Below are 72089 nucleotides of genomic sequence, written 5' to 3'. Positions count from 1 at the left end.
AATGGGTGCACCAGGGCCTCCAGCCACTTCAAACAAACTCCAAACACATGCACCCTCTTGTGCATCTAGCTAACGTGGGTCCTGGGGAAATCGAACCTAGGTCCTTTGCTTTGCAGGCAAATATCTTAACTGCTAATAAATCCCTCCAGCACCACCCACCTGCCAAAAAATGCATGTTCTCAAGTGTGAAAGCAACAACAAAAATATATGAATGCAGAAATGGAAGATTTGAGTACAGGAAATGGACCAGTGTGTGTGGGGGAACAATAGAAAGTCATGGGGGTAAAAATGATCAAAGTTCATTACATATATGCATAAAAATGTCATGATGAAATCAATGCACAATTAATAATTTATATCTAACATGAATTAATAAAAATAGATAAAAAGTCATTGTCATACCCAAGATCATTTAGATTTTCTCCTATGTTATTTTCTAGGCATTTCTAACATCCTCATATTTTTAATTGGATAGGAAGATGAGAACAGAGAAGAGAGGGTCAATGGCTGAAGAGAAAATGCCTAGGAACTTTTTCAGAAATGATGCTAAGAAAAAAAGGTCTCAGAAAAACAGAACCACTGCTGGCAGGTCCAGTACAAATCACTCCGTGGAAGGTGAGGGTAGAAGAATGGACTGCTCAATGGTATGAGGTGGGTCTTGTTTGTTCCTTGTTTACTGAGGATGAAAAGGGTTAAACAACTGATGTGTGATCCATTCATTTTCTGAGTGTGTTTGGTGAAACAACTTCAAGAAACTTAGCCTTAAGCTTCTCCTTATCTAATCTCTGTGCCAAGTGGAACTCTGGGTCAATAAACTAATAATATTTGCTAAGAGAAAATTTCTGGGTTTAGGAAGATAGCTCAGTTTGTGAAGTTCTTGCCGCAGGAGCATGAAGATCTGAGTTTGATCCCCAGAAGACATGTAAAATGCCAGGCATGGTTGCACCTGCCTGTAATCCCAGTACTGAGCATGTGCAAACAAGAGGATCCCTAGTATTTAGTGAACAGCTAATTTAGCTGAATTAGTGAGCTTTTGGCTAAGAAGAACTCTGTCTCAAAGAAATGGATACTGTTGTTGAGAAGCCATGCTTGAAATTGTCCTCTTGCCTCCTCACACATATGCACATACATGTGTCTAGACATATACAAACACCCATGCACACTTTTAAACATACCATATACATGTACCCACATGCATGAACACTCAAAAAGGAAAAGCCTTTTTTGTTGTTGTTGTTGTTGTTTTGGTTTATCTAGGTAGGGTCTCAAACTAGTCCCGGCTGACCTGGAATTCATGATGTAGTCTCAGAGTGGCCTTGAACTCACAGCAATCCTCCTACATCTGCCTCCTGAGTGCTGGGATTAAAGGCATGCACCACCACATCTGGAAGGAAAAGCATTTTTAAACTTTTTCTTGACAACTTTCATAAATATAGACACTATAACCATTATCATAACTCCCTCCCACCACTCCTTTTTCTCCCCTCTGAACCTCACCACCACTGAAGCCCTCCTAATTTCCAAATAGTCTAGCTTCTATACTTATGGTATAAACATAAGTGTGTAGTAGGCAGTTTGGTGGGCCTAATGTATCCATTGAGCCAGACAACAGTAGTAGTTTCCATCCTACAGCTTAGGACCTCCTGAGCCAAAGGCTTTTGACTAGGTTTTCAGTGCCAGATATAAATTCTCTCCCATGGATGGGGCCTAAAATGCAATCAGAGACAAATTGTGTCCCCCTGAAGCAGACATGCCACCAATTACACCAATTGGTACATTTGGCCTGGCTGACCAGCTATAAAGCTTGCACGGTCCTTTGCTGATTAAGTCTGTTGACTTTTCTCCTCCCAAAGGCTGCATGCTGCATATCTTAGAAAGGTTCTTATCTACAGAATGCCATAGTCAGACACCATTGGTGAGGATTACTTATTAACTAAGCCCAGAACATCTAGATCTGGGACATGGGATTCCCTGAGCAATATCACAAGCTATGCAGCTCTTGAGTCTCTCATGGAAATACTCCTCCTGCTAGATTTTATAAACCTGAAAACTGTTTTCTGAAATCTTATCTACTACTTTGGGTCAGAGAGTATATGTTTACTGTGGGGAGAAAGGGCCCATAAAGGAACCTTTTATGTTCCAGATTGTCTTATTTGTCTGTCTTTCTTGGTGTCCCACATCCTGAAATAACCAAGCTTGTTGCTGCATAAAAACTCTGAATGAACTTAGTGTCACAATGTGATCATAGGTATTATCCAACTCATGAGATCAATACATGGTATTCTAAGTTACACATTCTAGTGCTATGGTGAGCTATGTTCTACTGAGCCAAGGAGGTAGATGAAGGTGAATAAGATAGATAAATAATTCATTCTCAGAAGTCATTCTCCAACCTTCTAGATTTGAGGATATCTCTATTCTATCTGTGCTAAAACTCAATATCCAATATAACAATGAGAAAATATTCTAGAAAAAGAATATTCTGTAAGCACACATGCCAAAATATCAGTCGTAGTAATGTGTGGGGAGTGACATATGGGCTGCACTCACTTTTCATTTGACTGTCTATTTTCTCAAAATATTTTATAATTACTTGTATGCTTCAGTTTATAAATCTTAAGATAAACTTTAAAAACTACAATCAGTCTTGTATGTTTCAAAGTTATCACAAATATGTTTTTAAAAATACACAGTGAAAAGACTGGAAGGAAACACACCATATGTTACCCAAGATTTTCTTAAACATTGGGACTTGAGTAATCTGTTTATATTTTTTTAATTTTTCTAGCATTTTAATGATGAGCATGAATTGTAATAGAAAAGCTAAGTTTTTATGGGAGTGTATTCAATGCGGAAGAGACTTTGAATTGAGCATTTCTTTCTTTGTGTGTTTCCTTCTCGATGCTGACTTAAATACCTAAGAAAATTCAGTTTAAGTGAGGAAGGGGTTATTTCTGCTTACAGCTTCAGGTTCCAGTCCATTCTAGCTGGGAAAGTATGGAGACAGGTGCTGGTCACATTCAGTCCACAGTGAGGAAGCAGGATGCTGGTGCTTAGCCAGTTGTCACTTTTTATGTACTCCGGAGCCTGCCCACAGCTAAAATGGGTCTCCATACCTCAATTGATCTTATCAAAACAATCCTTCTCAGGTAATTCTAGGTCATATCAAGTTAACAATCAATATAAACTACCACACCTTTCAACATGCTTCTTTCTATAAAAATAAGAATTGATTTTTAAGTCATTGCAAATGTGTTAACTATAGAGTTTGTAATTAACATTTGATGTTCCCAAGGATATTATAATAGACAGCTTCAGTATTGCTGGATGAACTTCCAAAGCAGGCACATTTTTTTGGGGTTTTTTTTTTTTTTTTTTTTTTGAGGTAGGGTCTCACTCTGGTCCAGGTTGACCTGGAATTAACTCTGTAGTCTCAGGGTGGCCTTGAACTCATGGCAATCCTCCTACCTCTGCCTCCTGAGTGCTGGGATTAAAGGCATGCACCACCACGCCCGGCTAAAGCAGGCACATTTTATAGAAGGAAGGGATTTACTGAAGCTTACAGACCCAGGGATAGTTCCATAATGGCAGAAGAAGTTGGCCCCTTTCACAGGTTCACAAACAGAGAGAAAAAGGCACCATGATATTTGTCTGTCCGTGATTGTGTGAATTCGCTGAGTATGATCTGTTCCAATTCTATCGATTTTTCTACAAATTTCATTGTTTCATTTTTTCTTATTGCTGAAAAAAGTCTATTGTGTAAATGTAGCACAATTTTGTTGTCCATTCATCCAATGGGCATCGGAGTTGATTCCAGTGCTTAGCTATTATGAATTGAGCAGCTATAAACATGGTTGAGCAAATATGTCTGTAGTGAAGCATGGAGCAATTTGGATAAATGCCCAGTAAGGGAATAACCAGGTCTGTTGGTAATTACATATTTGTCCTTCCAAGGAAGCTTCATATTGATTCCATAGTGGTTGTACAAGCTTACATTCCTACCAACAGTGGATGAGGGCTCCTCTTTACCCACATCCACACCCACATTTATTGTTGTTTGATTTTTTTTGTTTTTTATGATTGCCATCCTTACTGGAATTAGGTAGACTTGGATAGTTCTTTTCCCTAATGGTTAGGCATGTTGAACATTTTCTTAAGTGTGTGTTACTCATTTGTCTTTCTTCCTCTGAGAGCTCCCTATTGAGCTCCCATTTTTTGAGTTCTTTGTAGATTACAGATATTAGGCCTCTGTCTATGATATAGCTGGTAAAAATTTTCTCCCGGTTGGTAGGTAATCTACTGGCTCTGCTTATGATGTGTTCGTTTGTCTGTGCAAAGGCTTTTTAGCTTCATGAGATCCCATTGGTTGAGTGATTATTTAATTTTCTGGGCTACTGGGATTTTGTTCAGAAAGTCTTTCCCTACTCCTATTTCATGAAGTCTCTTTTATTTTTTCTTCCAGTAGTAGAAGAGTTTCAGGTATTATATTGAGGTCTTTAATCCATTTGGACTTAATTTTTGTGTATGGTGAGACGAGTGGGTCTCATTTCATTTTTGTACGTATGGTCATCCAATTTGTCCAGCACCATTTGTTGAAGGTGTTGTCTTTTCTCTAGTCTACATTATTGGCATGGAGTGAAAGGTGGTTCTTGGGGCTGGGGAGATGGTTCAGTGGGTTAAGTGCTTACCTTGCAATTATGGGGACCCCAGTTTGATTCCTATAACTTACCTAACTTGTGGAGCATAATAACATGTGGCTATCTATATCCTTTGTGGAAGAGGAGGAGAATAGAGAATCCCAAGAGTTCACAGGCCAAACCATCTAGCCTGAGCTCCAAGTCAATGAGAGACTTTGTCTCAAGGAAGACGGATTCTTCAGAATTTCACCTAAGATTTCCCTGTGGCCCCCTGCCGCAGGCACCCTGCACATACATGTGCATCTGCACAGACATACACACACACACACACACACACACACACACACACACACACACACACTTTTTTCTTTATAAAGACAGTTCTCAAAAGAGAAGCATAGAGTAGGCAGAATCTCTAATAGATTTCCATTACAGCTTTGCAGGGTAGACACATTTGCAAAGGAAAAGGGGAAATGAAAAAAGAATTCCAGGTATAATAATGAACTGAAGCTAGTGAGCAACTACAGGCCCTGTCTAGACAGCAATATATACCTCAGTTTAGCTAGCAAGTGTGTGGAGAGGAAGAGTCATGAAAAATAAGGTTGGAAAGAGAGTCTATGACTTTCAGACATAATCTCATTCTTGGTCTTTGTCCTTCCAGTTGAAGCAGCTCAAGTTTTATTAATGGTTTTGTGAGAGTTGTTGGGTATTGTATTTATGGGTTACTCAGAGGATTTGAAAAACCACCTGTTAAGACCTGTTGGCAAAAGCTTATGAGGTAAAGTATTAAAGGTTTGACAGAACTACAGTGTCTCTCCTACTTAATACTGCGAAAGGGAACACTTAATATTCCAAATCCTCAGTTGAACTGACTTCATAATTATTGTTTCTCAAGGAATTCAACATAAATTTGTACTATGAAACACTGAAGATTGTGTGAGGAAAAAGTTATTTTTCAAGTATCCAGTGTAATATCAAGTCTCAAATGTCATTGCTTGACAGAGGAAATGGTTTCATAAGAGAACAGAAAAGAAATTCCTGGAAAAGTATCCAAGTAAAAAAATATATCAAGACTTTGACAGAACTAATAAAACTGACTAAGATCTCTGAAGATAGATTTTGAAAAGATGTGAAGGCACTAGTAAACAGTATTAAGAAAAAAAAATCAGCAGTGCTTCAAAGACTAAAAGGAGAAGGTGGTATTATGAACAACTTTATGCAATGCATGTGAAAACAAGTGAAATGAATGTCTTTACCCAAAAAAGGTGAACTACTGAGGTGTAGAGATGGATTAGAGATTAAGTCACTTGCCTGTGAACCCTTAGGACCCAGGTTCAAATCCCCAGTGTCCATATAAGCTAGATGCACAAGGTGACACTTATGTCTGGAGTTTGTTTGCAGTGGCCAGAGGCTCTGGAATGCCATTCACTTTCCCTGCCTCTCAAATAAATAAATATATGAAATATTTTTAAATGCAGATACTGGAGTAGCTTGGTGTGGTAGCACACACCTTTAATTCCAGCATTCTCATGGTAGAGGATCACTGTGAGTTTGAGGCCACCCTGAGAATACATAATAAATTCCAGGTCAGCCTAGGCTAGAGTGAAACCCTGCCTCGAAAAATCAAAAGTAAAACATGTGACTTATGAAAATTGACTTAGGCAGAACTTGGAAACTTGAGCAGTTATATAACCATGAAAAGGCTGAATGAGGAGTTTAAGAAATCTTCTCATAGATTGTTTCCTCACCTGATCCAATAAGTGCTGGCTAACAATTCCTAGCAAATAATGAAGTCCAACTATTCACATACAAAAAATCCAATCTCACATGCATCATCTCAGCATGCAGAGAGGCAGAATAGCTCTAGCTGGCTTCATTAGGTTAGGATAACTTTCATATAAATTTCAACAAATATTATCAATCAGCTCATAAAAACAGAAATAAGGGGTGGAGGGATTGCTTAATGGTTAAGGCATTTGTCTGCAAAGCCAAAGCACCCAGGGTGGATTCCCCTGGATCCATATTAGCCGGATGCACAAGGTGGCACATGCAACTGGAGTTTGTTTGCAGTGGCTCCTAGGGGCCCTGGCGTGCCCATTCTCTCTCTCTCCCGCTTTCTCTCTGTCAAATAAATAAAAATAAAATATATTAAAAAGAGAAAGAAAAATATAAAAAATATTGTAATTCAAAAGTGTATAGAGTTATTAGCCCAGTGCATCTTTTGTTTTGTTTTGTTTTTGAGGTCGGGTCTCACTCTGGCCCAGGCTGACCTGGAATTAACTATGTAGTCTCAGGGTGGCCTTGAACTGACGGTGATCCTCCTACCCCTGCCTCCCGAGTGTTGGGATTAAAGACATATGCCACCACGCCCGACTCATACATCTTTTGATTTATCCTAAGAACATAATTTTGATTTTACATAAGAAATCTATTAGTATATATTCTCATATCTCAATGTAAATGGAGAAATTCATATAATCATCTCAAGAGAGAAAGCAATTAATAAAATTTCATATCCATAAAATGACTAAGGGTACTTACAGAAAACACACTGCAAAAATAACATTTAATGATATGTATTGAGACTAGAAAAAAACAAGACATCTGCTAATACCACTTGCACAATACTATGCTTAAGGTTCTGGGCATTAATAAGCCAAAACAAAGTAATGAAAAGTATAAGGAAATTAGAAGAAAGAAAGCTGGCATTTACGTACACATAATTTGTGTATTAGACTCCAAAAGAAGCTAGAAATAAATTACTATATTTTAATATTAAGTTTTATGGTAAGCATGCAAAGCACTGGGCTTCATCATAGCATTTTCATATGCATGTGTCATTATCCTTTAACTTAGCACAATTTTAAGATACAAAACTTAATATTTACATAAATAAATAAATAACTTCAGGAAAACAGAAAACTTATATTTTTAAGAAAAGGATCTTAGTAGCCCAGGCTGGGTTGGAATTCACTTTGAGCATAAGCTGGCCTTGAATTTATGCTAATTCTTCTGCCTCAGCCTCTCAGATGTGAGGTTACAAGGATTACAGTCATGAGCTCTCATGCCTAGCTCAGAAATTTTAGGTATAAAACACATCTATAGTAATATCACAGTTACAAAATATCTAGGAATAACTATAACAAAAATTTTGAAGAACTTCAATTTAAAAATATATAAATATATATGGATAGACAAATAAAACCTAAAAACCATCGATAATGTTATTACATATGTGGACAAGAAGACTTGATACCATGGAAAACTGATTCTTTTAAAATTGATTGAAAATTTAAAGCATACTCTCATTAAAATCCCAACAGGAACTTTGTGGTACTTGACAATCCAATTTAACATTTTAAATAGAAGAGCTAAAAACGTATATGTAGATGAAAAAGAAAAGAATTTATTTTGTCAAATACATTCCTACAAAGTTGTAATAATTAAGACAGGGGCTCTGCTAGAGAATAGTCAAGTGAAGCAGACTGGAGAGCCCAAAACAGAACTACTGGCATGAAGTTCTTTGAGACAGACAGAAGATGTAGCTCAGACCACTGGAGCAAGAGTGTTGTTGCAGGCAGGTCCGCATTGCAAGTAGAAAACATCCAACCAAGAGCAGCTTGTGGGGGAAAAAAAAAAGTTTATTTTGGCTTACAGACACTAGGGGATGCTCCACAATGGCAGGGGAAATGATGGCATGAGTAGAGGGTGGACATCACTACTTGGCCAACATAAGGTGGACCATAGCAACAGGAGAGTGTGCCAAACACTGGCAAGGGGAAACTGGCTATAATACCCAAAAGCATGCCCCCAACAATACACTCCCTCCAGGAGGCATTAATTCCCAAACTTCCGTCACCTGGGAACCTAGCATTCAGGACACCTAAATTTATGGGGGACACCTGAATCAAACCACCACAAATGCCCTTTTCAATAAAGTATCCAAGCACCTGGGTATCCATGAATGAAAAGCCAAAAGTATATCTCTATTAAACATTTTATTTAAAACCCAGTTTCATCAAATCAAAATCTTAGATGAGCTGAGAATACAGAGTACTTAGAAATATACAATACTTTATTTTTCACTCAGTGAAAGATGTCTTAACATCCATTCAAAATGCATAATAGTAAAATATTGTTATTTTACTTAAAAGATAAAATAATTAGTGCACAAGATGAGAAAAGATTTTTAAACATATGAAACTGACAAAAGATAAGCATCAAAATATGAACAAAAAAGATAAAGAAACATCCCATAAATCAATTATAAAGAATGAAAAGCAACCCAATATAAAAGGAAATATCTTAAACAAGAACACCACAGATGAATAATTTAATGAGGAATAAACATATGAAAAGGTGCTCAGCTTTATTACAAATTATAAAATGTAAATTTTAACTACAGTAAGATAATATCATGCCCACAATGCTGATGGAAATTAACATCTGGAGGTATGATACGCTTGTGAGGATGTGGTAAAAGGACAGACATTACTATAGCTGACAGGATATGAGTCTTAACAGCTGCTGCAAACACTTTAAAACATAACTTGTTTTCTAATCAACTTAAAATTCAACATTCCTTATATTCCACTTCAGGAAATGTCTGCATATAGACACTAAAAGAAATACTCAGAATGCATAGATGAACTGTCTGTCTCACTAAGGTCTATACAACCCAAAAGCACTAGGATCAATAAGTAAGTTGTATTTTACTTCAAGAACTACTATGCACTAGTAATGACTTCAAGTTACGTACTAAACAATATGAATTTTTAAAATTATGATTAAATATACATACAGTATGATGACATTTATATAAAAGTCAATATATTGTTTAAATATTCAAGGGAAGGGTAATGCTATTATGAGTCGGAATGAAATTATAGATGCATAATGCTGGGTCATAGTTATTTATGAAAGAAAATGGTTTAGAGATAACAACATAGACTTCAAAGTTCTTGGCCATGTTCTGTTTCTTGTCTGAGCATTGGGTAAGTAGATATATACTATATCTATTTTTTTTAACAATACAACTTCCATAAATTCTTTTATTTTTAATGAATTATTTCATTTAAAAATATTTTACATTTCTTGGAGTAGGGAAATGGCTTAGTGGTTAAGGTGCTTGTCTGTGAAGCCTAAGGACCCAGGCTTGATTCCCCAGGACTCACATAAGCCAGATGCACAAGGTGGTCCATATATCTGGAGTTCGGTTGCAGTGGCTAGAGCCCTGGTGCTCCCTCTCCCCGCCACCTCTCTCTCTCTCTCTCTCTCTCTCACACACACACTCTCTCTCTCTCTCTCTCTCCCTTTCTCTTTCTCTCAAATAAATAAATAAAATATTTCTAATAAAATTTTGTTTACATTTCTTAGGCTTATCCAGCACAATGACAACTTTCTGACACTCTGCTTTAACACCTCATCATGGAGAAAGTCTGTGCTTAGGTCTCACTGTTTAACAAGCCAAAGCTATTGGCACCAAAATCCCACAAAGATGCAAAGATGGATACAGTGGGTCATTATATCCTGTCACACCAGACACCTCACTTAATTTCTTTATCTCCAATTCTTCTTCTGCCAGCCCGTCTATAATTATAAATTTAACATCACACGTAGGTTTGCCCGCAGGGAGAGAGGGTACTGATCAGTACACATGAGTCACTGGAGAGCTTGATAGCTCCATTCCTCACAGTAATTTAAAGCTGACATTCTGGCTGATATTTCAAGTTCCGTGAGCATCCTTAGGGACAGTCTACGCCTGCGGAAGAGAAGATGGAGAGATGAATCATTGCAAGGACAAGTGGAGGGGTAGCTGAGGGGTCAGAACAACAGAAGGGAAGAAGGTGGCTAGAGCCGCAGCTCGGCATTCAGATGCGATAGCAAGGGATCTTGTTACAGAGGCACTTCAGTTGGTTGCAGGTAGAGATTTGAGTGCTTACCAAGCAACTACATAATTTAAAAAGTGATGTGTGACTGTGGGAGACAGTATCATGTCATCAAAAGAACGAAGTTTCCTCAGTCTTGACTCATACCCTGGCTTTGTTACTCAGAATGTCCCCACGTCTGCAGGTGACAGCTTGGATAATATGAAGCACCTCTTCTTAAAGGGAGGCAGTGTGGTGACATGGATGCATGTGGATTTTGATATTAGGTATCAGTCTGATTCCGTAATCTCCATGTTCCAGCTATATGATCTATCCAAAACTCATTTTTCTTATTTAAAAGTGGGTTAAGGTGATATCCTGGCAATGTTGTGGAACTTACAGATAATGAGCCTACTATTATCATAAAGGAAGTACTCAAGAAAGATGGGATAATATTGTTGCTGGAGATTGATGAACTATTTAAAAGTTAAGATGGGAGACAGCTAGTTCAAGGAGATTCTGGGAACAAGGAGATGTATCCACAAGGATAAGCTGAAACCATGAACTGAGGCCAAGAGTTAAGAAAGTTTCCAGCAGGCTACAATGCGACGGGGAGGAAGCACAAGTAGGAGCAAAGTAGATTGGTAGGATCATTTATCTTCACTGGAAAGGAAGGCTAGAAGGAGCTGGACTACCAGATAGTCCCAGGGGAACAGGGTAGCAGATGGGCAATCAAGATAAGGACTCTGACCCAGATGCAGTTGTGAGGCAGTGGACATAGGGACTTGGATGATGGAGCTCTGGCACAAACCAAATATTAATGACTTGTTCAAAGCAAGAGCCATCGAAGGCCTCTGCCTCACAATAGCATCTGGGTCTAAGTTCTTCTCTTGATTGTCCATCTGCTACCCAAGTTCTGTTAGGACTGACGGCAGCACAGCTGGCCAGATGCAAAGCCCGCTTTGGTACCTTCTGTCTGCTAATCAGGCTGAAGCAATTATCCTCTGTCCTGAGAAAATAGTGTCTGGATCTCTGAGCTGAGGGCTTCATGTGGATGGAAAGAGGAGAGAGCACTGCTTGCATCAGTCAGAGGGACAAGTTCAACGGGCCAGTGGGCCAGAGAGAAGCTACTGGCCAGTCGAGACATCTAGACTAAGAGAGCCTGAGTCCTGGCTTTTAGGATATAAAGTAGTTTTGGAAGCTGGACTAAAGCTTCTGCTAGCAGTGGTATCAGCAAACTGCATTGTATTAGTAGTGGGGCTGGGGGGAAGCTTGAAAAATAATGTATAGCTGGAAACAAGCAAAGTGAGAATTTTCTTAACACTCAGTTACTCCAATTTTAAACCTACACCCCTTAGCCCAAACTAGTTTTCTACCAGCTCCTGGAAGTGACAGAGAGAAGTGTGATTTATAAAAATGTCTGCTATGGAATTTCTAGCTATGCTGATTTTCAACTTGGATACATGAAGTCAGTTTTAAATAACTGCACGCAGAGTGCTATCATTTAAAAATAGTATGAAGAGTTCCACAAGTATGAGCTGCCTGGTAAATCACTTTGAAAGGAAAGCACTGAACTTACTGAATGGGAAACACCCTATTTCAGAATACCTCTTTCAATGTAGATTTCATTTCCAGTGTGCTGGTCACTAAGTTAGCAATGTTCTAAGACAGTAAATATTTGCAGCAGCTGCTTAAAATGTACTCAACAGTGCAAATCAATTGCAGCACGTACATTGTAGTTTTGGATGTAGTTTTCCACTTGGATTAAACAAATAGTACCTAGATTTTATACTGGGAAGAATGTGTAGTTCTTTCTGGAATCACTCAAAATTTGATTTATTTATTTACTTATTTGAGAGGGAGAGAGTCAGAGAAACAGAGAGAATGGGCATGCCAGAGCCTCCAGCCACTGGAGATGAACTCCAGACACATACACCACCTTGTGCTTCTGGTTTATGAGCATCCTGAGGAATCAGACCTGGGCCCTTTGACTTTACATTAAGCATCTTAACTGTTAAGCCATCCCTCCAGCCCTCAACATCATTTTTTAGTCAACAACACTACCAAAACCATCACCTGGATGCTTTGTGCCACTGACAACAAAGGATTGCTTTTGTTCAAATTTCCTTGACCAATTGGAGAAATAAACCTCAAGTTTTCCCTCACTACAGGTTTTATTCCATTTCAAGTTAAAATGGAGATCAAGATATTAGGGTAGTCATTAGATGTTATAATCTGAGTGTAAAAGGTTTGATGTGCTAGCTTTCAATTTAAGATTTTAATTAGTATGATCCAATGGTTTTGTTTACCCTTTATCCATGAATAAATATTCAGTGTTATATATGTCACTGCACATGGCATCTGGAAGCCATATGATTCATCAATAAAGACATCATAATTAGAATTTTTTGTACTTGAATTTCTCTATTACTCCAGGAGAAAATTTCTATGTCCTTCTGTTCAGTCTTGGAGACAGGGTTAAATGTTGTTTCACTAAAAATTCTCAAATCAGAGGTCAGTCCACATCAGTTGGTCCTATGACAATTTAACTCTAGCTACCCGAGACTCCTCAGTCATCCACCAAGGTCTAACAGTCTGTCAGGGCACCCTAAGGATCTCTGGTTTTCTCAAGACAAACTTCCCCCTTACTAGCTGGCATTCAGAACACCTAAGTTTATGGGGGACACCTAAATCAAACTACCACATTTTGCCCCTGACCCCCATAAACTGATGTCCATACATGATGTAAAATACAATGCATTCAGTCCAACTTTAAAAGTCCCCATAGTTTTTGTCAATCCCAATGATGTTCAAACATCCCCATAGTCCAAGATCTTTTAACTGAGCCATAATACCAAAAAATCTCCCCAAAACCCATAGTGGCACAGAATAAACATTCACAGTGCAAAATATGGCACTGGGCATAGCAAAGAAATATTCAAACAATAGAAAATTTAAAACAACCAGGGCAAACATCAAGCTCTGTAGCCTCAAGCCCAATAACTCTAGCCAGTGAAAAATCTCCAAGTTCGATAATTCTGAGTAGCAATAAGTCTCTGGCGTTCCAATTCAACTCTACCCCTTCCCCTGACCCCCAGCTAGGCTACTCACAGTTCTGGAAAACTTCACCAGGGTGAGCAGCTTTCCTTAGCAGCCATCTTGTGGTGCCTACATCTCCACTGGGTCTCCACTGCAATCCATGGTTCATCCTTATGGCCCCATGGGGTCTCCATGCAGGCAACCAGCAAACCTGCTTCACATTGCCCAAGGCCATTTCCAAAACACAAGATCGTGTTGCAAACTCAATGACCCTCTCTTTCCTGCATTTCTTATACTCCACAATACCAGGTAGGGTGCCAATTTGTTAATCCAGGAGTGAATAAAGCAGACTTTGAAGAACACAACACTCCTTGAGCACTCAGGCCCCTTCAAAAGAGTCTACATTCTTCCTGGCCCCAATGCAGGTCAGCTGGCCCAATCTCAAAGTTTGTAATCTCTCACTTGCAGGTTAATGGGCAGCTGTTCACTCAAAGTTGTTTTTTTTTTTTTTCCTGTGCCATATCCCTCCACTCACACCAGTTCATTTCTATGCAAAGCAACCCTGCACAACTTCTCAGGATATGGGTATAACAGCAAGCTTCTCACACAAACTGCTAGCCCAGTCCAAGCAAAGCTCTTTCTCACCCTCATAAGCCAAACCTCATATTCCATAGTTCTTATTGCATTCAGGTCTTTCAACTCTGATCAAAATAGTCCATCAAGCTGTACTTACAGCACTGCAAGGCATCTCTGAGGCCAAGGTTTCAAATCCTTCCACACCTCTTGAAAATCAGCTCCAAAAGGACAAAGCCACACAGTCAGGTGTCTAGCACCAACTCCATTCCTCAGTATCACTTAACTGTTGCAGTCAGGTTCACATTGCTGGTAGAACTCACCCAACCAAGAATAGCTTGTGGGGGAAAAAAAAAAGAGGTTTATTTTGCCTTACAGCCTCAAGGGGAAGCTCCACGATGGCAGGGAAAATGATGGCAAAACATTGGAAAACGACATCACCCCCTGGCCTACATAAGGGGACAACAGCAACAGGAGAATGTGCCAAACACTGGCAAGGGGAAACTGGTCATAATACCCATAAGCCCAACTACCAACAATATACTCCCTCCAGAAGATATTAATTCCCAAATCTCAATCAGCTGGGAACCCAGCATTCAGAACACCAAAGTTTATGAGGGTCACCTGCATCAAACCACCACACCCCTGACTCCCTTTGATGTTATTTCTTCTCCCAGACTTCTTTATCTAGGACTATCTTCCTGCATTACACCAATCTACTTTTGGGGTCCCTTAGATAGACACCCTGGAGAGGTACTTCAGCTGCCTCATCCAATGACCCCACTGAACTTTGAAGAAGAACCCCAATTCCCTAATGGCAGTTGGGGTTACTTCTTCAGAGGGGTAACTGAAGAAATTTAGAGGTAACAGGGCACCAACAGTAAAAGCAAGGAATGTCCTGAGGCTGTCCTTGCTGTCTCTGCATGGCTAGAAGTCTGGGAAGGATCTGGCTTCTCCTAATCTCTTTCTGTTTAAAGGAGATCCCTCTAAAGGATTGTTTTTCGTTAAACTAAACCTGAGTCACTAGAAAGGTGTTCTCTTTTCCTAGAATTAAGATTCCTAAAAGGATTAAGCCTGAGCATGATATTGTAGCTGGTTAGATTAGTCCCCAGTTCAGGCAGACAAACCAGGTGCCAGGGCTGGTTATCTCAGTCACAATTCAAATCCTATGAAAGACCCTAATCAGGATCTCTAGGTGGGCTTTACCTAGCTTCTGCCTTCTCATAGGCAGGAGCACTCTGCACTCTCTCCTATTTCCTCCTCTTAAAGGCTTTAAGTGTTATCTGTAATATCTCTAAGCCTTAATTCTCTTTCTACTTTGTCATCTGTAGCTAGTAAGAATTCTGACATTTCTCAGTGTCTTCCCTAAGCTTCCAACTTAAACTAGCTCCAGGTGTAGCAAAAGGAACTAGACTTTATGTATGAGAGAAATAAAAGTGGCTTTCTTTAAACAAACTGAAGTTATATGTTGAATAATAGAATTGACCACTTTCATTTGGGAAAAAATATTTGTAGATCTTATAGTTACTCTGAAGAAGAACAGCTTCTAGGCAAATATGGGAAAAGAGTGACATAGGGATATATTGTGCTAAACAACCCACGTGGGGTGGAGATACCTTTACCCTAAAACCATAGGCTGTTGCAGATGAATATCAGTCACAGAAGTGGGTCATCCTCCCCCACCCAGTGAACTATTGGTCAAGGGGGCTCATGAGGCTCCCAAAACAATGTACGTTATTGCCAAAGCATTTGTTTACTGACCAGAACTAGATGGCAAGACTGTATTCCTGAAGGCACCACAGGCTGCAGTCTTAAGACACTGATAAATGGAAAGGAGATAGAGGCCAACTCTGGGCCAGCTAGCTGTTGAAGTGCTATGCAAGCATTTAGGAGATAAAAAGTTGCCAACAATATGGACAAGCAGTGGATCCTACAAGATACAAAATCAACCAGTAAGGCAAGATATATATCCACCAGTGCAATAGTGGCAGATAGGTTATGGGGGAATCAACTGCTCAGTGGGAGGAAATTCATGCCTAGTACTGAGAACAAAGTCAAATGCCTTTGACTTGGATGTTCATAGACCATAGACAGAAGCTTTCATTGTTCTATAGATAAATGGAGTAATTGTGTCCATCAAAAAGTCTTTGAATTGTATGTTGATCCTCTTTAATCCATGCTGTTCTCACTCTTAGTTATAGAACTTGTTTTTGACAGATGGCAGCTAATACCAGGGTGACTCAAGACCCAAGAAAATGACAGGAAGAGAAAGTCGAGTGACTGACACAAAAGAAATCGTCTCTACCACACCTGCAGGGGCCCATAAGCATTACTGCTCACTGCTAGCCTGAAAACCTCCAGAGAGATGGCAGTAGACCCTATGGAGATACAAAACTCATCAAAGCAGAAAATAAGAAGCCTCCCAAGAGCTCAGTGCTAAAGTAGTCTTTTAACATGCCCTCAAAGTCTCAGTGAACATTGCAGAAGAGGGTGCTGAAAGAATGTAAATGCCACAGAATGGGAAGGTGTACTCTGAGACATTCCTCCCCCCTACCTCCTGCCATAGATACTGACTGGTGCAACCATGACTCCACAGTGGCAATACCCCCTGAAAAGTACCCTCAAGGAATGGGGATGGTAGAGAAAGGACTTAAGAGGGTAATCCAATGGGAATATGACCAATTTGCAATATTTTCATATATTAAAGTTCCCAACTAAAAAAAAAGATAGAAGCAGCCGGGCATGGTAGCACATGCCTTTAATCCCAGCACTTGGGAGGCATATGTAAGAGGAATGCTGTGAGTTCAAGGCCATCCTGAGACTACACAGTGAATTTCAAGTGTGCCTGAGCTAGAGTGAGACAATATCTCAACCCCCCCACTACAAAATAGATGCTGAATTGGGTTGCCTAATACTGTCACAGATTCTTATCTTGTCCCTTGGCTACCCTTGGGGATAAAAGCATTCATTACTAGGCTTCACCCCATGATCAAAAAGAGATCAAGACATTAAGGAGACCAAGGTTTCCCTTCTATACTGAAGTGACTTAAAATGAGAGTGAACCTAAGGAACACCACACCTTCTTTTCTCCAGTAGCAGATTCTTTGCTGCTAAATTCAGGACAGTGTCTGAATTCTTTTCATCCCAGCCTCTAATAGACTTGAGGAGCAGCTAGAAATGGTGCATAAGATGATGGAAACTCTGGCTCACTGCATCTCAAGTTACCATGCACAAAGTACTTGCTGCATCCAGTTCTGCTCAGAGAGTCATTTCTACATTGTGTTAGCTTTACCACACTATTGATCGATCATCTTGTGTCCTGAGCCCTCCTGATACCACCCTTTGGGAACATGCTCCATTTTTAAACATGGATAACCTGCAAATGTAAGGAAGTTAGTACTATAGGGAAATCTTTTGTTTGCTTATTTATTTATTTGTTTATTTTATTTTAGTTTTTGAGATAGGCTCTTGCTGTGTCCCCCTATTTAGCCTGAAACTCACTAGGCAGGTCAAGCTAGCCTCACACTTGTAATAATCCTTCTGTCTCTGTGTTCTGAATGTCTGGATTATATGCAAGAACCTCGAGACTCAGTTCCATAAGACAATTCTTGACCAGTGAGGGATGGGAGCTGTTAGATAAGAGCCACTTTCTATGGTCGAATGAGGCACTAATTATACTGCATATCAGTTGACCATAGTGGTAACAATTCAAGAGGTCCCCTGTGAGAACTTGGCCTCTTCCCATGTTTCACTGGCCACTGCCCTATCTTCAGGTATCTTTCTCCTATAACTTCCTACATTCAAGTACTTGATTTATTAGGGACAGTCTAAGTGAAGCACACTATCTATCATTAGTGAAATAATAATCAACTTTACAATTAAAATAATTCAATTTTTATTTGTTTTATTTTTATATATCTCCCCTAAGAAATCCAGAGAAGACAGACATGTAGCATGATAAATTGTTCTTTACATCTCTTCATTACCTGACATAAAATATTGCCTAATTAATTTGTTGCAATTACAAAAACAATAAAATTTTGAAAAATTTTGCCCTTGGTTTTGATGCTAAAATCTTCAGTAAACAAAAATTCTCAACTTATAACTAAGTTATCTTTAATTTCCCACTGTGATAGTGAATTTTATAATGATATCAAAGTTGAAAGCAAGGAAAGCTGAATCTGAATTGATTCACCTGCAAAAAGGGGAAGGAAAGCAGAGTGAGAGCACCTTCAGCAGGGTGTGGTCACTTGCCTGAAGTCACAGCAATCAGGAGGCAGAGGCAGGAGGATCATTTAGAGTTTGAGTAGCTAGCATACCTTATAAAAGTAAGTTCCAGAATAGCCTGGACTGCAAAGTGACACCCTGCCTCAAGAGGAGGTGGGGGTGGTTTCCTTTGTGAGTTCAGACATTGTGTTTAAGGCACCATGGAATTTAATCTTTTAAATCTGGTTTTGTATAAATGAGGAAGTTTGTCTTAGCTTTGATCCCTAAGTGAATAGTTATGACTGAAATTCCCACTATGGTTGCATGTAGAAGATGTATACGAACAAGAAATGATGATGATATTTAATTCATTATTTGCTTCTCAAACATATGTTGTGACATTTGTTCTCTCCATCCACAAACCCTGTGGGTGTAAGTTAATGTTTTGAAATGGTTGCTTTCCATGTGACAGGAAGTGCTCCTCTCATCCTGGGTATTACAGGGAAACCCTACTTATAGCCAGTAACTAGTTTCCCATGCCAATCCATGATCAATTTGCATATGTTTATGGTTTTGTTCTCTCTCTCTCTCTCTCTCTCTCTCTCTCTCTCTCTCTCTCTCTCTCTCCTCTTATAAGTAACTTCTTTTTGACTTCAATTCAGGACAATTGAAGTTGCTTCCATCTTAAATATCCTATGGAGTATTTACATTGTGCAGACTTCTACATTTCATCCCAAAGGTGTGTGATCTGGTGATGAGCAAAGGGGGATTTAGAAACCAAAGCAAAAAGCGAGCATCACGTGACAGACTGCTGGCATTCCCATGATAATCAGTATGGGTTGAGTCTCCTTTCTGCCCTTTATTGCTTGGTAGGACCTGAAATGTCTCGTTTGTCATTTTTCTCATCTTTTTTTAAATTTTTTTGTTCATTTTTTATTTATTTATTTGAGAGCAACAGACATAGAGAGAAAGACAGAGGGAGAGAGAGAGAATGGGCACACCAGGGCTTCCAGCCACTGCAAACGAACTCCAGACGCGCGCACCCCCTTGTGCATCTGGCTAACATGGGACCTGGGGAACTGAGCCTCGAACCGGGGTCCTTAGGCTTCACAGGCAAGCGCTTAACCGCTAAGCCATCTCTCCAGCCCTCATTTTTCTCATCTTTTAATATGAAAACAATTACAGCTTCTGTCTACTAGAGTGAGTAATAAGCACTCAGAGACAGAAATGTACTGTTTGACAATATAATAAGAGTTGACAAATAATAAGAGTTGTAATTAGCTTCACATTGTTGGCAGAAAACACCCAATCAAGAGCACTTTATGGGAGGAAATGGTTTATTTGGGCTTATAGACTTATGGGGAAGCTCCCTGATGGCATGAGCAGAAAGTGGACATCACCTCCTAGCCAACATCAGGTGGACTACAGCAGCAGGAGAGTGCGCCAAACACTGGCAAGGGGGAAGCTGGGTATAACACCCTTAAGCCCACCCCCAACAATACACTGCCTTTAGGAGGATCCAATTTCCAAATTGCCACCAGCTGGGGAATTATAATTCAGAATACATAAGGTTACGGGGGACACTTGAATAAAACCACTGCATTTCTCCCTTAGCCTCCATAAGCTGATAACCATTCATGATGTTAAATGCAATGCATTCATTCCAACTTTTAAAGTGCCCATACTTTTTGATCAATCCCAATGATATTCACGTATCACCATAGTCAAAGGTCTTTTAATGGAGTCCTAATAACAAAAAACAAACAAACAAAAAACGTACCAGCACAGAAGAAATATTCACACTGCAAAAGATGGCATTGTAAGTAGAAGAATAATTTAACGAGATTGAAAAGGCCCATGTGAGGTCAGGGGAAGAGATTTAGTAAAGAAAAGGTGGAGAAAGGGCTAATCAAAAGTCTAAGAGGATATAAATAAATCATATGGAATCCTACTTTTTTTGGACAATAAACACTCAGGAGCCATAGATTGCTGCTAGAAAATTTTCAGTGCCAGGGATGGGATACCTTCCAGTGAGTTGTTGGCCAAGGAGGTCCCTGATGCCCCCAAAACATTATAGGTCATTGTGAGGCCCTTAGTTTCCCACCAGGAATAGATGGTAAGATCCTATTTCTGAAGACTCCACATACTTGGGCTGCAAGGCCACTGAGAAGTCCTGCTGGAACTGAGCTGATAACCTCCTCCATGTAGAGCAGCTGACAGAAAACTGGAAGAAGCCATTCTGCATACATTTCAATGGGAGAGAGAGAAATCACCAGTGAAGATACTCAACAATGGACACTGCAAGGCTTATATTTGGCCAGCCAGGCCAAATGAGCCAATGGGTGCAAGAGTGGCATGTCTGTCATGGTGGAAACCAACTGCCGTCTAATTGGACTGGAGGCCCGTTCCATGGGAAGGAATACATCTGTGATACTGAAAACATAAAACATGTGTAGTCATGAGCCCTAGAGGTGCAACATCTGCTTCTTTATTGCTAAATGTATACACTATGCTTATTAAACTGCCCAGTAAGCATTTCTCTTAATGTCCATACCCTTATATTAATGCTACTCTCATTTATGGTAGAAAATCTTCTCTTTTCAGATGGCAGTGACCTTGGGATGACTTAGAAGAAACCATGATGCTCAGAAGAAGTGACAGAGGAGTGCTCAGCACTGCAATATCTCTATCACACCTTCCAAGGCTCAAGGTCCATTGTGGAAGAGGTGGCAGAAAGAACGAAAAAGAGCCAAAGGAGGGTAGGACTCCTTCCAACATGCTCCCCCCAGAGACAGAATGGCCTGGATATCCATGACCTCACAGTTCCTAACACTACCTACACAAGCCCATCATAATAGGAGGAAAAGATCATGACATCAAAATAAAAGAGTGACTGATTGACAGGGGGAGGGGATATGCTGGAGGATGGAGTTTCAAAGGGGAAAGTGGGGGAGAGAAGAAAGGGATTAACATGGAACATTGTTTATAATCATGGAAGTTATTAATAAAAATAAAATAGAAAAAAAGTGGGCATTGGGCATAGCAAAGAAATATTGAACCAATACAAGATTTAAAACAAACAGGGCAAACATCAAACTCTGTAGCTACAATCCAACAACTCTAACGAGTCACAAGACTCCAAGACCAATAATTCTAATGAGTGATGAGTCTCTGTAGTTCCAATTCCAGCTCTCCAGCTAGGCTAATCACAGTTCCAAAAAACTTCACCCAGTGCAAGAATCTATCCTTAGAAGCCATCCCATAGTCCTGACATCTCCACTGGGTGGCAACTGCAACCCAAAGTTCATACTAATGGCTCCATCTAGCCTCCGGACAGGTAATCCAACAAGCCTGCTTGACACTGCCCATGGCTATTTCCAAAAACAAAACTGTGTTGCAAATTCAATGACCCTCTCTGTCCTGCATTTGTTATGCTTACTGGGTAGAATACCAATTTGTTAATCCAAGGGGAAATAACTCTGACTTTGAAGAGCAGGACACTTGTTCAGTATTCAGGCTCCTTATTTCAAGAGACCACATTCTTCCTGCTGTCCCAATACAGTTCATCTGGCCAAATATCAACGGTTGTAATCTCTCAAACAATTGCAACTGAATGGGAAGCAATTTCAGCCCAGTGATTTTATTTCTTTCTGTGACATATCCATCTGTTCACACCAGTTCATTTTTACATACTGCAACCTTACACAAATTGTCAGGAAACAGGCATAAAAGCAAACCTCTCACACAGACTGTTTCTAGCCCAGTCCAGATAAAGCTCTTTCTCACCCTCACAAGCCAAACCTCACAGTCCACAGTTATTACTGCATCCAGGTCTTTCAACTCTGACCAGAATAGTACTTAGAACACTGCAAGATATGTCTTAGGCCAAATTTTCAAATCCTTCCACATCCCTCCCTCAAATTAGTCCCAAGATACCAAAAGCCACACAGTCATTTTTTTTCTAACAACAATGAGCCCACTTCTGGTTCCAATTTTACTGTTACAGTCAGCCTCTCAACACCTAACCAAGAGCAGTTTATGGGAGGAATGGGTTTATTTGGGTTTATAGACTTTAGGATAAGCTTCCTGATGGCTGGGGAAAGGAATAGTATGAGCAGAGGATGCACATTACCTCTTGGCCAACAGCAGATGGACAACAGCAGCAGGATAGCATGTCAAATACTGGCAAGCAGAATAGGGATATAAAACCCATAAGCCTGCCCCAACAATACACCACCTCCAGTCAATTCCCAAATTGTCACCAGCTGGGGCCTAGCATTCAGAACACTTAAGTTGATGGTAGATACCTGAAGAAAACATCACAAAAGTTAAATATGTGAGAGTTATGATGACAAAAACTTCTCCTTCTGCTGAGTGTGTGTGTGTGTGTGTGTGTGTGTGTGTGTGCGTGTGTGTGTGTGTGTGTGTGTGTGTGTAGAGGCCAGAGGTGTCATTCCTCAGACATAAACTCACCTAATTAGGCTGGACTGGCCAGTCAGCAACACCCAAAGATCCTGTTTCTACCTTCCTGGTTCTGAGATTGCACATGTGTTCAAACCTGCCTAGCTGCTTTATGTGGGATCTCAAAATCAAACTCAGGTCCACATACTTGCAAGGCAAGCACTTGACTGTCAGTGCTACCTCCAAGCCCCACCATGGCTTTGATGAGCCACTTTGAGCAGTCACCCCACTTCTCTAGCCTCTGCTATTACTCTTCTCTCATGTATAAAATGAAGAAAATAGACTAGACTTGTCTAATTTTTTAAATGCATCAAAATGGTTTTGTGTCCTCACAGAAGAAACAGTTGGTACTCCCCAAGTTGAACAGTATAACTGGGCTAAGTACCTCATAAATATTTCTGGAAGGTAGAAATGTGAGCTTAAATAGTGTGTTACTCTTGGCCCAAGATAGTTACAAGCAAGTGAAATTTATAAACTCACCACATTATCCTCTCCTGCCCTCCCCACATCTCCCTTCTTTTTCCTTTCCTCCTCCTCCCCCTGTCTCTCCAAATACTTTTCCTATAGCCCATTGAACTCCTTCTCTCTCTTTCCTACTACCTCAAATAATTTTTTTATCCTGTTTTGTTACAGGAAAAGCCTAAATATCTCTGAAATGCCATTGGGGAAATTCTGCATTTGATTGTTACAGGAATAAGAAATAGTAATTATCACTAGTATTAAGCAAAAAGTTCCAAGTTGACTCTCAAGACAGCAATTAATTACCCTGATTTACATATACTTCAAGTTCCTCAACTGTGGTGGTTTGGTTCAAGTGTCCCTGATAAACTTCTGAATGCTATGTTCCCAGCTGATGGAGATTTGGGAACTAATGCCTCTTGGATGCAGTGTATTATTGGAGCTGGCTTATGGGTGTTATAGTCAGTTTCCCTTTGACAGTGTTTTACACACTCTCCTGTTTTTATCCATCTGATGTTGGCCAGGAAATGATGTCCACACTCTGCTCATGCCATCATTTTTCCTGCCATTGTGTAGCATCCCCTTGAGTCTGAAGTCAAAATAAACCCTTATTTCTCCAAATATGCTCCTGGTCAGGTGATTTCTGCCAGCAATGAGAACCTGACTGCAACAATGAAGTTGCTACCAAGTGGTGATGTCATTTGCTGCTAGACACCTGTGTGGCTTGGCCTTTTATAGCTAATTTTTCAGGAGGAATGTGGAAGGCTTTGAAACCTTGGCCTAGAGACATCATGCAGTGCTGTAAGTACAGCTTGATGGAATATTCTTGTCAGAGTTGAAAGGCCTGAACACAATAAGAACTATGGACTGTGAGGTTTGGCTTTTGAGCTTTGCCTGGACTGGGCTAGAAGTAGTTTGTATAAGAGGCTTTCTGTTATGCCCTTGTCCTGAAAATTTGTGCAGGGTTTCATTGTGTAGAAATGGATTGGTGTGATAGCACTAAAAATGAAATCTTTGGGCCAAAATTGTTGCCTGTTCAGCAGCAATTGTATGAGAGATTACAAGCATTGAGATTGGGCCAGCTGACCTGCATTGGAACAACAGAGAGAAAGCAGTCTTTTGAAGGGGCCTGAATGCTCAAGGAGTGTCCTGTTCTTCAACTGCTTTATTCCTCCCTGAATTAACAAATTGACACCCTACCTGGTATTGTGGAATATAAGAAATGCAGGAAAGAGAGGGTCATTGAATTTGCAACATGGTCTTGTGCTTTGGAAATGGCCATGGGCAGTGTGATGCAGGTTGGCTGGATTGCCTGCATAGAGACCTGATGGAGCCATGTGGATGGATTGTGGATTGCAGTGGAGAAACCCAGTGGAAATGTCAGGACCACAAAATGGTGGCTAAGGAGAGCTGCTGGCCCCAGATGAAGTTTTCCAGGACTGTGAGTTGCCTAGCTTGAGGAATAGAATTGGAACTCCAGAGACTTGTCAGTGGTTAGAATTATCAGACTTGAAGACTTGTCATTGATTAGAGTTGTTAGATTTGAAGCTAGAGTCTAATATTTGCCCTGTTTAAATCTTGTATTGGTTGAATATTCCTTTGCTATGCCCAATGCCATCTTTTGCAGTGTGAATGTTTATTATGTGCCATTATGGGTTTTGGGGTGATTTTTTGGTATTATGTTTCAGTTAAAAGACCTTGTATTATGGGGATGTTTAAACATCATCGGTATTGATAAAAATTATGGGGACTTTTGAAGTTAGATGAATGCATTGTATTTTATGTCATGTATGGTTATCAGTTTAGGGGGCCAGAGGCAAAATGTGATGATTTGATTCAGGTGTTCCCCATAAACTTCTGAATGCTAGGTTCCCAGCTGATGGAGATTGGGGCAGTGTATTTTGGGGGGTGGGCTTATGGGTATTATAGCCAGTTGTCCTTTGCCAGTTTTTGGAACACTCTCCTGTTTTTGTCCACTTGATGTTGGCCAGGAAGTAATGTCCACCCTCTGTTCATGCCATCATTTTCCCTGCCATTGTGGAGTGTCTCTTTGAGTCTGTAAGCCAAAATAAACCTTCCTCCAACTCCCCAAATCTGCTCTTGGTCAGATGATTTCTGCCAACAATGAAAACCTGACTGCAACAGTAATGTTACAAATGGTTCTGCGTGTTATGCAGGCACCTCCCAGAAGTGGACAGCTACAGCATTACAGCCTCTTTCTGGAACAACTATGAAGGACTGTGGTGAAGGGAAGTTTTCACAATGGGCAGAACTTCAGGCAGTGCACATAGTTGTGAATTTTGCTTGGAAGGAAAAATGGCCAGATGTGTGGTTATATACTGATTCTTGGGCTGTGGACAATGGTTTGGCTGGATGGTCTGGGACTTGGAAGGAGCACAGTTGGAAAATTGGTGAGAAGGACATTTGAGGAATGTGTATGTGTATAGAATTCTCTGAATGGGCAGAGGATATAAATATACTTGTGTCACATGTTAATGCTCAGCAGAAGATGACCTCATCATAGGATGACTTTAATAATCAAGTAGATAAGCTGAGCCATTTTGTCGATAGTGGTCAACCTGTTTCCTCAGCCAACCTTGTCATTGCCCAATGGGCCCATGAACAAAGTAGCCATGGTAGTAGAGATGCAGGCTATGCATGGGCCCAACAACATGGACTTTCACTAGCTAAGGCTGACCTGGCTACAACTGCTGCTGAGTGCCAAAGTTTCCAGCAGCAGAGACCCCAATATGGTAGCATTCCTTGGGGTTGCCAGCAACTTGGTGGCAGGTTGACTGCATTGGACCACTTCCATCATGGAAAGGGCAGAGTTTTGTCCTTACTAGAATAGACATTTATTATGGGTATGAATTTGACTTTCCTACAAATTGTGCTTCTGCCAAAACTACTATCCATGGGCTTATGGAATACCTTATCCACCATCAAACTACCAAGGGTTAAGTTGGACTGCTCCTCCACAATGAAGGTAAGGTAGTATATGTCTGGGTTGCAGTAGATACTTTAGGTCTTAGTGCTGCCATGCCCTATTATCAAAGTCAATGGACAACTGCAACAACCCAATTGAGGTAGTGTAATATATGGCTCAGATTCTTTAGGAATGAGGGTATGGGCCACCCCATCTTACATTTTTATGGGATAAATTTAAAATAATAAAGAAAGGATACACTTTCAGACAGAAGGTGAAGAAAAGGAAACATAAGTAAATATCAACATATAACCTAAGAAGTAACACAGAAGAGAGCAGGAAACGAAACATGGCCTTGTTACATGTGTACCCCAGATTTTTCTGGAACTTCTCCCACAGCACACTCCTTCCCTCTGCATTGGTTTGTTTCCTTCACAGTGCTCTCAGAATGGCTGAGAATTGCCAGTATGTTTGTACAGGACCTTACTATTCTTCCTGACATGTCACTCAGCATTGTATAATTCTTGAAGCATAATTTTATTATAGTTACAATAATTATAGAATGAAAATCATATCATAGCAAAGGTAAAACAGAAAAGCAAGCAATATTTGATTAGTTTAGCTCAAAATTATTGGGAAAACAAAAGTAAGTTCTGAAAGCTGGGAATTCTGTATAGTTTTATGGTAAGGTAGAAGATGTAGTAACAAGATAAATTATACTACAAAAGTACTAGAATTCATGAAAGAATTTAATACCTGACACTAGCAATATATATATATATTTATTTATTTATATTTATATAATATATATTATATATAAATATATACATATATACATACACACACACACACACACACACACACACACACACACACACATATATATATATATATGTAATATATATAAATATATATATAATATATATATATATATATATATAAAATGAGGAGAGACATGAAAGTAAAAATATACAGAATGGGTGGCTGGAGAGATTGCTTAGTAGTTAAGGCACATGACTGCAAAGCCTAACAACCTGAGTTTGATTCCCCAGCGCCCACATAAAGCCAAATGCATGGTACATGGAGTTCATTTGCAGTGGCTAGAGGTTCTGGTGCACTCATTCTCTCTCTCTCTTCTGGAAAACAAATAAATAAAAATATTTTTTAAATACTCAGTATGGTTAGAGATTACATAAGTTTCTAGAAAGGTTCATTTAACACTATATTATATAGCTTCATTTAACAATATATTCTTCATGTTTGTAATTATTCTTTCTGTAAAAGCTTACTAAACTTAGTATATCACGAAAAGATACGCTGGAGAGATGGCTTAGCAGTTAAGGTACTTGCCTGTGAAGCCTAAGGACTCAGGTTCAAATCCCCAGTACCTAAGGAAGTCAGATGCGCTAGGTGGCACATGGGTCAGGAGTTCGTTTGCAGAAATAAAAATCCTTCCAAACAGAAGGCAGTAAGAGTACTAAGCAGCTAATTATTTGCACATTTCTGACTAGTTTAGGGAACAGGAATTCTTTAAGAGTAGTCAGTTTGTCAGCATTATTATATTGATAAAAATTAATTTACATGTGAATTTCACAGCACCATTTATGGGACAGGCTTATCCAAACCATTTTTTGATTCAAATGACAGGCTGGAATGGAAACCATTATAGCACAATCTTATGATGGTTAAATACCTCAGAGGGTGACAATTGGCCTAATCCAAACAAATTATCTCCTGCTTTCGTGTCGTTGCCAAGTCCCAGTAAAGTGCTAGGGATAAGTAGCACACAGGAGTGGAAAAGGATCTGTTTGGCTTTCTGTGTGGGACTGTCCAAGCAGTCCATGAATGATGGAAGCGGGATCTGATGTCTGTCAACTTCACAGAAGCCATCAGATTATTGACGTCAGTACTGTGTAAATTGTCCTGCCTCAAGACAAAATGGGGGGAGGTGCCAGGGGATTCAGTACACAGTGTAATGAGAGGTTTGAAGCAATGATCAGAACTTAAGAGACAGGAGTAAATCTTCATTACACAGCAAGCATTGCTCAATGATGTCTTGCTTAGACCTCAAGAGGGTGACTTTTCTCAAAAGCAAATTACTTGAACTTGATAGATGGTATAAAGAAGCACTCAGAATCACACCAGAAAAACAACAAACAAAAGAGAATGCATGGATGCACCTATCTTCTGAGCCTCTGAGCTGGATGCAATGTGCAATTCATAAAATACTTGCACCTCCAAAGTTGGCCAACAATTGACCATCTGATATTCAAGCTAAATATTGAAATGCTACGCTGATAAGAAAGAGAGGCAAAATCCTTACTATTGGTATTAACTGTAGATAAAATGTAACTAGTTACCCAATTTCTCAACACTGTTATCACCGCTTAGCTAAGTTTTCATCCTCTTCAGTGCCTAGCCATCAACTGCTACCAACAGAGCTAGACAAGTGGGGAAGGGTGTGAGAAGAGCGAGGTGTAAAACTTGGAGAGTAGAGGGAGGAGGTAGAGATCCAAGGGCATAAAAGTGTTGGGATCACCCATGGCCACATGTCAATAACTTGGGCTTCTGCTGACCATAAAACCCAAGTACGGGAGGGAAGACTTTTCAGCAATCCAAACCCCACGTGCATATGCCTGAAGAGTAATTACACTCTAATTTGTAAAATCCCAGTCTTTTTAAACTTAAAAAAAAAAATAAGTATATACCTTGTATGGACATATGTGTTGGACCCATCCTTTCCCACTTCCCTGCCTCCATTCCATTGAGGACCCTCCACAGTGAGATTGTTGGTATTCCCCATGGGGTTGTGGGTTATGAATTTTGAGAGCAGCAGTCATTGGGAGTGGGGGCAATGCCTCTGGATATGCCCTCCCAATCTGTAGCTGTTTTAAAGATTTTAATCTAGCCTCTGACCCGAAATGTGTTCATTGTCAAGTCTGAGAACATTGATATGACTATGAAATAGCAGGATGTGGCTCTCGGGTTATTTAAATTTCTTCAACACATTTAACCATGTATTTGCCTACCATTGTTTCTTCATTCCAGTTTTCTCCCAGATTTAATTTTGTTCTGATTCAAGTCCATCAAGTAGTAGCTCTTTAAAATAAAGATATGTATAGTTCAGGGGTTTTCTTAGTATGCTCATATCAGAACTATGATAATTAGTATCCCTATAATGAAATTGAGAATATTTTGATCACTCCAAGACAAATATTCTAGTCAGCAAATATCTCACAAATCTTCCACAACTTTGACAACCATTAGTTTTCTACTGTCCCTTTAAATGTGTCTACTCTTGCTGGGCATGGTGGTGCACGCCTTTAATCCCAGCACTCAGGAGGCAGAGGTAGGAGGACTGCTGTGAGTTCAAGGCTACCCTGAGACTACAGAGTGAATTCCAGGTCATCCTGGGCTAGAGTGAAACCCTACCTCAGAAAACCAAAAAAATAAATAAATAAAAGTGTCTACTCTAGACATTTCATATCAATAGAAGCATTTAATGGTAGAATTTTGAGACTTCCTTTTTTCATTTAACATATTTTCACCATTCATGCAATTGAATGCATTATTTATCAGCGCTGCACTCTTTTATGTTGCTGTCAAAGATTTCATTGTATCATTGTATGCTTGGTTATAGAGCATATTTATTTATCCATCACCAGTGATGAACAATCGGATTATTCCTACTTTGCACTATAATGACTGATACTGTTACTGTCTTTCATGCACAATTTTTTGGAGTGCAAGTATGTTTTTCTACAACTGAAATGACTACATCGTGGGAAAACTCTAAGTTTAACCTTTTGAGGAACTCCAAGCTAGTTTCCAAATTGGCTGTATTATTTTACTTTCCCAACAGGAGTGAATGAAGTCCCATTTTCTCAGACATAGCCTTTCAAATACTTATTATTTTAGTCCTTTCAGTGAGTGTGTGGTGATGGATTATTGTGATTTGGACTAGTTGTTTTCACATGTTCACTAGATGAAGCTTGAGATCATTCATCTTTGTTAATTAGATTATTTGCCAATTTATTATTGGATTATAAGGGTCTTTTATATATACTCTAGGCAGAACTCTTTTTAGATAGAAAATCTATAAGTTCTTTCTTCCATTCAATAGGATTTGATAGCGTATTTTGCAAAACAAAAGTTGTAGTTCTCATGAAGCCAATTATTTTATTTTACTACTTACTTGTGATTTTGGTGTGAAATTTGAGAGATCATTAGCAAATTTAGGATAACAGCCACTTAGGCCTGTGTTTTCTTCAAAGAGGGTTATAGATTTTGTTCCTATATTTAGGTGTATATTCATTTTTGATTAATACTTATAATAATGTGAAATATGGATCTAAATCAATTCATTGCAAGAAAAATGCTAGGTGCCCCAATATTATTTATTGAAATGACTATATTTTCTCTGTTTAATTATTTTTTATTTTACCAACTTATTTCAAATGTTTCTATGTCAGAGGTAGGTATTTCTGCAATCTTAACACTGGTACATTGATCCATATGTCCATCCTTATGACAATACTATACAGTCTTGACTATTGTAATTTTATAATGCTTTGAATTTGAGAAGCTTGGGTCACTAATTTTTGTCTTTTTAAAGATTATCTTGGTTTATCTAGTCTCCATGCAAATCTTAAGATGAGCTTATCAATTTTGAAAGAGAAACCAGACAAACTGAAAAGGAGTGCATGGAATATATAAAGCACTTCAGGAAGAATTGCGATTTAAAGTCTTCTAATCCATACAAATGAATATCTTTTATGTTAGTCTTCATTGTTTTCAACAATATTTGGTAGATTTCATAATAATTTTTGTCAAGTTTTTTCATTTTTTGTAGGACCAACATTGAATTTTAGTCATTTCTTTTCTATATTTTTAATTCCCTATTTTAGCCAATCATTTTATATTTTTTTAGTTTTTGCTTTAGTTCCTTTTTAATGAAAGTAAGATTATTAATTTATGATATCCTCTTTTATTAATACAGGCTTTCATTGAATCTCATTTTTGTTCATGTAGTATATTTTTTAATTGTCTTCTTGATTTGCTTCTTTTTTATTTTTATTTTTAAATTAGTTTTCTATTCTGCAATACAGGCAGTTTGGTACCATTATTAGGCTCATCCATGACCTACCCCCTCCCCATTGGCCCCTCCTTGTTGAGGTATATGGGTCATGCATTGTGGAGTTAGCCCACAGTTACAGGTAAGATAAATGTCTCTGTATATCATGACCCAACATGTGGCTCTGACATTCTTTCCACCCCTCTTCCGCAAAATTTCCCTGAGCCATGTTGGGTTCATTTTTGGTCTGCTTCAGTGATGAGGTGTTGGGGTTCCTCTGAGGCTCTGGTTCTCTGATTTGGTAGGCATTGATTTTTCTCTGTGTTGATCTCCTTCCCCCTTGTGCTGGTATCCTGTCCACCAGGAAAACAGCACCCTTCCTTATTTCACCAATTATTCTTCGTTTCATCTGGGGCCCTTTTGAGGTATGATGGGGTGGCTCTCTCCTTAGGATCTACATTTATCTGAAAAAGAGAAGCAGATTCTCCAATGGAGAGTAAGTTAGCACCAGGACAAATGAGATAACCCTTACTTTTTTTTTATAGAGAATTTAATAGGTATAGGCCCTCTTATAGCCCATGATTGATGGTAGCTTGATATTGGAGAGTGGGCTTATGTTTGGATATGGTTCTGACTTGTTTCCCAGCTCCAGCTATACCTCCCGTACCACTGAGGGGATCAGTTAGCCAAATCAAGAGCAGTTGGTTCCCCACCATGGCTGTGTCCACTATTGTACTTGTGTGGGCATCACACCAGGTTATTTGCTGCTAAGTAGGTTGGACCATGAGTTGCTTGGACAGATATTGGTCATTTTCCCCCAGTTGCCCATGTAGCACCTTCTGGCACTAGACACGCTGACTGTCTGGGGACTGACTCTCTCCTGCCTTCCAGCCATGTCACTCCATTTTATGTGCCAGCTGCATATGGTGTCTTCAGCAATAGGGTTTTACCACTAACCTTTCGTGGGTCATCAAGTACTGTAGCAGAAATCTGTCATTCTTTTAGAAAACCTTGAAGCTTTCTCTGATCAAAAGCTCATTGTGGGTGATAGCCCCATGCTGGTACTGGGAGTTACAGGTCAGTGCCCCCTAAGAAAATGAGGAAAAAAGGTAACTAATATATAGGAGTTAGAGAGGTGGGGGGGAGGGTGTGAGGGAAGATGTAGAGGATTTAGGTTAGACTTGATCCTACCCTCTCCAGTGTCTTGTGGTTCAGGTGTTGCCTGTAAGGGCCTGGTGAAGGTTCAGCCATTTGGTCTGCCTTTTGGGAAGTAGAATTTTATGGTAACATTGCCGTTTGGGTCTAGATTAGTGTTTCCCACCCCTTCAATGTCCTCCCCTCCCTCCCCATCCATTCTAGTGTCTAGTCCACGAGATGCTTTCTGGGTGTGTAAGGCATCTTGGGTAGATTCAGATTAGGTGCTGTAGATGAGTGAGACTATGTGGCGATTTTTTTTCTGTGATTGGGTAAGTTCACTGAGAATGATCTGTTCCAGGTTCAACCATTTTTCCTCAAATTTCTTTGTGTCATTTTTTCTTACTGCTGTATAGAATTCCATTGTGTAGATATACCACATCTTAGTTATCCATTCTTCTAGTGATAGACATCTGGGTTGATTCCAGCCCTTCGCTATTATGAATTGAACCACTACAAACATGGTTGAGCAAATCTCTCTCGTCTGTGGTTTGAAGGTTTTAGGGTAGATGCCCAGTAAGGGAATAACTGGGTCTGTTGGTATCTCAATAGTCAGCTTTTTCAGGAGTCTCCATATTGCTTTGATTTTTTTTTCTTAAGTGGGTTACTTAACTTCTATTAATTTACTAATTATATAAATATTTTATTGTGAATTTCTAATTTTTACATATATATATATATATATATATATATATATATATATATATAATATATATATATAATTAGTTTTGTATTCAGCAAAAACAGTCAGTTTGGTACCATTATTAGGTTCATCCATGACTTACCCCCTCCCCTTGGCCCCTCCTTGTTGAGGTATGTGGGTCATGCATTGGGGAGTTAGCCCACCGTTATAGGTAGGATAACTGTCTCTCCATATCATGACCCAACATGTGGCTCTGATATTCTTTCCACCCCCTCTTCTGCAAAATTTCCCTGAGCCATGTTGGGTTCATTTTTGGTCTGCTTCAATGATGAGGTATTGAGGGCCTCTGGGTCTCTGGCTGTCTGGTTTGGTAGGAGTAGATTTTTCTCTGTGTTGGTCTCCTTCCCCCTTGTGCTGGTATCCTGTCCACCAGGAAAACAGTGCCCTTCCTTGTTTCACCAATTATTCTTCGTTTCATCTGGGGCCCTTTTGAGGTATGATGGGGTGGCTCTCTCTTTAGGATCTACATTTATCTGAAAAAGAGAAGCAGATTCTCCAATGGAGAGTAAGTTAGCACCAGGACAAATGAGATAACCCTTACTTTTTTTTGTAGAGAATGTAATAGGTGTAGGCCCTCTTATAGCCCATGATTGATGGTAGCTTGATATTGGAGAGTGGGCTTATGTTTGGGTATGGTTTTGACTTGTTTCCCAGCTCCAGCTATGGGTCTCGTACCACTGAGGGGATCAGTTAGCCAAATCAAGAGAAGTTGGTTCCCCACCATGGCTGTGTGCCACTATTGCCATAATGTGGGTATCACAACAGGTTATTTGCTGCTAAGTAGGTTAGATGCTTGAACAGATATTGGTATTTTCCCCCAGTCACCCATGTAGCACCTTCTGGCACTAGACACGCTGACTATCTGGGGACTGACTCTCTTCCAGCTTCCAGCCATGCCATTCCATTTTACATGTTGATCACATATAGTTTCTTTAGCAGTAGGGTCTTTCCACTCACCTTTGGTGGGTCATCAAGTACTCGGACAAAAATCTGTCTTTCTTTTAAGAAACCTTGTAGGTCTTTCTGATCAAAAGCTCATTGTGGATGATAGCCACATGCTGGTACTAGGAGTTACAAGTCAGTGCCCACTAGGAAAAGGAAGAAAAAGATAAGTAATATACAAGAATTACAGAGAAGAGAGAGAGAGAGAGAGAAAGAGATGGTGGGGGTAGAGAGGGAGGGAAGGAAGCTGTAGAAGATTAAGGTTGGTCTTCATCATACCCTCTCCAGTGACTTGTGGCTCAGGTGTTCCCACTAAAGGCCTGGTGAAGGTTCAGCCATTTGGTCTGCCTTTTAGGGAGTAGAATTTTATGGTTCCATTGCCATTTGGGTCTACATTTGTGTTTTCCACCCCTCCACTGCCCTCCCCTCCCTCCCCACCCATCGTTTTGTCTAGTCCACGAGATGCTTGCTGGGTATGTAAGGCATCTTGGGTAGATTCAGGTTAGGTGCTGTAGATGAGTGAGACTATGTGGCGATTTTTTTCCTGTGATTGGGTAAGTTATTGGGCAACTTTGGTTCCCTGGCCAGGCAGTAGATCAGGCGGCTTTGGCAAGTGAGAGCCAAAGTCCAGGCTGCTTGGCAACTGCCTCAGGCTGCCTCATATGCCCATTGTGGTTGAGCCCAGGCTGATCCACCTACCTAAGTACCCATACACTGTGATGGGCAGACCACAGTGCAAAAGAAATAACATGAAAAATCAAATGCAAGAAAATCCAGTTAGATCACCCAGTCCTACAATAAACATCTCTAATCAAAACATAGAAGAGTCATTATGATCAAAGCACCAAAATGAAGCTATGAGCAATGCAACCTTGACCAATCTACTGGTAGAACTTGCAGAATAGCAACAAAGGACCAATAATTGTGTGGATACTGCCATCACTAAACTAGAACTAATAGATAAGAAAACAGAATGAGTTCAAAGAGAGTTAATAGATTTGAGGGAGAGTGAAAAAAATACCTCAAAAATCAGCTGGACATGCTAAATGAAGACATAAAGAAATGCAAGGATAAATTCCAGGAATCATCAAGAAAAATCAGAAAATGATGTGAAAGGGAGCTTGACAGAGGGATGAAAACTATACATAGAAAAGTAGTAGAAAATGCAAACCTAATTGAACAAGTCTAAAACTCTCTAGAAGCTCTCAAGAATAGAATCAGCCAGGTGGAGGATAGAAACTCTGATCTGGAAGACAAGATGGAAGAAACAGTTCAAGAGTTAAAAAATTTCAGTAAGTTCAAAAGTTTATATAAACAGAACAGGAGGGAATTGTGGGATACACTGAAACATCCTAATATCAGGATCATTGGAATACCAGAGGAGAAGAAATTCAGACCAAAGGCATGGAGAACTTATTTAACAAAATAATTGAAGAAAACTTCCCCAGTCTCTTAAAAGAAAGGCCTATCGAGATACAATAAGCTAACAGAACACCAAACAGATTGGACCAAAGGAGAAACTCTCCAAAACATATTGTCATTAAGACTATAAACATTGACACCAAAGAGAAAATTCTAAACGCTGATCAGGAAAAACAACACACCACTTTCAAAGGTAACCCCATCAGAATTACTTCAGATTTCTCAATGGAAACCCTGAAAGCTAGGAAGGCCTGGAATGAAACACTGCAAAGTCTAAGAACCTATGGCTTCCAACCCAAACTACCCAGCAAAAGTATCCCTCATAATAGATGGTGAAAGAAAAACTTTCTATGAAAAAATTCAGCTTTATAATTATATGAACACAAAACCAAAACTACAGAGAGTATTTCAGGAAATTCTCCACAGAGAAGAAACAAATAATCAATCTCAAATGCCTACAAGAAGCAGATCATAATAACCAAACTCAGAGTATGCATTTCTAATTTAATTGTACTTAGTGAATACACTTTGTATGACCACAGGCCCTTCACATTTAATGAGATTTATTTATGGCCTAGCATTTGTTCTATCCTTGAAAACGTTCCATGTGACTTGAGCAAAATGTAAAGTCTGGGCTGGAGAGATGGCTCAGAAGTAAAGGTGCTTGTCTGCAAAGGATAACAACCCAGGTTCGGTTATCCAGTAACCAATTAAAGCCAGATGCACAAAGTAGTATGTGGCAGACAGCCTCAGGTTGCTGAGATGAATTTCTAAACCAGGCATATTTATAGAAAAAGGGATTTTTATTGAAACTTACAGATCCAGAGAAACTCCCATAATGGCAGAAGAAGCTGCCCTGCTTTTACAGGATCCAGCAGAGAGTAAGAGAAGCCAAATGCCATCACAAACAAGCACACTTCAGGGACCCCAGGGAGAAATCAGGCACTTTGCATATCTTTAGACTGGAATTCCAAATCCACCATGACACCTTATGGCTGAACCTTCAGATCTGTACAGTGACACCTCCTCCAGCAAGGTGGCTGCTGATCTAATTTATGAAGTGTAATAAAATTCTGAATATATTGGGGGCAGAAGTTCCTCTAGATCTCAGACTTAACTGCATACCTTTGGTCTGGTAATCAGACTCACCCCCAGTGACACCTTAGGACTAGACCCCAGGATCCATTCCCAGTGAGGTGGCTGGAGACAAGCTTTTATAAAACACCAGAGTCTATTGGGCAACGTACATTTAAACCATCACACCCTCCCATGAAAAACCATCCCACAGGTTAAAACAAACAAACAACAACAACAACAACAAACCCAGGATGAACAGCACTCCAGAATCCTTGACAAGCCTTCATCCCACATCCACTTACTTCACCCAGTTTTGACAAAGAGAAAAGTGGAATCAGGAGTGTGCATATCTTCAGAATTAGCTTCTTTCACATGGTCTCTTCTTATCAATTAAATAAAATTTGTTTCTGGAATTAAGCCTGCAAAATTGTCCCAGTTCTTTGTCATAGCATCAGCACAAATTACTTTCAAGAACTACTTTGTATCAAGTGCATTCACATGGGTATACATTTTTGCTTCACAAAATTCTTGAGGCAATGAACCTGAGACATAAGAAGACAAAGCAAGCTTCCCATTGATTTATTGCTAGTTGTTAATTGAGATAGAATAACATCCAAGAATCCCTCCTCTGACTCTAGACTCCTTACCCCAGCTAGAAATGAATATATAGAGGTACTTCCCTTATTTATTTATTTGTCTTTGGTTTTTCAAGGTAGGGTCTCACTCTAGCCCAGGCTGATCTGGAATTCACTATGTGTCTCAGGGTGGCCTCAAACTCATGGCGATCCTCCTACCTCTGCCTCCCGAGTGCTGGGATTAAAGGCATGTGCCACCACGCCCTGCTGGTTCTTCCCTTTTTATATGAAGAAAATGGCTTTAATTTCTATAGCATACAGCGACACCCAGTAGTATTCCCTTTGGGTTAAGAAAACATGACTTCCCTACATGTTTAAGTGGAAAACCACTTGTGGAATTCCCACTAACATGTATTGACAAAAAAGAGTAAAGTTTGGAAGACCCTGTATTCCTTCTGCCTGAGGTTGCATGGCCTGATGTTCCTCCAGCCTGATGCTCTCTAAACAAAGAAAACATCACACTCCATGCCATTAATCTGTCTTTGCTATCTTCCTTTTCCTTTTCCCTTCTTTCCTCCCTTCTGTGCTTTCTTTCTTTCATCATTCCACTAAGATCTTATTGAAAGTCCAATATACATCATCTACCATCTGACATCTCCTGTGACTGCTTGGAGCATAGAGACTAGCAAACTAGGGTGATTTGTAAATAAATAATAATAAAAAAAACCAAGTGAATATGTATTAAATGCTTGTGCAATAAACTTGGAGAAATGAAGAGATACATGTTTGATCAATAAATAAGTGTTTGAATGAGTGTACAAAGAGATGGATTGACTGGCCTTTAAGGTGATAATTCTGTGATGCTTACCATAGCAAGGTAATTACACTTTTCTTCTGATTCCCATTCTCTGTTCTTATGTCAGTCTGAATGAGTGGAAAAAATATATAAGGGAAGAATTAGGAGCTTGCCAGTCAAAAAAGTTCATAAGAAAATCAATTAAGTGGCTCAAAATCATTTATGTACTTTCAGGGAAAAAAAGAAAGTAGCTAGCTGCCTGATGATATTTTTAATTGAATTCAGAAGCTATTACCTACAAGAACCTTTAATTTATTCTTACTCAGTCAATCGAAAACAATTTAGGCAAACCAGAATCTGTTTTCTTCTAAGTTGCAACTGAGCTCAGAGCTGTCATGCCAATTTTCACCCAGTGTGAATTACAGCAGCTAAATGATAAATATCAGTAAAAGAAACCTTTGTCTAGAATGCCAGCAGGACTGCTTTAACCAAACCTATGCCACTAGGCAAGAATCTAAGAAAACCTAAATTTGCTAATTGCCTATCTAAAGCTACAGGGGAAAGTACAGAACAAAAGTAATCTTCTTAATAATAATCTTGACTCTTCCTTTACTCAAGGAAGCATGAACATAGAACTTCAGAGAATAGCAGTTCTCATTCAAATGGAGAAAGAGAGTGATTGACCCCCTGAACAAATGGATTTTGTAATTCCATGCAAAGGTCTTATACAAAAGATCAATTTACAAATGTATGCTACTATGTGAAAATGACAGGTAATCCTTTTGATTCTGAAGTGGTAGGGCACAAATTCTAAACTGATGTCAGTATGGCCAGCCACTGGGACAACTTGGTCCTACTAGTCATTCATTCACCCTGGTTGAACAAGATAGAATAGCATAGAGTCTAATGTGGAGATCAGATAGGAAACAGGTATTGTGCCAGGTTTACATTGCAGGCAGAAAACTCCCAACCAAGACAAGCTTGTAGGAAAAAAAAAAAAGGTTTATTTTGGCTTACAGGTTCAAGGAGAAAGCCCCATGATGGCAGGGGGAAATTATGGCATGAGCAGAAGGTGGACATCACTACCTGAGCAGCATCAGGTAGACAATAGCAACAGGAGACTGTGCCCAGCACTGGCAAGAGGAAGCTGGCTATAACACTCATAAGCCTGCCCCCAACAATACACTGCCTCCAGAAGGCTTTAATTCCTAAATTGCCACCAACTGAGAACCTAGAGTCAGAACACCTAAGTTCATGAGGGACACCTGAATCAAGTCACCATATTCCAACCTTGGCCCACATAAACTGATACATGATGTAAAATGCTTTGCATTAAACCCAAATTTCAAAGTCCTCATATTTTTTATCAATCCTTATGATGTTCAAACAAACCCATAATCCAAGATCCCTTAACTGAGCTATAATACCAAAAAAATCCCCCACCCCCCAAAAAAAAACCCATAATGGCACAAAATGAACATTCACAATGAAAAAGATGGCATTGGGCATAGCCAAAACCCAATCCAAGATTTAAACAGGCCAAATATCAAACTCTGTAGGTCTAAGTCCAACAGCTCTAGTTAGTGACAAGTCTCCAAATCACATAATTCTAACCTCTGACAAGTCTCTGGAGTTCGAACTCTGCCACTCCAGCTAAGCTACTCACAGTCTTGGAAAACCTCATCTGGTGCCATCAAGTCTCCTTGGCAGCCATCCCATGTTTCTGGCATCTCCCTTGGGTCTCCAACTGCAACCCACACTTCATCTTCATTGTTTGATTGGGTCACCATGCAGGTAATCCAACAATCCTGCTTTACACTGGCCATGGCCATTACCAAAATACAAAATTATGTTGCAAATTCAGTGACCCATTCTTTCCTGCATTTGTTATACTATATAATACCAAGTGGGCTGCCAACTTGTTAATCAAGGGGGGAATAAAGCAGCCTTTGAATAATGGGACACTCCATCATGCAGGCCCCTTCCAAAGAGTTTGCATTCTTCTTGTTGTCCCAATGCAGGCTAGCTGGCCTAATGTCAATGATCATAATTATCTCAAACAACTGCAGCTGAATGGGTAACCGTTTCAGTCCAAATATTTTATTTTTTCTGTGCCATATCCCTCTGTTCACGCTAGTCCATTTCAATGCAATGTAGCCCTGCACAATTTCCCAGAATATAGGCAAACCAAACATAGCAAGCCTCTCACACAAACTGCTTCCAGTCCAGTCCAAAAGCTCTTTCCCAACCTCAAAAGCCAAACCTCACAATCCATAGTTCTTATTGCATTCAGGTCTTTCAACTCTGACCTGAAAGGTCCATCAAGCTGTACTTAGAGCACTGCAAGGCATCTCTTAGAACAAGGTTTCAATTCCTTTCACATTCCTCCTGCAAAGCAGTTCCAAAAGGCCTAAGCCACAGAATCAAGTTTCTAGCATCAGTAACACCACTTCTAGGTACCAACATTACTGTTGCAGCCAGGTTTGCATTGCTGACAGAAACCACCCGACCAAGAGCAACTTGTGGGGGAAATTTAGGTTTATTTTGGCTTATAGACATGAAGGTAAGCTCCATGATGGTAGAGGAAAATGATGGCATGAGCAGAGGGTGGACATCACATCCTCCACCAACATCAGATGGACAACAACAACAAGAGAGTGTGCCGAACACTGGCAAGAGGAAGCTGGCTATAATACCCTCATAAGCCTGCCCCCAACACAGCCTCCAGAAGGCTTTAGTTCCCAAATTGCTATCAGCTGGGGATCTAGAATTCAGAACACCTAAGCTTATGGGAGACACCTGAATCAAATCACCACAACATGTAAACAAATAAGGTTTAAAAAAGAGAACTGTGTCTTGAGGAAAGTCATCAACATGACCTATACAGAATATCTTGATAAGCTTTATAAATAGTGGTTTAAGAAAGGTTTGTCAGAGGTCTATTCTGGCTTAATGTTTTAAGGCTTGTAAGTGTTCTCTCTGCCCTTTTAAAATTGGGCCCACCCTACTGCTGTGACACATACCTGAAAAAAAAATTAGGAATTACTTAGTTTTCCTCTTAGTTTCAGAAGACTCAGCCTGCTGTTTACCTCATGAGTGTGGGCAGAACATCACAGGATCTGGAGCATGTAGTGGAAGCGATTCCTCATTATAGGTAGGAAGTAAAGAGAGAGGGAGGTAAACAAATACCACCTTTGAATGTGCACCTCTAATGACCCTCTTCCCTCAATTAGGAGCCACATCCTAAAGTTCCTACAACCTCCCCAAATAGTATTACCAGTGGGGAAAATATGTTCAACACCTGAACCCATATTGGTCATTCACATTTAAACTGTAACAGAACAGCTGGATTTGGGCTATAGAGATGGCTTAGAAGTTAAGGCACTCACGAGCAAAGCCTAAAGACTCAGGTTTGATTCCCTAGTACCCAGGGAAGCCTGATACAAAATGGTGCATGTGTCTGGAGTTTGTTTGCAGTGGCTAGAGGCACTGGTGCACCCATTCTCTCCCTTGGATTTATTTTGAGTTTCTCAAGAGCCTATGAGGAAAGAAAAAAGAAGGTAAATGGTGTTGTCCTTAATATGTTAACAAAAAGATCTTAGTGAAGTTTTGGTATATTGGAAAGATCAAAAGTTCCTTACTACTAGAACCTACAATGTAATTGCACTAGTTTAGCATCAATGAGATGCTTATTGATGTCAGATACTGTATTCCCTGGAGAAACAGTTCATGCTAAATGAACTCTAATTAAAGTTCTTCAACTTGAGAAAGACAACAATGATTTAGACTCATTTAGCTACAGTATTAATATCACTAACTGAACAAGGAAATTGTAAAAGTGACATGGTCACTGGAGGTAGGTAACCTACAACAGCAAACTTTTATTGACATGGAAACTGAATCATAGAGAGATGAAATGATTTTATAAATATCAAAAGAAATGGACATTCTAGGATATCTCTGCATTTAACCCAACCTTCCCTATTACAACATACAGCTTCTTGTTTTTCAGAGAAACACATTCTTCAGATTATAAATATAAACCTTATGAGATCCTCATGTCTACCCCACTGTTCTACAACTAGAATTTGTGTGACCATGGGAATGGTCATTTGGGAAAGAAGAAGGATGTTGAAGGTGAGGCAGAGACAGGATGAAAAATTCGTTCACACCTTAATCAATTTAATGTTCCAATATGGCCTCTAATTTACCTACATATCCTTAGCCTTTCTGGTAATTTAAATTTGGGTATTAGAAGAAAAGCAATGTGTTGCCTACCAGAAAGTCCTCAAGAAAATGTCGCAGTAAAGGCAAGGTATTTTTCATCTGCTTAGCAAACTTTTTGACTGATGAAAAAATCAATACTTCCCAATTCTTCTTGCAGGTGCTTGTCTGATATGTCTCCTATGGTACCCAGATACAATAGTTTAAACCCTACCTTAATGAGAAAAATAGCCTATGGCTGATCTGGAAATGCCTTAAATGAATTTGTAGCTGATAAGATGTTTGCTTGAAATGTTTCTTAAAGGACAAATCCATTATTTGTTGCCACTTTTTCCAAGGTCCATGAAGAAACTAGTTTAATTATTTCTTTGGTTGCCAGAACATAGCAAATCCTTCTTTCTTGAGAAAGGGCAAATGCTATTCTTCACTGGTTTTGAGCAATGCTTTCATAAATCAGAATATTGAGATGGGGTACATTAAGCCCCGAGACACTTTTTTTCTGAAGAACAGAATGTATTGTATTACTTCTTCCTCCTCAATGCAGAGATGGAAGAAAATGAAAGTTTCTTGAGAAGTTGTGTCTAAATGTGGAGCTAAAATATGGATACTTCTGTCATTTGGAGATGTTGAAAATATGTCTAATAACTGTGGTCTCCTATGTCCTATCAAATTTCTATAGTGCATAGAGTCTCCATTTATTCTCTGACATATAATATCCATTAGTAGTTAGGGAAGGATGTAAGGCTCACAAAACTCCTAAGTATTTACTTCAAAGGAAGATCAAAAGAAAGAAAAGATAGAAGAAAGGACATTAACTGATGATAAAAAAAAATAGACTCAGTCCAAAATATAGGGTCTCACAACACCATTGTTGTCTTCTCTTACAATTTGTGGGTTCTCTAACTGCTATGACACTATTACTCAGCACCTCTAGGACCATGTCCTTCTCTTCCAGAGTAGCAGTCAACACTCTGGCTGTTTCTAATCTTAGTCAAGTATAGCTTGTTTACCACTTCATTGTTCCACAGATAAGAAAGCAATCATGCTATCTATGTTTCTTTGAGTAGGGGACACTCTAGGGCTGTGAGTAACCAAGTTCTCCTTGGAAGTTACTCATTTTGAGATGTTGGTCATGATTTTTCTTTGCTTTCTTAATGTTTAAAGGGTATAAGTGATCACATATAACTGAATCTGAACTTCATCTGGGTGGACCTTTGTTAGCAAGGTTACTTTTCGAAACAATGCCATAGCAAGTTTCCCAGACAGCCTCCCAATGCCCTGTGGAATTCATGGAAACTATTTTAAAAATCTACTAACCAGTTTCTGGGGGTGGGGCTCAAGGCAGCAAGCTTATTCCTAGAATCTTGAAGAGTGAGCTTCTTACATCATCCAGATAGGTCTGAAACAAGCAAATATATATATATATATATATATATATATATATATATATATATATATATGTATTTTAATATGCCACAAGTATTCTATTCCCCCTCTATTCTATTTCACTTAATATCATGTGACCAATTAAACCAATGTCATGGTCCAGTTGTTGACTCTAGCCCACAATCTGAAACAATGGTCCAGAACCTGGAGAGATTATTTCCTAGCCTTAAGTCATTTAAAGCCATTTTTGAAAAAGTCTCCAGTTGAGAGTAAGGAGCCACTGCTCTCATTTAGAACAACTAATAAGAAAATCACAGGTTCCTTTATTGAAATATACTGTTTAAAAGAATCTCTCCATTTTATAGTTAGATATTTATATAAATATATAAATTTTATCTACCTGATATAAATTTGTCAACAGGCAACCTGCTTAACTTGTCTTACTCAGTACAGGGTGGCCTGTGAAACACTCTACAATTTCTTTTTCCACTTGACCAGCAGAAATGTAAAGGCCAGGGAGCCTGAGGAGCTTTGGCTCATGTCCTACACAAGGCTGGAACCAGGCATAGGCAATCATAGGAGCACCTCTAGTATGTGTAACCTTTCCCTTGGAGAGATTTATTTCCGTGAATGGAAACTACATGCCTGAGAGCTGATGCATGGAAAGTTATTGCTGCCACAGCAATGACCCTTCACCCACTAAACTTCTCCTTGTCGTCTATGTGGCCTGGTGTGGCCGGGCTGTGGGTGTGCAGCTGACCTCTCACCCACTTCATTCCCAGGAGAGAAGTGGAGTATCTGCTTAGCTTCTGCAACATGGGCTGTTTCTTTCTTCCAAAACAATCTTGGTGAAGAACTGTATGGAGCAAAATATTTTTAATTTTTAATCAGAAATGAAATATATGAATTACTATCCTAACAAAGCACATGTCACTGTATATTTTGAGGAGCCTGAATGTTGAAAGAAAGGGTGGGAGACCTCTAGGGTGAAAAGGGCAGAAGAAAGAATGGATAAGATAAACCCCAGACATTTCCTATCCTAGGTTTCCTCTTCCACCTCAGCATTGGCTGTTGAAGGTTTCTTTTCCCAAGCAACAACATAAACATGTTGCCCAAACTCAGTATGGTTGGATCCTCATCTCAATCCTCCAAAGAGAAATTTTAAAGGGCACAAAAAGTACATTTCTGTGTGATTAGAACCTGGATCTACAAGCTAAGTTTGGCCACCTATCCTCAATAAGCCAATTAGAGATAACTGATATTGAAAATCAGAGAGATTTATTCAATGGAAAGAAGTTCAGTAACCCCCACCCACCCAGTTCATTTGTAGGATACTGACACAGATTGAAATTTAAATAGAGGAAAAGAAGTATGTGAAGCTAAGCAATCCTGGTTGAGGTGTGGTCTCACTCATCATCATTGCCCAGGAGCCTTTCTTCTGCAAGAGGTCTGACAAGTTGTGAGAACTGTGTGAAATCTCTTCTGAGGAACACAAGCTCATCCTGTGACTGGCACCAGACTTCACCCTTCCCTTCTCCTAGCCTGTGATTTCCCATGGGGGAGGGAGGAATTCCAATTGCTTGGGGAAAATTGTTTCAATAGTATCATAGCCAGAGGGAGGGGCACAAGGACCTCTCTTCAGAATACCTTCACTCCTGTCAGGAAGGTTTCACAGACAGCCTAGTAAAGCTTGCTTTCTGGAAAACTGTGCTCTACATGTGAAAGGATGTTATAAAATATCAGTGTCATTCAAGAAACAAAAAATATTAAGTGTCCAGGCATGGTGGCACATGCCTTTAACCCTAGTTCTCAGAAGGTTGAGGTAGGAGGATCCATGTGGGTTCAAGGCCAGCCTGGGGTAGAAGGAGACCAAGCCTTGAGAAAACAATGAAGTGTCCAGTATCTGTTTGTGTTTTTTTGAACTCAGTTTCACACAGTTGCCTGGTTTAGACCAAGAAGGCAAACAGATATTACTAGATTAAAGTATCAGAAAGACTAATGTGTATAAACATGTTAACATGTTTAGGTCTCAGGAGATTGATGCCAAGATTTCTGTTTAACAGAGTTTTAGAAAGTCTATGTTCTGGTGTTAGCTTGATCCTCCTTGGCACCCAGAGCCCACATAAAGCTAGCCTCAGAGTGGCACAAACATCTGTGGTTCCCACAACCTGTGGCAATGAGAGGAGCATGTATGCAGCAGCAGCAGCAGCAGCAAGACAGCCAGGACCTTGTCTGGGAAGAAGGTGGAAGGAGAGAGCACCCCAACATTGCCTCTGACTTCTCCATGTGCACCATAGCATGCACACATCTACAAACACACATGCCATATAAATAGATAAGCAAGTAAGTAAATAAATAAACAAAAGCCCAATCTCCCTGGTGACCTAGGTAACTTAACTCCACCAGCTCCACGTGCTCCTCTGTAAGTGAAAATATTGGATAAGACAAATGCTTCTCACATTTACCATAAATAGTCATACTAGGGGATGTTCTTCTGCATGGAATAGTGAAGGCTACACAAACCTGAACACCTACTCAATGACTACTTGGATCCTCATTTCAGGAATAAAGGGGATTGCATCTCTCCCAGCCAGCTCATAGAATCACTGACATCTGGAGGCTGTTGAGTCTCAAGGCTCAGCCAGACCAAATAGAGAGGAGGAGATCTATTTTTAGTGTGGCAGCGCCAGTTGGACAGACTAAATACTTACATAACATGTATTAGCTTCAGCTAGTATTTTCAAGCAAATTGAAAATTTTAGGGTAACTTCTGGGTATCTGTCCTTTGGCAGCCAAAGAGTGAATTGCTCATTCAGTACAATGTTGATAAAATTTTCATTTAATCCTTCCCTGACTTAGCAAAGAAAACATAAGACTCCCTCTTATGAAAATTTGTCTTCCATGTAACCTAGTGGTTGATTGTGAACCATTCATTAAATGGAACATCAGAAAGTTTATCCAAAGCTGCCACATGGCTATGTAAGCCAAGAGTTGAATAGGGCAAAATCTGGAGTTTTCTGAGTATTCTACATAAATTCTGTGAGTGGTGGGACTATACATACACATTTGGTCATGATCTCAGGGAACTTAAGCAATGATAAGCAACCAGAGGAAAGGAACAAACCAGAAAACTAAGCAAAGTTTCAGCCAGCTCAATATCTGTCCTCAGAACACACCAAGTCACAGTGATAAGAGAGAACAGCTGAATCTATGATCAAATTGCCAGTAAGTTTATTTTCTGAATGTTCTGGTGAGGGCTGTTCTATTCGTTGAAAACAGTGCCTTATTTCCAGCCCCCTGGAAAGAAGGAGCACTGTTACCAAGTGTTGTGAGAATAAAAGAATCAAGTGAGAATCTTCCTAGTATTCCTTGTCATCTGTAAAGAGCATATGATCTAATCAAGCATAAGGACAGCATGCATCAAAAGAGTAAAAGCAAATATTTGGAAGACTTTTTGATGGGAATAGCCTCTTGTTTAGCCAAACAACACTAGGAGCTTCCCTGGAGGGTCTATGAATTTCAAAGCCATAGGCTTCTGACTTGGTTCTCAGTACCAGGTATAAATTCCTGTCCACTGAATGGACCTCATTTACAATCAGAGTGCAGTGGTTTCCCCTCATAGCCTGTGTTGCAGTCAGGTTTGCATTGCTGGTAGAAATCACCCAACCAAGAGAAACTTGTAGGAAGAAGGAGGTTTATTTTGGCTCACAGGCTCGAGGGGGAAGCTCCACAATGGCAGAGAAAATGATGGCATGGGTAGGGTGACCAACACCAGGTGGACAACAGGAACAGGAGAGTGTGCCAAACACTGTCAAGGGGAAACTGGCTATAACACCCATAAGCCCACCCCCAACAATACACTCCCTCCTGGAGGCATTAAATCCCAAATTTCCATCAGCTGGGAACCTAGCTTCAGAACACCTAAATTTATGGGGGACGCCTGAATCAAACTACCTTATTCTGCCCCTAACCCCCATAAACTGATAACCATCCATGATGTAAAATACAATACATTCAATCCAACTTTAAAAGTTCCCATATTTTTTTCAGTCTCAATCATGTTCATACATCCCCATAATCCAAGGGTTTTAACTGAGCCATAATACCAAAAACTCCCCCCAAAACCCATAATGGCACAGAATAAACATTCACACTACAAAAGATAGCACTGGGCATAGCAAATAAATACTCAAGCAATACATGATTTAAACAGGGCAAATACAAAACTTTGTAGTTCCAAGTCCAACAACTCTAGTTAGTGATAAATCTTCCAGTCTGATAACTCTAACTAGCAACAAGTCTCCAGACTTCCAATTCCGTCCCTCCAACAAGACTACTCACAGTCCTGGAAAACTTCATCAGAGCCAGCAGCTTTCCTTAGCAGCCATCTCATGGTCCCAGTATCTCTATTGGGTCTCCACTGATATCCACATTTCCTCTTGTCTCCATCAGGTCTTCATGTAGGCATCCAACAAACCTGATTCACACTGCCCATGGCCATTTTCAGAACACAAAACCTTGTTGCAAACTCAATGACCCTCTCTTTCCTGCATTTCTTATACTCCATAATACCAGGTAGGGCGCCAATTTGTTAATCCGGGGGTGGGGGAGATAAAGCAGACTTTGAAGAACAGGATACTCCTTGAGCACACAGGCCCCTTCAAAAGAGTCTACATACTTTCTGTTGCCCTAGTACAGGTAAAATGGACTAATCTCAAAGGTTGTAATCTCTCAGTTGTAGCTGAGTGGGCAGTTCACCCAGAGATTTTTTCTTTCTGTGCCATATCCCTCTGCTCACACCAGTTCATTTCTATGCAAATCAGCCTTGCAGAACTTCTCAGGACCCAGGCATAACAGCAAGCTTCCCACACAAACTGCTAGCCCAGTCTAATCAAAGCTCTTTCTAGCCCTCATAAGCCAAACCTCACAGTGCACAGTTATTATTGCATTCAGGCCTCTTAGCTCTGACCAAAATAGTCCATAAAGCTGTACTTACAGCACTGCAAGGTATCTCTTATGCCAAGGTATCAAATCCTTCCATATTCCTCTTGAAAATCAGCTCCAAAAGGCCAAAACCACATAGCAAGGTGTCTAGCAGCAACCCTACTCCTGGTACCACTTTACTGTTGCAGTCAGGCTCGTATTGCTTGTAGAAATCACCCAACCAAGAGCAGCTACTGTGAAAAAGAGGTTTATTTTGGCTTACAGGCTTGAGGAGGGAGCTCCATGATGGCAGGGAAAATGATGGCATGGGCAGAGGATAGACATCACTCCCTGACAAGCATCAGGTGGACAACAGGAACAGGAGAGTATGCCAAATACTGGCAAGATGAAACTGGCTGTAACACCCATAAGCCCGCCCCCAACAATACACTCCCTCCTAGAGGCACTAATTCCAAAATCTCCATCATCTGGGCACCTAGCTTCAAAACATCTAAGTTTATAGGGAACATCTGAATCAGACCACTGCAGCCTGTGTGTCCATCAGTATGACCAGAAAACAAAGCCTACTGCCAAGCAAGAGATGAATCATCTCTATCATATCAGCCAAGGCCCAGGAAACATTACAGAGGAAGTGGCACATTAAATATGAGTTCTTTCATTTTTAGTTTGAGAACCTCCTCCAGGGAGATGATAATAGACACTATAAAGACTCAAAACTCATTAAAGTAGAAAATAAGGGGCTGCTGAGAGTTCAGAACTAAAGGAGACTTCTAACATGCCCTGCAAAGCTCAGGAACCATTGTGAAAGAGGGGGCAGAAGGGCTGGAGAGATGGCTTAGCGGTCAAGCGCTTGCCTGTGAAGCCTAAGGACCCTGGTTCGAGGCTCGGTTCCCCAGGTCCCATGTTAGCCAGATGCACAAGGGGGCGAACGCGTCTGGAGTTCGTTTGCAGAGGCTGGAAGCCCTGGCGCGCCCATTCTCTCTCTCTCCCTCTATCTGTCTTTCTCTCTGTGTCTGTCGCTCTCAAATAAATAAATTTTTAAAAATTAAAAAAAAAAGAGGGGGCAGAAGGAGTGTAAAGAGTCATAGGTTGGGAAGCTATATTCTAAGTCATTGTTCCCCTACACCCCACAGCAACTGAGTGACCCCAAAGTGAACATTGATAACCCTGCTGAGGAGGCCCTCAAGGGAATGGGAGCTGGGAAAGGGAACATAAAAGTATAACCCAGTGAGGGCTGGAGAGATGACTTAGTGGTTAAGGTGCTTGTTTGCAAAGCCAAAGGACCCAGCTTTGATTCCCCAGGACCCACATAAGCCAGATGCACAAGGAGCACATATTTCTGGAGTTTGTTTGCAGCTGCTGGAGGCCCTGGAATGCTTATCCACTCTCTTTTCCTGCCTATTTCTGTCATAAATAAATAATATTTAAAAATATTTTTAAAAGAATATAACCCAAAGAATATGATCAATATGCAATAGAGTCATATAATAAAATTCTCAACAAAAAGGAACCAAGCTAGTTCCCTCCAGCCTTTTATGAGTAAATATTCAGAAGGACAGAGATTTTGTGACATAACTCCTCAGAGTCTCCACCTCTTAAAATCACATTAGGGATTAATCTTCAACATGAATTTATTAGGGAACATATTCACGCTAATACATCCTCCATGAGCCAATGGAAACAGGCAGCAGAAATGCACAATTACTGGGACTGAAGTATTTCAAGAGCCATGAAGACAGGCAGTGGGATCATTGACACTGAAGTTGCCTAGGGCTGTTTGACCTGTTGAAACCCTGCTCTGCCTCCAAACTCATTGCCAATGAGCCACAATGCCACATAGCTAGAGCACCATTGCTCACTGTGCTGCATTAGTTTCTAGAATTGGTCCTTCCCTTCTCCCCACCCCTGTGCCCTATGGCAAAGCACAATAGCAGAAGTCCACTGAAGCAGGCAGTGACACATTAATGAAATCAGAAGTCAGGTGCTCAGTGGCTTCACCTCACTATTGTTTCATCACATCCCATAATACCTTGAGAAAAATCCCAGGGCAAGTAAGGGACTGGAAATAACTTTCCTCAGACCAGTGTTTCTCACATATTGCTCATTTGGTCAAGAACTAACACTAGCTTTAGTGTACCAAGCCCTGAGCCAGGCACAGTAGGGATTATGATGTGGAGGTCTAAGATGTGAGGATCTTTCCTACCACACACACCTGATCTGCCAGGGAGTATTTGCTGTAGTTCTTTCCAAGACTCTTTGTGTGTTTGGATCAATTCATACTAACGTATATATTTTTCTGTCTTTTAAATGAACATTGACCACACTAGCTACACATTCTGCAATGTGCTGCTTACAGTAAACAAAATTTAAAAGATGATTTTCTAAATTTATCAATATGGATAGTATCAGTCTCCATGCACCCATCTCTTCAGAAACAAAGGCAAGAGTGCAGGAAGAGGCTTTGGGAGGAAGGACCCTGGGAGGAACAATAGTATGATATCATCAAGCCATTATGTTTTTGTTTTTTTTAATGTTGAAAACCAACGTTGGTTACTTTTCAAATTCTTTAACTGACAAAAAAACTTTATTCATTTATGGTATTTGCATGATGCTTTGAAATGGCTAAATGGAATATATATACATATATATATAGTGATTTAATTAATTAATATATTAATTACAATATCAATATATTGTATAGTTAATATATATATTATATGCACATATATAGAGAGAGACCCTCACATATATTTTTTTGTACTGAGAACACAAAATCTACACTTACTTATTAGTCATATACTTATACATGTAACACATGACATTAACTATAGCCACCATGATGTACAAGAGAACTTGTTAGGTCTTGTTCTACTTATTTTCTTGTGTCTTGTTTTTAGTCATGCTAACTGAATTTTTGTATTCTTTAACCACTTTTATCTTCTCAGTTCTTCCATCCCTCAGCTTCTGGAAACCATCATTTTAGTCTCTGGTTTTGATGAATTCAACTTTTTCAGATTCCATATGCAAGTGGGATCATGCATTATTTGTGTTCTATGCCTGGTTTATTTTACTTAACATATTGTCCTCTGGGTTCATTAATGTTACCGTAAATGACAGAATTTATTTCCTCTTTAAAGTTGAATGGCATTTATTGTGCAGGTGTACCATATTTGCTTTATCCATTAACCATTTGATAGACAAGGGTTTCCATGTCTTGGCTCTTACAAAAAGTGCAACATAGCTGGTGAGATGTCTTAGCAGTTAAGGTAGTTGACTGTGGAGCCCAAAGACTCAGGTTCAACTCTCTAGAGCCCATGTAAGCCAGATGCACATAGCACTGCATACATCTGGAGTGCATTTGCAGTGGCTAGAGGCCCTAGCATGCCCATTCTCTCTCTCTCAAATATATATATATATATATATATATATATATATATATATATGTATTAAAAGTGCATCAATGAACATGGAAGTGAAGCTATCCCTACATACTGATGAAGATTTATACTTGAATTTTTCAGGAAACCACTCTACTCTTTCTATGATGGCTGTACTAATTTATGTTCCTTCCACTTACTCTATACCAGTGTAAACACTATGCCAGCATAAGAACTTCTACTTCTACCTAGGAATGGTTAGGTCTGCATTCACCTTTATGAGACTATCAAGTTTCTCTAGATGAATGCATATGAATGAAGATATGATAAAAGATATAATGGAAACAGAATCCTAAAATAAGAGTAGCACCTTCACAATTTCCACCAAGAATCTCTATTATGCTACATTTACCTTAGCAAGGGAAATGGCAAAGGCTTAATCCTGGTCTTCCTCATCATGATAGCTCTAATCCCATCTATCCCAGGGTGGGATTATTCTAAAATGCTGATGGCTTGGTCCATAAATCCCACCTACCTAATTTGGAGCAGAGAAATAACCTCTATCTCTGTCCAGTGTGGGATTCATATATTGGGAAATGTTTGGTCCAGTTCTCACTGGGAGGGTAGGCACTGGGAAGTCTGTAAAATGCATCCTGATCTCCTCTTCCCTTTGGGGAGGAAGCAGAGCACACAGATAGTTTTCTAACTATGGTGTGTGCACACTACCTGAGAAAAGAGCTGTGGAAAACAGAATTAAACTGTACAGATTCTGGTCTGGATACATATCTAACAAACATTGGCCAGCCCAGGATAGATCTCTGGAAGAAAGGATTGCCACCTGAAGAGCCCTACCTTCAGGAAAAATGGACAGTCCTTCTTGATGCTTATCCATCACCTGGGATTCTTTGGCTTTTGTGCAAATGTTGTGAGCATCCAACAGTGCTATGGCTGAGGGCTTTTAGCATACTGCATTCTTTGCAACTAACAGCAAGCTTTTCCTTGAAACCATATTTGAGTGGCAGACCTCCAAGACTGTCTCAAAGACTTCATTCACTCGGTCAGCTGGGTAATATGTTAGTTTGGTAGGCAAGTTGCTTTCCCATTTTTTTATTCTTGTAGATAATGGGCAATCTCATATAACTCTTATGGTTTCTGTTGGCAAAATCACAGAATAGGTTTTAGAAGTTGATGGGCTAAGGTATAGGATAACTACCATTAAAGTTTCTCTAAAGTCTGCCTTCAAAAAAGCTACCATTTTTTTAACTCACATTAACATTGAGAGTGCTCATTTCCTGAAGGCTTGTCCACAATCTGGTGGCTGAACAGGGATGTCTTATGAGCTTAGTTTTTCTTTTCTTAATCCCTAATTAGTTTGAGCATGATTTCATCTGCCTATTATGCACTAATTATTATTCTTAAATTAATTTTTTATTTTCTTTGCTCACCTTTCCTTAATTCATAAAGACAAACATCAAATTTAATCAACAAAATTCTTGAGGGAACAAAAAGAATTTAGAAGATGAAAAATTCTTCTTATCTTTCTACAAAAAAAATTAGGAACTTCAGGATTCCCTTTATTTTTCTGATAACATTGGAGCCACAAGGGCAAAACTGAAGAATGAATTGGGTCTTCTGTGATGTTGCCATAGAAAGATTCTTTCTTTGATAAGTCAAGGCAGGCAAGAATGAAACAAAAGGCAGTTCCAGTAATCAACAACTGTACAAGGAAAGACATTGAGATACACCTGATGGCTGAATAGCGAGCCTTGTGTGAAGAAGCCAGCAACCTGTCTGTCCTTAGTTCTCAGTAGTGGCCTGATATTCTTTAAATTCTCATCTTCCCTCTGCTGGTCATTAGTCATGACTCTCACAAAGTTTCACATTAACTAACATGTCCCCAAACAAACTCAGCATTGAGCTTCTCTTCTAGCAGACCTATCTCTTCCTCCTCACTTTCAATTGTGCAGTTTTTATTAATGACATCATTTCCTCCCCACAGCACAGGCTTAGGCCACCAGAGAACTACTAAAAAATGTCTTTAGCCTAAGGTTTTTCATCCAGAGCTTTTACATATAAAACTGTTTCTTTTATTCCCCTCCCATCGACTCCAAACCTATGGAAACAACCATTTCTTAAATAAATCATTTGCCTGTTACATATTTTGTAAATATTTTCTCCAATTTTCTCATTATCTTTTTAAAATTTATTTTTGTTTGTTTTCTTAAGGCAGAGTCTCACTCTAATCTAAGCTGATATAGAACTCACTCTGTAAGCCAGGCTTGCCTTGAACTTATGGTGATGCTCCTATCTCAGCCTCTCAAGTGCTGGGGCTAAATGCATGAGCCACCACACCTGGCTTTTAACTTAATGTTACTTTCTTTTCCATTTAGATCCATTTCCCCCTTTCTTTTATTTATAATGATTATCTTTTAATCTTGACATCATGGCTTCAGATCTCCTGTTATATGTATTCTTAATTGCTTCCTTAGAATATTTTCCTAGCATAGGGAAAATGAATAGGCTTCTCTTTAAGGGTTCTGATGAATTTTATCAATGTGCTGCCCATCCTCCATCTTCTAGCCAAAGTAGGATTTGTATTCTAAAATCACTACCAGCAATCTTATATCATTAGATTTTCCCAAGCAGTTATTTAATGCAGGTGAATGTACACTTGAAGTTGACAAGAATCGGGTGTTTTCAGAAGAGCTCTGTGTCCAACATGGTCTGCATGTTAGCATTACCACTCCCCATCATGAAGTCTTGTAATAGACTCCTCATAGTTTGCTTTACTCAAATGAATAGGTGAATTGGTCTATGCTAATGACTTACAAATGATCTTTTTGTTTCACCTTTGTCACAATTGGATTGCTTCCCAGATCTGTGGTCAACCTGAGAATAGAAGTGTCACTCTCTTCCCATGGCACTGTCTAATCAGAGTAATATGTGCCACATTTGCCAACTGGGTAAAAGCCCTGCCTGACCATTCCAGCTCAGCTACCATCAGTGTTGCCAATTATAACAACAGTTCCCATCTTACAGGGATGACATAGAAGAATGCAGTGTACTGTGAGGGTAACCCGGTAAATATTGTTGGATGGGATGACAAGCAACAAAATTTTGGTGACCTCACTTGACATTTAGTCATCCCTGTGAATATCATATGACACCACTTGATATTTAGTCACCCCACACTATCATGGGGTAAATAAGACTAAGCATTCAATAGACTTAAGAAAAATGGTACTTGCTTCCTAAGTCACACTTTCATTTTTTTTTCTGCAGATTAGAATATAATCCCTTGCAGTATAAAATTTTGCTTACTCCTGATCTCATACATGACATGATAATATTCTAATGCATATTTATTCTGTTCTTAGGATATAATCAAGGAAGAAAGGAGATTTTTAACATTAGTTTACTTGTTTCATCTGAGAGAGTCTTAATTTCATCTTTAGCTTCTTGGATGTATTTCTTCACTTCATTGAGCTTTGCAAATATTAAATACAGGAGGCCCAAGACTAAAACATGTGCATTGTGGTGATACCAAAATCTCTGGAAATTTTGAAAATTTCTCCTGTTCCTCCAACTGGTTGTGCTTGCAATTTTATTCAGTTTTCATGTTTTGCTTTGTTTTATTGCTTGCTGTACTTTTTTTTTTTTCAAATGCAAGTGAATTTCCTAGGATCTCCTGTGAGTCTTTCCAGGATTATCCTTAATTTAAAAAATAGGGCTGGAGAGATGGCTTAGCGGTTAAGCGCTTGCCTGTGAAGCCTAAGGACCCCGGTTCGAGGCTCGATTCCCCAGGACCCACGTTAGCCAGTTGCACAAGGGGGTGCACACATCTGGAGTTCGTTTGCAGTGGCTAGAAGCCCTGGCGTGCCCATTCTCTCTCTCTCTCTACCTCTCTCTCCCTCTCTCTCTCTGTCACTCTCAATAAATAAAAATGAACAACAACAAAAAAATTTTAAAAAATACCCACATCTCACCCTCATACTGAAGGTTACCAGTGTTGAATGTCCTCAAGGAGCTATATCTCATGGATCTGAGCAAAATATTTGGATCTAAAGGGAAGTCACAAATATTTACAGGCAATGGATAGACAGAGTAGGAGACAGGAGGAAAGCTAATAGATCACACAAGCACCATAGGCTTTTCTTTTGCTAGCTCAATTTCCTAGTAATGGGGGTGGATTTGAGGAGAGGATGCTGATGTATTACACATCCATGTGGAGAAGTGAAGTAAGCAGTTTACTATGGGAGTCTGATCATCAGTGGAGAGTTTACATTAGAGTTGGAAGCTGGATTGTGACTGGATGAGATTTCCTAGGGGAAGAATGCAAAGAGTGAGAGTCCATCCTGGAGTTCCCATGACCTTAGGATACCCCATTCTGCTTATCACACGTGAAAGAGAAACCCAAAGGCTTCTTTTATAACAAACCATTATCTCAATACTTCATCAGTTTCCCATTTCATTCCATTTACATCCAAGTCATCAATAAGATTCCCAAATACTGTTTCTTCACCCTGTAGCTTAGAGGGTGCAGAACTTGCACTGAACAGGGAAAGAGGTTAGGATGAGAGTACCATGACACGCAACATGTTTCAACAACTGCCATTAACTACAGATATTGAATAGACATAGAATAGGCCTGGAATAAAGTGTGCCAGACACAGCTCTGGCAGGGATGGATACTAAATAAATACAATTAGCCTAATGCCGGAGTGGCAAGGGCTATATTAGGATGAAGGAGGAGACAGGAGCCATCAAGGAAGACCTTTTGCGGCAGGTAATTTATACAGGACATTTCAGGAAAACTCAAGTGCCTTAGGCACAGAAAATGTACTAATCTGATGCAAAGTAAACAAAATGAGTCAAACTGGCAAACCATTCCCCCTTTTTATTTTGCTTTTAATTAACAGAGATAAATCTAACAGAAAGGGTTAGGGGAGAAAAAACGAATTAAATGGTTGTTTTCACCCCGGGGTTAGGGAGAAGATAAATTCACTCGAGTAGTTCCTAAACGCAAAGCAAAAGGAACATCAAGTTCCTGCGAGCTCTGTTTCCTGTACAAAAACGTGGGCGGGGAGGGGGGTAGTCCATAGGGTGTTCATCCCTTCCTCTGTCCAATGGCAGGGAAGCCCATACTTTAGTACGCGGCTGATTGGCTACTGTAAAAGTCCCGCTCTGACAAGCACCAATGCAATTTTCGAGAACCTTGATTCTTGGAAGCAGTTTTGGGTCAGGAATGTATGACATTGAGACAGCGTAGGCATTGTAAACAAGGACGTGTCTGGGCGGCCTTCTACCCCACAGCCACCGGGGCTCTGTTCCAAGAGGCCGGTCTCGAGCCCACGCTGCCCCACATGTCCACTACAGCTTCCTCCCCGCTGGCCTCCTTCCCACCCGGTGCCCCTCACGGGCCGGGCACCAGTGCCAGGCCACCCCGTGGTCACAGTACCCGGCACTCAGCTGACCTGACAGCGGCCAGGGGGCGGGGCCCAAAGTTCTTTCCCAGGGCTGATTGGCCTTGGCCCAAGTTCAGGACGCGTCTGTGTCCCACGGGGAGAGGGCGGAGAGACAGATAAAAGGCGGCGGGCCGGGAGGACTCGAAAGTCAACACACGGCATCTGAAACTGGTCACCCGGCTTCTCTACCCTAGAGCACCCGGGACCCCATCTTTTAGCGCACCTGCTGCTCCCAGCTCGACCCCCATCTGCGCCCGCAGCCCTCTTCGCTCCGGTCGGTGCCAGCCCCTGCCAGGTTCCGGTGGGCATCAGGATGAAGGCGGCCCGCCTCGTGATGCGCAGCGCCAGCTCGCTGAGCGGCGCAGGCCTGGTCCCCAGAGAGGTCGAACTTTTCTCGCGCTACAGCCCATCCCCGCTGTCCATGAAACAGCTGCTGGACTTTGGTGAGAGGGGACATAGGATCCAGGAGGACACGCTAGGACTGGGGAGGACCAGGGCAGGAAGGGATGGGCTCGAGGAGAAAAACAACTGCCATCCACTTGGGCAGCCAAACCCAGGAGTCTCAATGTCCGCGCGACTTGAGTTTTCTTGGTGTGACTACCTTCTCATAGTTATGTGCCTGGACAAGGGTCAGCCACCTGCTATACTGCTGTTACTGGATGGTTTCTTCTGTTTCCTAGACTTCTGAGTGCAAATAGTCTTTGTTTTCAGTCGCATCTGACAGTGAGCTAGAATCTTTCCCCCTTCTTCGCAGCATGGTACCTCTTAGAGGCAATGCCTGTTGCCATATAAAGTTACTCCAAACTGACAGCTTTTGTCCCTTAACTACCCTCCCCCTTGCACAGAGTAGCTATCTCTAAAGATTGTTTTTATAACTATTGTTTTCCATGAATTTCGGTTATTGCTGGAAATATTTCCATACTTTCTGCACCAATGTCATAGGGAAAGATTCAATAAAGCCAGTCAAGTTGTTTATGGCTGGTCCAGAGACCTCAGAACTCCCACTCGACCCCCTTGTCCTCTCCGCAAGTGTTCACGTCCAGGCTCATTAAAGGAGCTTGGGTTGTTGACACGTGCTGATTGACTGCACTCTTCATCAGAACTGTGGGATGTTCTCATGTACTCAGAACACATTCTCAAAACCAAAGAACAATAATTCTCTTACAGTGATCACTTTTCAAAGAAGAAAAACAAAAGAAAAGACAATGAGAATACCTGTTTATGAATTATCTATAAACAGTAACCCCACTGAGAATGAGCTATAATTTTATGGGTCCTCAATCTTTGATAGCTATTTATTTTCAAAAATATCACTCTTATAGCTTTTATTTTAAGAATGAATATCATTTATTATAGGTTCAGACAATGCTTGTGAAAGAACTTCTTTTTCATTTCTGCGACAAGAATTGCCTGTGAGGCTGGCCAATATCCTGAAGGAAATTGATATCCTTCCTGACAGATTAGTAAATACTTCTTCTGTGCAGTTGGTGAGAAGCTGGTGAGTAGTGAACAGTTTTGAAGTCTCTAGTTTTAAGAGAGTCGTCTGAGTATGCCTGCTCATACCATAATATTATCATACTTGGATAACAGGTAGCCTGAACAAAAATATACTCTTTGAAGTTATAAAGAATTTTTCTATTAATTTAGAGTAAGTTATCATTAGAACAGTTATAAAGCTGCAAGTAGACTTTTTGTTCTAAAATTGTACATTCCTTTACAATTTACTTTTTTGTTTATTTTTTTATATTTATTTATTTATTTTGTGATAGGGTCTCCTATAGTCTAGCCTGGCCTGAACTCCATATTAGCCAAGGGTGAACTTGAACTCCTGATCCTCCTGCCTTTTTACCTCCCAAATGTTGGGATTACATGTGTGTTCCACCATGTATGGCACCATTGGACTTTGGGAGAAGATTTTAAAAACAATCAACATATTTTAATTTTAACTTTACATTATAAAAGAAGGAAGTTGGTTTCACAAAAGAAATCTATTTCCTGGAAAAAAATTCAGATGACTACAATTTAGGGAGTGTCTATTTGTTTCTTTACAACGACTAACAAAATTAGCTGGGTACAAACCTGCCTCTCTCTGGTTGTAGAATCTTTAGCAAGAATTTTCGAAATTACCCCACCTGTTACTAAAGAGAATAAAGTATACACCTCAAAGGGATATTTGAGTAAAATTAAATGAAATAATTCCTTAACAAAGAAAAAAACACACTGAAAATAGCACCAATCATATGACCAGCACTCAGTGTCAGTTACTATAATTACATTTTAAAAGCAAGAGTACAATGCCTGGAGAAAAATAGACTTATTCAAACCCACTGACTGAGCAGTTGTGTTCACTGATTAAAGAAACATGGTACTGTTATCCTCACCGTACAGTTCCAATCGGGAGTACTTACCATCACAAGACTTTTACCCTCCTATAGAGGCATGTAAAAAGAATTTTTAAAAAAAGCCTTTTTTTAAAGGTTGTTTCTGTGTGTTTTGCCATAAGAAATGAAAACATTCGCCAAACATAATGGTCATGAAGTAGAGGGCTGTAAATGGTAGCTTTTACAATTTTTCCCATTATTTTCCAAGTGTTCTGAAGAAAAGCTTTAATTTTAAAAATAATGTTTACTTTATCTTTTCAAATAATTCAAAAGCTTTTTTATTTTTAGCCATTTATTTCTGACTGTTAACTCCAGGTCTTCTCTCTGAACAGGTATATCCAAAGCCTGATGGATTTGGTGGAATTCCATGAGAAAAGCCCAGAAGACCAGAAAGTTTTATCAGAGTAAGTTCTATAATAAATATTTAAAAGTTTGACTATTTCCAGACATACTCCTTAGGTCCTTTTAAATTCCAAATTAAAGGTGTTCCAACCCTTGGTAATAAATCACCACCACCCCTTGCAAGTGAGAAATTTCAACTTGCTCAGTCTCCACAAATAAAGAAATATGGAACTGAAAACTGGTGCTGGTATGAGTAATGGAGAGGGCTTGAGAGTTTTTCCTTTCCAAGGAATTCCCTTTTTATTATAAATTTAGTTCAATAATCAGATTTACAGAAGAATTTACTGTTGTATAATATTAATAGATTTAAGGGTTATTGGAGAATATCCATTTTCTTTCAGAGTAACAGTTTCTAACTAGTTAAATAGTAATCTTTCTTAAATCTGAAAAGAAATTTCAAGGGTTTTTCCACAGTGGCCTTCTAGAGTCATCTTTGGTTTTTGAGAGCAAACTTAATAAATACCCATAATGAACATAGCAGTCATAGAGTGAGTAGTTTAACATGTAACCTGGAAACAAATCATATTTATGAAACCATCTGCTTTATGACCATAAAAGAATGTGTGGTAAGAGTCCTACTGAATCTTCACTCTGGTATTTTATCATTTGATATGCTTAGACTGGTACTGAAAAATTAAAAGGAAGTTGTTGAGGAACCTGTGGAAGAAGTGTGGGTGAAATGTCCTTAGCTGTCACTAACTGTAAGTGGTGTGGCTTAGCTTTGTAGACACACTCATCAAAGTTCGAAACAGACATCATAATGTGGTCCCAACGATGGCTCAAGGAATCATTGAGTATAAAGACACCTGTACAGTGGACCCAAATACCAATCAAAATCTCCAGTATTTTTTGGACCGTTTTTATATGAACCGTATTTCTACTCGGATGTTGATGAACCAGCACAGTAAGTGAGCAGCTCATGATCATGGTCTGGTCTGGAGACATGGGGTAGAATAGAAGTCACACTAAGTGCATATTCCATCATTTGAGGTCACAGTCTTGCTCAATGGTAACTCTATTTACTGTTTTGATTTTTGTAACAGGCCTTTGTCTTTATTTTCCAACAGTTCTCATATTCAGTGACTCAAAGACAGGAAACTCAAGTCACATTGGAAGCATTGATCCAAACTGTGACGTGGTAGCAGTGGTGCAAGGTAATTGTTTTGACTTTTGCATTTCTCTTATTGAAAATGTATAGTACATTGTTGGCATATCTACAATGGAGGGGACTGTGAATTAATTTGTGTTCATAGTGTTCTGTTTATAGTTTAGAAATAATGCCATCAAAGTCCTTGGCTTTTGAATGTCAGGGGTATAAACATTTATATATATTATAAAAAATTTAAGCACAAGAAGCTTAGATGCCTCTTATATATTGTATTTCATCTCATAAGTGTACATATGTCTATTGACACAACTTCAATAAAATATGCTTTAATAAAATATTAAAAAACACTTTTCTGTGCACCTAAACCAATATTCTAGTAAATACTTTAGATTAAGGGTAAGATGAACTTTGAAGATCCCTTGAGAACTGTATGTGGCACAAATTCATTTTATTGTTATGAAAAATTTCTATTCAGATGCTTTTGAGTGTTCGAAGATGCTCTGTGACCAGTATTATTTAACATCTCCAGAATTAAAGCTCACACAAGTAAATGGTAAGTCGTATGTAAGATATATTTGAACCTATGGAAATCTCAGTGTTCTCCTTATATAATTGTGTTTTGAAAATATAATACAAATCATCTTCCACATTACTTTTTTTCTGTTGAATTTGCCTGGAATTTGTACAAAGAAGTGTGTTTTTTCTTCTTTGAAGCCAAGGTTCTCTATAACTGTGTCAGCAGGAAAGTGCCAATTGTGCACATTCAGTTTCTAATAATAACTCATAATAACCCATAAGGAAGAAGGGATTGAACAAAGGACCTACATTCCAAGATCAGGAAACATTGTTTACTATACATTCAGTTGTTAGATAAGCCTGTAATCTCAGCACTTAGGAGATGAGGCAGGAGGATCAGGAGACTAAAGCCTTGGTGCAGGGCAAGCTCCAGGCCAGCCTGGGCTACATGATCATCCATCTCCATCCCTGCACCCCAAAAGAAACAAAAATAGAAAAAGATAAGGAGATCTAATGTAGGAAGAACAGTTTATCGCTGAAGAGAGTCTTCTAAAGAGTTTTCTTATAAAACCCAGGAACAAAAATATCTCATAAAAATAAATAAAAAGTTTTCAAATATTTTATAAATTGTCCTATAAGAAATGAAATAGACACAGGACAAATATTGAGTGATTCCACTCATATTAGATATTCAAAATGTCATAGTGACAGAAGAAGAACTTAAATAGTGCTTGGCAAGGGGAAATGGGGAGCTGGTTTTCAATAGGTATCCAGTTTCAGTTATGCAAGAAGAATAAACTCAAAGATACATACTACATATAGTTCACAAAACTGTATTTTACATGTAAGAGTTTATCCTGTTATATGTTCTTACCTCAGTAAAAAATTATTCTATAATGATAGACCACTGTTTGGAAACAGGGCATACTTTAAAAGCCTCTAGGCTGATGAGACAAGGTCTTTTCACACTAAAATGATTACATAATGAATGTGAGGCACAATTTTTATCCTATTCCCTTGTGTTCTAGAACACAGTTGCTTCTCAAAGCAAAGCATTATACTTAAGTCAAATAACTTTATATTTTCTATGCTCAGTAGACATTGTTTCCAATAATATTTACGTAGGAATAATTTTTGCTCCTAACAAGATTAGGAGTTGTTCAGATTAACAGTAGATATGCTGCAGAAATAACTCAGTCAGTAAAGGGTTAGAAACGATTTTTTTTAATATGTTGCAGTGAAGCACACTTGTGATCCCAGCGCCACAGAGGCAGAGACCTCCAAAGCTCTGGGGCCTGCTGTCCAGCTCAGCTAGCTTACTTGACATATTCTAGGCCACTGAGGAAACCCTGCCTCAAAAAATGTATACAGGAGTCTAGGAATATAGCTCATGTTAAAGGTGCTTGCTTTCAAAGCCTACCAGCCTGGGTTTAGTTCCCAAGGTGACCATGTGAGCCATACACAAAAAGTGGCATAAGTGTCAGATATTCATTTGTATTTGCAAAGGCCCTGGTATGCCCATTCACATTCCCCACACGTGCAGATACATAAAAACTTTAAAAGAAATTATTTCTTTGAGAAGCGGTACAGTACCTGAGGAATGACACTTGAGGTTGTTCTCTGGGCACAAATACACACACACACACACACACACACACACACACACACACACACACAGAGAGAGAGAGAGAGAGAGAGAGAGCAATTAAGCAAATAAGAGTACACTACCTCATAAACTGGGAACACGAAAATTTACATGAATGCTAAAATAAAAGTAGGAGCACAAATAATTTAAAGTATTGCTAAGTGTAAGAAGCATTGGATAATATTTATAAGTGGGCTACTTGAACTGTCTAATAAAGGCAAGACCTTGTGTTCTCTGATTCAAACTTGGCCAAGGCCTGGAACATTAAGGAATATTCTTATTCTAAATAGCATAATGGTATTTTTGTTTCTCTGTTTTCTTTAGCCTGTTGGTGAAGTTTAAACATATTTAATATCTAAGATTTAATGTTTTGATAATATATAGTCGGATGTTATTTAAATATGCATTTAAAATATGAAAATCATAGCTAACTTAGTTTCAGTGTTACACACTATCAGCAATAATTTCTTCTATCTTAAAATTCATATAATTTTAACACAGAAATTGCCTACTACAACTATGATAAAAGTAGAACAATCTGTGTAACCTAATGCATACTATAATTTCACACTTCATTCAACTTGATACATTTGTAAAGAAATGCAAAAATTTATATCATAAAATACTAGGTAAAAACCAGAACAGCATTTGAAAATAGGCCATTTGTCTTTGCTATTTAGAAAGTTCTAGGTCAGAACTTCCAGGTGAGGAACATAGGGATTATTTCAGTCATGTTTAAAAGTAAATCAAAGCCGGGCGTGGTGGCTCACGCCTTTAATCCTAGCACTCGGGAGGCAGAGGTAGGAGGATCACCGTGAGTTCAAGGCCACCTTGAGACTACAGAGTTAATTCCAGGTCAGCCTGGACCAGAGTGAGACCCTAGCTCGAAAAACAAAAAAATATATATATATAAATATAAAAAATAAAAGTAAATCAAACAGTTATGGAAGTTTGTTTCAGCATAGTATTTGTTTCTCAGCTGTAAATGTGTTTGATTTTTCTAGGAAAATTTCCAGGCCAGCCAATTCATATTGTATATGTTCCTTCTCATCTCCATCATATGCTCTTTGAACTGTTCAAGGTATGATACCTCCCAGCTACTTTCTTACTGTCTCTAAATGCTTACACTTTTGTCATTCCACAATGCAACAAGAGAACTTTATACCTTCTCCTAATAGTCCTTCTCTGCTCCAAGTAGAAAAGCTACACAGCCCATATTTGAAAGGTACACACAACTAACTGTAGCATCAGCATGTATTTAAAGGTAAACAATATGACTCATGATGTCTCAATACTTTAGAGCTGAGAAGATGTGCTCATTATTTTTCCAGGTGTCCATGAAGGACTGGTCATTTATTCATTAGCAGAGATCATGGGGTGACTGGTTTAGTGAATGAGTTCTGGTGACCGGCACACCCATAGGCTGGTCAAGCTCCAAAATCCTGGGGATCAAGTCCATCCAGCGTCACTGTAGGCAAATGTCCACGTTGAGAATCTAGAGTATGCATAGAGGGCAGTCAATTCCTTCTGTAAGCTAGTTTGACATGCATATGAATCACTGAGTGATTGTGTTTAAATGAAAAAATCTGAGGCAGGAGGTCTATGGTGGGGCCTGAGACTGCAATTCCAAGGATATGCACTTGCTCCCACATTTTACTTGCCAAGCATGTAGGACAGTGATCAGATCAGTGTGGACTAGGATCATTTGCAGGACTTGATGAAACATCAAGGGCTGGAGAGATGGATTAGCAGTTAAAGGTGTTTGCTTGTAAAGCCTGATAGCCTGGGTTCAATTCCCCAGTACCTATGTAAAGCCAGATGCACAAAATGGCACATACATCTGGAATTTGTTTGCGGTCAGGAGGCCCTGGCATGCCAATACCCTCTCACTGTCTGCTTCTTTCTCTTTGTCTTTCTTTAATAAATAAGTATAAATATTTTTAGGAAAGCATGAAGGCATTTGGATATTTGTATTCTGTAGCTCTAAGGACTCAGATGTTCCTAGTCTGGGCTAATCCGATGCTAAGAAACAATCTTTTCATGGATTCTAGTCTTGTACCAAAACTCTGAACTTAAACCAAGATAGGAAACATCTAAAACATTGTGGTCCTTCCCAAGATATCCTGGATTGAAGTCAGAAAACAAAAAGTAAAATTTACTGTTTCCTAACTTATCCTAATATTACTGAAACTATATACTGATTAAACTACAAAAATCTGATCTCTTTTACTTAACTTTAAATCTTATATTACATGGATTTTTAAAGTGATCCAAAAGGAAAATAAGTTAAATAACCCAAGATATTATGTGTAGAACATTTAGTCACTCAGATGAAAACTTATTTTAGCTTATTCTGTAGTAAAGAGCAAGTGTCACTTTTTCATCGATTTAGTTTATTTTTAAATTGAATGATTTAACTCATGAAGTTTTTTTTCCATCCCTAGTAAAAGTTAAGATAATCATCAAATGCAAATTGAAATTTAATTTAGAATTATTGACTGTCCTTTTAAATAGTAACAACCTTTTCCCAGCAAATTTTATAAAAGCCAATAAATTGGTTCAATGATTCACTGTTCATTTGTTATGTAATAGTCTTTGGTATTTGGATATAAAATGTAATGGAAAGTCGGAAAAAAAGAGAGCTAGGAAATGGACTATAAAAACCAATTTCTACATTTAAATTAAGCTTACAAATAAGAACTTGACAGCTAGCAGAATTGTTTTTCCATTAGGCATTACTCCCAGGAGCTATATTACATGGTAAATGAATATTTTTCATTATATATTCTACATGGCACATCCATAAATGGCTCTTTTACAGAGCTGTTTTACCACTCACTTGAAAGAATAGAAACTTTGAATTATCCTCTGTGCTGCTTTTATTTTAAACATAAAAAAGAGGAATTTATTGCCCCACATTCTTCTGCCATTGAATTTCTCTGGTTTTGTTTTCTCTAGAATGCCATGAGGGCAACAGTTGAACACCAAGAAAATTGTCCTTCCCTTACACCAATTGAGGCAACTGTCGTTCTGGGAAAAGAAGACCTTACAATTAAGGTAACTATTATCTTTGTGTTTTGGTTGTTGTTGTTCTCGCTGGAAAAGACTAAAAATGACCAATAATAATATGACTTTCTGCTATGGACAATTGATCAAAGCCATGACTTTTAAATGAAGGAGATATATTTTTATGTGAACAGGTGCACATTGTTGTTAATGTGTAGCTCTGTTTGCTTGTTTCAGATTTCAGACCGAGGAGGTGGTGTTCCCTTGAGGATTACTGACCGCCTCTTTAGTTACACATACTCCACTGCCCCCACGCCGGTGATGGACAACTCCCGGAATGCTCCACTGGTGAGACCAATAAGATGACTGAATTTATCCCAGCCACCTAGTTCTAAATGTAAAATAGGAATGACAAAGAAACATTTAGGAAAGTCAAACAATTTAGTTACATGAGGAAGAAGGAATATGAAAAAGAATGAAAAGTCCAATATGGTGCAACAGTGCCAGAAAAACCACAGATTTTAAGCCAGAGTTACTTATTTAGGTTCTGAACATCAGTATCAGTGAGGATCATAAGTCCTTCCTACATTTCATATCCCAATGATCATCTCTGCTTCTGACCAACAACTGATCTTCTTCCCCCAGGCTGGTTTTGGCTACGGCTTGCCAATTTCTCGTCTCTATGCCAAGTATTTTCAAGGAGATCTGAATCTCTACTCTATGTCCGGTTATGGAACAGATGCTATCATCTACTTAAAGGTATCCTTTGAATTCAGTAGAAAACCATATGCTTAAAACAATAGCATCTTCTTCCCGGGCATGGTGGCACACTCCTTTAATCCCAGCACTCGGGAGAGATAAGTAGGAGCATGACCATGAGTTTGAGGCCACTCTGAGACTACGTAATAAATTCCAGGTTAGCCTGGACTAGAGTAAAGCCCTACCTTGAAAAAAACAAAACCAAAACACTAGCCTCTTCTTGTACAGCTCTGAGTTCCAAGGTCCATGCCAAACTACCTGAACTAAATTGGTATAAATAATAATCAGTTATTCTTTTTTATGTTTTGGTGTATGCTACATGTATCATTTAATATGGTAGCTTCCCAAACAGAAAGGTGGGCCATACTACCTGTCTTAAGTAGAGCAAAATTGTTAGTCAGGTAATACATTAAGCTTCAGAGAGACAACATGTTGATGTGGATTTTCTTTCAGGCAACTCCTCTTGGCATTTGTGAGAGTAGCTATATTTCTGTTTTCCTTAACCATATGTAATATATGCTAATAATGTTCTAACTTAGAAAAAAAAAAAAAACAAGACATTCGTGACCTTAAGCTACCCTTATTAGAAGCGCAGGAAGTGTGACTGCTTACAAGCTGTCAGTGGGGTGCCAGGCATTTCCTGTTTGAACTTTAAAACTTGGTACATGATTTTATCCTCTATTTCTGACAAAGCCTCAGTTTGTCAAAATCACTATCCTGATTCTGTTAATCATTTGCCAACTATTTCAACTGAAAATATATTTACAGACACTAACAACTAAAACATTAAGCCTCCAGACCTCCATTATGCACTTGAGAATTAAATGCCAAATGGCCTTTGACTGTCTGAAATAGTTAATGTAGTCATTTCTGAAATGGGTAAAAGTCTCCAAATTATTGTGAAAGGGCTCTTCAACAGATGAATAGTATCAGATTAAGTCTCTCCCTTTGTCAGAGATACAGGGGTTTTTCCATGGGAAGAATTGTTTTGCTTTTTAACTCTGTCACATCAGTGGTCTCCAAAGGTCACATGTAAATATTGAAAACAAATTCTGTCCCCTAACTTATAATTCTATTGGGTGGGTGGACACAATATTGCTTTCTCAATCTTTTTTAAAAAGTAGTTAGCATACCATGACTTCTGGTGCACTCTTACTACCAAGTCAATCCAATGAGTGTGCTTGAATACTAAGTATGTACCTCTGAGCGTATTTTGAATAACCAAGTTCAACTATACACAGTTTCTTTGGTCTGATGTTCTCCTTCCTGCCCCCACCTTCTTTTAGGCTCTATCTTCTGAATCTGTGGAAAAACTGCCCGTCTTTAACAAGTCAGCCTTCAAACACTATCAGATGAGTTCGGAGGCTGACGACTGGTGTATCCCGAGCAAGGAACCCAAGAACATGGCAAAGGAGAAAGTGGCTGTGTGAGGAGGGCTCTCAGGACATTTCATGGGATCAAAGTGGGTCTCCGGCAGTGCTGCTTCTGGAGTGTTAGTGTGTGAACTCATTTCTGCAAAAGCAAAAGATAGCGACAGAGGCATTGACGCCATGAGGAATGGATCTCAGTTCTGTGGTGCAGGAGAATGCAATACAGGGCTGCAAGCTAATAGGTGACCTGCTCCTACCATAGCCATGCAGAACAACGCATGACTATTCCAAATCCCCCAAGAGAAGTGAGCTACTCTCCATCTCTTTATCCACAGGGGTGAGGAAGCAGGAGTGCCGTAGTCTCAACAGCTGCTGTTTTAGACCTGTTGTTGCCATCCACATAGATTGATATTGAATGAATATTAAATGTAAAGATATCAGTGTGTCCTGCCATGAAAAGTTTAAAGCTTAGTTTACAGTACATGATTAGAAATGTGCATAAATGTACATATTGTATATATTTATGTGGTCTTGAGATGAAAGGATGGAAAAATGGGTCAAAATATTTTATTTAAATTTGTAGCTAAGACTTTCAGAAGGAAACCTCTTCTGTCAACAGCTCCTTTATCATGCTGTTTTCCTGTCTAGACTGCGCACAAGTGAAAGTTTGTCAGGTTAGCTAGAATTGGGTAAGTTAAATATGTGCTGAACTCAGGAAGTTGGGGTTGGAGAAAGAGAAGAATGGCCAAAGTGACATCTTGAAAGTATCTTACCTTGCTGTGTTTGTAAACAGTAAACTGGAAAAGACAGTATTGGGGAAAGATTCAGAACCTAGTTCAGAAGGAAGGGCTGTTCTCTGAACTGAAGTGGTGATCATGCAAAAGCATCCATTTTCTAGGCTTAAAAAGTGTGTTTTGATTGCTTAATTGTATTCTCTACACTCCAGCATTTAAATGTCTGTTTTCAAATTTCCAATTGTCAAATGGTTCAGGAACATTAAAATTTAGCATTGTTTCAAATGAGTATCCTAGAAATAAGAACTACTCATGCCAGAATGCTTTTATTTGAGAATCACTGGTACTCTGAGCTAATGAATGAAAACTGTGAGAGACATGGTACTTCCACAGGACTGTGGTGTAATTTGTAGGGTAACAAGTCATTCATGCAGATTACTTAGAAAAGAAGGAATGAGAGAAGGGAAGGAAGGAAGGGAAGCAGAAGGCAGGCATCTTTCTATATTCCCCACAAACTAATCCAAGAAATGGTCTGTTTTCATGGATAAGTTATTAGGAAGAGGATAAAATTGGTGTCTTTCAAAGCGATATGGCTTCCTTAAGTGAGACTCACTCTTGTAAGGAAATGGGCTTATGAGATAGAAAAAAATCATGTGTCAAATTCATGTTTAAGATGAAATGTAAGAAAAACAGCTAACATTTTCTGCATTGTAAAATAACCAGAACTGTTTATCTGTTGACCTTGACACATATTTATTTAATCTTGTGATGACCTAGTATTGTGGTGCTTTTGGTTGTGGCAACAGAAGCCTCAATTATTTGTTTTGGATTTCAGATTTTATCTTTAGAAGTCCTAGACTGTGGCTTTGTTGACATGACTTTGACTCATGCATTTATTAATAACACAAAACTGTTAGCAATGAGTTATTTGTTGTATCAGTTTGTATTGGAATTTCAGCTAAGCACTTTTGCACATTAGTACTTGTGTTTACCAAAGATTTAAAGAAGTTAATTAATTAACCCAAACACTGTGAATTGTCTTTAAAATAATAGAGAAAAATGTTAGTATCTCAGTAGCATCAACTATGTAAATGAAGTAGAAGTAATTTTCCTTGTTATTTTGACCTGTGGAAGATCTTCATCTCTAGTGGATGGCTACTGAGTGCTCAGACCCACTTAAGTTATTCATGTATGACTTGTGTTTTGTCTTTAGGTTATGTACAAATAAATGTGACCCCTTTTATAATAAATTTTTTTTCTAAAATAGTGGATATGGTCTTCGTATATTCTTTTCTTGAATTACAGTATCATGGATGACCTGAGTGAAGGAGACTCTCTACCTTATATTCAATTATAAATTATACATACATTTAGCATAACCTTTCAAAAGTATTAAATGCAATTAAAAAATCCTTATTTTTAACCAAAAAGTAAGTGTTGAGAAAAAGGCAGTTGAGAAATTTTGGATTGTCCTTTTTTTCCATAAGCCTCATGAGAATCACATACTAAGACCTATTTATGTACATGTGTTTATTTAATGACCACTTTTTCAATACTTGTTTCCCCATGCTCTATTTGATTATTTCAAGTTTTACTCAGAAGAGATTTAGCATAAATGCTATAGAATTCTAAAACAATTACTTATGTAATTTAGACTCCCAAATAACTCCAGATTAAAATTCGGAATAGTCAATGAAGATAAACAACAGTGGACACTGCAAGCCTAAAGTATGATCAGCCAGACCAAATGAGCCAATGGGTGCAATAGTGGTATGTCTGTTGTGGGGAAAAACCAACTGCTCACTAATTGTACTGCAGACCTGCTCCATGGGAAGGAATACATGCCTAGTACTGAAAACCTATGGCAGGGGAGGTCCCGAGCCCTAGGGGTATAATGCCTGCTAATGTCTGCCTAAATCTATGTATTATGCTCACCATACTGCCCAGTAAGCACTTTTCTTAATATTCATACTCATATGTCAATGCTACTCTTACTTGTGGACTAGGAAGCTTCTCTTTTCAGATGGCAGTGACCTCTGGTACCATAGTGCTAAGAAGTGACAGAGGAGTGCTCAGCACTGAAACATGTCTAGCACTCCCTCTAAGGGCCAGGGTCCATTGCTGAGGAGGTGGCAGAAGAATGTAACAGCCAAGGGAAGGGTAAAACTGCTTACAGTACAGTCTTCCAACACAATGGCCTATATATCCATGACCTTGAAGTGCCTGGTGCTACCTACACAGGACACTCATAACAGGAAAAAAAGATGATGGCAACAAAATAAAAGAAAGGCTAATTGAGATAGGGAGGGGATATGATGGAGAGTGGATTTGTGAAGGGGAAAGTAGGGAAGATGAGAATATTATCATTGTTTATTGTCTAAAATTATGGAAGTTGTCAATAAAAATGTTTAAAAAAACTGAATAGTAGTAAGTAAGAAATAGGATACAAAATACCGACTTGTGGTGCATGCTATATATTCTGTCCTTTACTAATTTAATCCTTCCTTACCTGTAGACAACCACCTTTGCTTACATTCATGGTGTTCTAAAGGGGCAAAAGAAAAGGAATAGAGGGACAAAGTGAAATTAGATTAAAGAAATTAGTGGAGTTTGCTATATCTAAATTTAAAATTCTATCAAATTAATTATATTATAGCAAAGATGCCACCAAACCTAAGCATATTTTACCCTAAAGAACCTATCCTATAGCTTCACAACAATGACCACCCCTTTGCCTGACTATCTTCATTTCTTTTCCCTATATCAATGAGCAGTGCACCCTGGGTCTCTAAAGGAAAACTTTCTGTATGTACATTCACAT

The 72089-nt window shown here is 39.3% G+C and overlaps 1 protein-coding gene across 1 annotated transcript; it reads left to right on the top strand.

Annotated features, from left to right (window-relative positions):
- Positions 1-57169: 57169 nt before the first annotated feature.
- Positions 57170-70534, top strand: Pdk4 (pyruvate dehydrogenase kinase 4). Its single transcript, XM_004656206.2, has 11 exons — positions 57170-57790; positions 58704-58845; positions 60061-60132; positions 60850-61034; positions 61198-61284; positions 61714-61791; positions 64404-64480; positions 66358-66456; positions 66643-66753; positions 67051-67164; positions 68451-70534. Exons 1-11 carry the CDS (start codon positions 57661-57663, stop codon positions 68592-68594), a joined length of 1239 nt encoding a protein of 412 aa, XP_004656263.1. The 5' UTR covers positions 57170-57660; the 3' UTR covers positions 68595-70534.
- Positions 70535-72089: the final 1555 nt, after the last annotated feature.

Source organism: Jaculus jaculus, chromosome 10, assembly GCF_020740685.1.
Source record: "Jaculus jaculus isolate mJacJac1 chromosome 10, mJacJac1.mat.Y.cur, whole genome shotgun sequence".
Taxonomy (NCBI): domain Eukaryota; kingdom Metazoa; phylum Chordata; class Mammalia; order Rodentia; family Dipodidae; genus Jaculus; species Jaculus jaculus.
The sequence above is the reverse complement of the archived record's forward strand: the minus strand, read 5'-3'. Positions and strand labels throughout refer to the sequence as shown.

What these genes read in the sequence shown, in the direction of transcription:
- Pdk4 (XM_004656206.2), top strand. Translation starts at nt 57,661, where the DNA reads ATGAAGGCGGCCCGCCTCGTGATGCGCAGCGCCAGCTCGCTGAGCGGC. An exon ending in TGCTCTTTGAACTGTTCAAG is followed by an intron (nt 64,481 to 66,357) that starts GTATGATACCTC and finishes TGTTTTCTCTAG; the next exon opens with AATGCCATGAGGGCAACAGT. An exon ending in ATGCTATCATCTACTTAAAG is followed by an intron (nt 67,165 to 68,450) that starts GTATCCTTTGAA and finishes ACCTTCTTTTAG; the next exon opens with GCTCTATCTTCTGAATCTGT.